Raw genomic sequence first — 70,948 nt, 5'->3', positions numbered from 1 at the left:
GAGGGTGCATGTAAGGAGCAGGAAAAGATTGGACTTTCCCCTGAAAATCAACCAATTTGGATTGAACATACAGTAAGTACAAACAGAACATTCAACCTCACCTTAAACATTTAGAAATAATGGAGATGAGAAAATAGTGGAGGGGGTCATCAGAGGGAACTCTGGGGAAACTAGTTAGTTTTGCACTAGGGTTCATGTCAGGCATAGCACTCCTTGGGACTTGTGAGGATGGGGGAGGAGAGTGGCTGCAATTTGAGCCAATCAGCCATAACGGAGCAGGGCGAGGCAGGATGAATCCGGAGGCTGGAGGAGTGGATACATGGACGCCCAACTGGTTAGCTCTCCAGATCAGATATATAATTGAATCTCTCACCCGGGTGACAATACCTGCCTTCCCTTGGTGTGGATGTACAGGATTAGAAAGAGAAAGTGGTTGATTAACAGATGAGCAGTCCAGACTTACTTCAGTCCTGGTCCATTTTTAACAGGCTTGAGCTTTGATCGCCAGTTAACAGGAGCCTCTGCACGGTCTGCACTTACTGCCAAAGAGACATACATTTTGAAAGGAGAGTGGATGATTCAAGCTCATTATTAAATTCTACAATTCTATTTAATGTTAAAAAAAATAAAAACATTTAAAAAGGGCTAAACAAGATGGGATAACTAAATAAAAAGTGGCTGTTAGTAAAGACTGCTAATGCACTAGCAGCTCATCTTATTTTCATGCACTTCAAAACAGACTTTTGTTAAACTGTATGGAAATGCTGTTCGCGGCTACACCCTTGCATTAACAACAAGGTAATCGAAAGCGTTCCAGCTTTTGAAGTTTCCCCTATGACCTATTGTAAAAACATGATCGTGATAAAAAAAGTTCTGAAAATGAAATGGAATTGAAAAAGCTTGCCTTTGGTGCTGAAGGATACAGTTGTTGGTCTGGCGCTGGCTTTGTTGACTGTGTTAAGCAATTCCTTATTGCTGGTGGGGCTGGTGAAGAGTTGTCCTGCTGTGCCTGGCCCACATTTAGCCTGCTTCCAGCTGGGGAGGTCAGCTGAGCTTAGCACATCTCCAAACCTGGGAAGCAATACTATCACCATTAGTTTTGGAAATGTACATTTAGTAATAGCTGACATCCACAAAATTATATGAACTGTGGCTGTGCACACTTGAACAATACTAAAAGCCTATAGGTAAACACATAGGCCTTTACTCACCTTCTTTCTGCTGGTCGGATAACAAAATATCTGGTGTTATTGTTGTTACAGTTCGCTTCAGCTAGTTTCTGGGTAATGACAGCCCTGGCTCGGTTCTTCTCTTCCTCAGGACTCAGGGGTACCCTCGGCAGTCCTGAGGGGGCTGGGGGCTTCTGGCTGCTGGAGGTTGAGGTAGATGACTGGAAGAACCTCTGCCGCGCTGCCTGGGTTCTCTGGGCCGAGCTGGTCCAGGGTTGGGGAGCTGGGGTGGTGGTCTCCACAGGCTTCAAGACCACCTTGATGGGGGTCGAAGGCACAGAGGTGGAGCAAGAGACAGACTGGACTCTGCTGGTGTCACTTTTGGATTCAACTTTGGTGCTTGGGCATCCGGTTTTGATGACAACCCCAGAGGAGGGAGGCTCGTTGCAGCCATTCTTAGTGTTATGGTCATCATTACAGATGAAGATACCTGGCTCCTTCCCTGGTTTATAGGCCCCAGCCAGGAGGACGATGGAGCATTCACTGCACCTAGTGAAAGGTGCAACATAAAAAGGTGTCAACACGTTTGAACCATAATGGTGGAGCTGGTTTCTATGTTTAAAGTGGACATTTACTTGAAGCAGCTCCTGTGGTAAAGCTTCCCCTCGATAAAGTGCCGTTGGACCAGATGAACGTGGCATTTGCACACAACACATTTACTGCTGAGAGTGCCTGTCTTATTGGACCTCTCCACCAAAACTTCAGTCTTCTGTGGAAGAGAGAGAAGAAAAAAAAAAAGTGTTTGTCATGTAAACTAACCCCCCCCCGTCAACTGCGTTTATTTTCAGCAAAATTAACATGTGTAAATATTTGTACAGAACAAGATTCAACTGAGACAAACTGAACAAGTTCCACAGACATGTGACTAACAGAAATGGAATAATGTGTCCCTGAACAGGGGGGGGGGGGTCAGAATCAAAAGTCAGTCAGTATCTGGTGTGGCAACCAGCTGCATTAAGTACTGCTGTGCATCTCCGCCTCAGACTGCACCAGATTTGCCAGTTCTTGCTATTGAGAGCCGGGCTCGTCGCTGGCCATGGCAGAACACTGACATTCCTGTCTTGCAGGAAATCACGCACAGAAAGAGCAGTATGGCTGGTGGGGGGGGGGGGGGTCATGTCAGGATGAGCCTGCAGGAAGGGTACCACATGAGGGAGGAGGATGTCTTCCCTGTAATGCAAAGCATTGACATTGCCTGCAATGACAACAAGCTCAGTCCGATGATGCTGTGACACACCGCCCCATGACGGACTCGCCACCTCCAAATCGATCCCGCTCCAGAGTACAGGCCTCGGTGTAACGCTCATGCCTTCGATGAGAAACGTGAATCCGACCATCACCCCTGGTGAGACAAAACCACGACTCGTCAGTGAAGAGCACTTTTTGCCAGTCCGGTCTGGTCCAGCGATTGTGGGTTTGTGCCCATAGGCGACGTTGTTGCCGGTGCCGTCTGGTGAGGACCAGTCTTACAACAGGCGTCCAAGCCCTGAGTCCAGCCTCTCTCAGCCTACTGCGGACAGTCTGAGCACTGATGGAGGGATTGTGCGTTTCTGGTGTAACTCGGGCAGTTGTTGTTGCCATCCTGTACCTGACCCGCAGGTGTGATTTTCAGATGTACCGATCCTGCGCAGGTGTTGTTACATGTGGTCTGCCACTGCAAGGACATTGCAATTTACTGCCCTGGCAACATCTGCAGTCCTCATGCCTCCTTGCAGAATGCCTAAGGCATGTTCACACAGATGAGCGGGGAATCTTTCTTTTGGTGTTTTTCAGAGTCAGTAGAAAGGCCTCTTTAGTGTCCTAAGTTTTTATAACTGACATTAATTGCCTACCGTCTGTAGGCTGTTATTGTCTTAACGACCATTCCACGGGTGCATGTTCAATGAACCATAAACAATTCATGAACAAGCATGGGAAACAGTGTTTAAAACCTTTACAATGAAGATCTGTGAAGTTTTGGATTTTTACAAATTATCTTTGAAAGACAGGGTCCTGAAAAAGGGACGTTTCTTTTTTTGCTGAGTTTAGATACACATGACCAAAAGTATGGACACCTGCTCGTCAAACAACACAATCCAAAATCATGGACATTAGTAGGCAGTCGCTCCCCCCTTTGCTGCTAAAACAGCCTCCACTCTTCTGGGAAAGCTTTCCACTACATGTTGGAACATTGCTGCAGGAACTAGTGAGTTCGGGCACTGATGTTGGGTGATGAGGCCTGACTTGCAGTCGGCGTTCCAATTCATCCCAAAGGTGTTCGATGGGGTTAAGGTCAGGGGTCTGTGCAGGCCAGTCAGGTTTTTCCACACCGAGCTTGACAAACCAGCGTTAAAATTTCCCTTCAGTGGAACTAAGGGGCCTAGCCCAAACCATGAAAAACAACCCCAGACCATTATTTATCCACCAAACTTTACAGTTGGCACTACGCATTGGGGCAGTTAGCGTTGCTGGCCAAACTCAGATTCAACCGTTGGACTGACAAATGGTGAAGTGGGATTCGTCACTCCAGAGAAAGCATTTCCACTGCTCCAGAGTCCAATGGTAACGAGCATTACACCACTCTAGCCAACGATTGGCATTGCGATCTTAAGCTTGCGTGTGGCTGCTCGGCCATGGAAACCCATTTCATGAAGCTCCCTATGAACAGTTATTGTGCTGACGTTGCTTCCAGAGGCAGTTTGGAACTCTGTAGTTAGTGTTGCCACCGAGGAAAGACGATTTTTACACGCTACAGCACTCGGCAGTCCTGTTCTGTGACTGACCACATCGCAGCTGAGCCATTGTTGCTCCTTTACGTTTCCACTTCACAATAACAGCACTCACAGTTGACTGGGGCAGCTCTAGCGGGGCAGACATTTTACAAACTGACTTGTTGGAAAGGTAGCATCTTATGACAGTGCCACATTGAAAGTCACTCAGCTCTGCAGTAAGGCCATTCCACTGCCAATGTTTGTCTACAGAGATTGCATTGTGTGCTTGAAATTATACACCTGTCAGCAATGGGTGTGGCTGAAATAAAATCCACTAATTTGAAGGGGTGTCCACATACACACAAAAAAGTATATATATATATATATATATACACAAAAAAAGTGTGTGTGTGTATATATATATATACACACAAAAAAGTATATATATATATATATATATATACAAAAAAGTGTGTGTATATTATATATATATTTCTTTAAATAGACATTAAAGAACCATTTGTACCTGAACAGCAGCTCTGGTTGCTTTGGGGGAGGTTTTCACCATGAGAGAGGGAGGTTGGCGATTCTCTATAGCCATTTTAGACACTATGGTTTTGGCCACCACCGGGAGGTTCTTCTTTCCACACGGCTCCTCCTTGGAGCCCTCAGCTGGTCTTTTCACAGCACCCACCCCTCCAACTGGAAAAAACAACATTGGCTATCAGAAAGCAGAGGGTTGAGCCACAATACTCTAGTCTACAATACCTGAACCAATAGCTCAGTAGAGATGCTTTGTGAAACTGAAATAGTTTGAATATACTATCTTTTAAAACCAATAACCCTAAACAATTTGAAAAACATTTGACAAGTTTTAAATGTACTACTGATTGTAAGGACAGGCACATTTCACTAAACGGGTTTGAAGCAATGTTTTCACCCACAACGCGTGTATTTCTCACAATCACCTTAAGTAACACCGCACCAGGAAAGAAAACACTTAAAGTGCAACATATAGGCTAGTGCTCCAATGTAACGAAGCTGCCTCAAGTCAAGACAGTCTTACTAGGGTTGCGTCCGTGGAAGTAGTTGTAGTACTGTGAGACGTAGGTGAGGACGCTCAGTCGGTCTGGGATCCTCAGGGCCACCATGTCCTCTGCATCCAGCAGAGCAGCGATCCCCAGCTTGTCCTCTGCAACCCGGAAAGCCTGAAGTTAGAAATAAACACTTGTTTTATTAACCAACCCTAAAGTCATAGAGACAACAATTAGGCGTCAGGTGTATTGGAGTTCCCCCTAGCAAGCAGAACACATAACATTGTACATGTTTACAAACTGTTAACTTTTAAGACTTACAAAGCAGAAGTAATAAGGAAAATTCTTACATCATTTGAATAACACTTTCCCAAAGTTCTTGAGTGTTTCTTAAAATACAAAGCAGCTACTTAATTTAACTGTAAACAAGCCAGACAAATGGTCTCTTCAGAAATATAAAATAGTGAAGTCCAGCCAGCAGCTGTTTGTGGCCCCATGCCGGGGAGGTCTGGACAGGGGGTGAATAATGAATAGCACATTTCCTGTGCACACTCAGCCCTGGGAACAAGGATGGAGAAGGACAACGGGGCATTGTTTGGGATCAACCTGATGTGCTCATTAAAATGTTAAAGTACAGCCTTGCAGAACGGCATATCCGTTCGTGTTGGAGGAGGAGAAAGGCCAAACAACTTCTACATTTGTGAGATTCTCTGTATAACAGAAACGGAACTGCCCATTGTTGCTGTACAAAACAGAGTCTGGACAAAACAAATGCATATTTGAGTCTGTAGTGACAGATACCCACCACTGAGAGAAACCTGACACATGAAGGACTGGGACCTCCTTGTCATGAAATAAAGACTACTGTCAATGTATATGGGATTACCGCAGAATAAAAAGAAGTAGCTACACAACATTGGTGTTTGGACTCCACCATGGGGGAATTCCTTCCTAGTTGGTTAGTCAAATAGACTAGCGCTACTAAAACTGAGAAAAAAAACCTACTCTTCTGTGTGGCTTAAAACATGTTCTTCCTATGCAACCCCTCAAGCAGTGTTGTCTCATCATACTGTCTAACATTTGTAAATGGACCTTTATCGTGCGGATCGAGTGGCCCACAGATAACAGTAAGCCTCATTCATAATGAATAACCCAGGGAGCCTCTTCTAGTACTCAGGTTCTTAACAGACGCTGTGGGGGATCGGCACGACTAGCAGCTAGTGTTTTGCAACAGATCCTGGAGAGCATAGAACACCGAGGTCTGTAATCCCCAAAATCAGAGGAAACCAGCACAGAGAGAACAACTAAATTATGGACAAGTCCCAGCTGCACTGTTTGACTCATTCTTATCCTAACACACTTCCTGCTATGAAGGAAATAGAGGGGGTGGGGGGGACAAAACAGTTGGTCAAATAATTCCAAAGAGTTAACAACAAGTTAAATTCAACTAAGTCAAACATAGTATCTGATGTTTATAGTTAAGCCGGCATCTGTCGAAGTATCAATAGAAATGAGTGCAACTAGCCAAAGTCACTACCAAGTGAATTGTTAGGCAGTATAACACTCACTGACTTGACACGTTCCGTACAACTCGCAGATGACATTCTCCTCACATTAAAACAGCAACATGGGACATACCTTGTATAGCACCCCAAGGAGAGATGGTTTCCCAAACTACAGTTGGTATATGAATAACCTTGCCTGGGACATGAAATCCTAGGAATCCATGTTGTTCAGTTATCAACTGGGAAAGACGTTCAGCATTTGGCCACAGCGTTTACATACTATGCATGCTACAAGCAATAGGTCACATTTATGGTGAGCCATCACATTCTTTTCATGAGTTGCATTCAACATCACCCTTCAGAGCAAAATGTGTTTGCCCCAGTTCAATAGAAACACTGAGGTATATATATCAAAATAACCATGAATTGACTTGTGCACAATTCCAGTCCTTTGGAGACGTCACTAATAAAAATGAATGTTACAAAGGACTTGATGCATTTGTAACAATGCAATCGCCTCAAACACAAACCAACTGACTTCCTGATAAGATGGTCAAACAGTTCAGTATGGTCATGTCAATGTACAACCTTTAACTGTAATGATGTACTGTCTATTTATGCATGCAACATCTTACCAAGTTGTTGTTGTCAAAAACATCCTCTTTATTCAGGGAGTCGTAGTCTCTGAATATAGAACACAGGGAAATTAATAATTCACATTGTAGAGGTTGATCAAAGGTTATTCCCATGTGAGTTTGGGTGCCTAAGTGTCCTGTTCAAGGAAAATAACCAGGTTTCTGGGATACATCAAAGATAATATTCTAGTCCACTAGTATAGCAAGAAATCTTGTGGGAATGGTTATGCTGGGAGGTTTCTTTCTGTTTCAGACATTTAGTACATAAAATCAAATGTGTTCTCTTGTTAATCAACAATGATGTTTGACTTAACCTGGAAACTCTAAAAAGTTTGACTAGGGCACATTTCATTTCCATTCATGTGACATTATGCAATGTATTGATTAAAAATAAAATATCACATGCATACCTACATGAAACTATGGTAAAAACATACCTTACTCGTAGTTCAAAATTCACTTATGAATATTTGCCTATGCTAATCTAGCCTAATTGATGAACATGCTTAGATAAATATAGACTACATTTTTTATTCAACCAAAATGTTGTCAAGCCTCTGGCTAGAGGGGGGATTCCCGACACCATTGTTAGACAGGAAGCCACTGGGAATACTTTCCTTCAAAATAAATAGAACATGATAGCAAATAGCGCTTCGTTTCTATTGTATGTAGTGTTCAAGGGATTACATTAGGCCAAACGTTACATGAGAACATTACTTTTCTAAATCATGATTTGAAGCTATAGTCTAAGCTACAAAATGTGTTTGCAAAGTAGAAGACAATGACAAAAACATTAAAATGTTGTTTGGTTGATAAAAAGGTACGGCGACAGTAGGCTAAGGTTTCCCAAACTCGGTAACGTTAGGGCAAAAACCAAAACGTCTAACATTAAATCAGCTGATTCAAGTCAACTAATCAAGTTTTGATCATTTGAAATCAGCTGTGTAGTGTTATGGCAAGTAACACCGAGTTTAGAAAACGCCGAGGCCGGTTTTTCATAAATATCATACGATTTTAACTGTAGCTTTAGCAGCGAATGCCCATCGAAGTGTTTGGAAGTATTGATTGTTTGCAGCTGCTAATGATCTGTTGCACCGGATTAACCATTACGTTGAACATCAATTCTTCAGCCAAATCTATATTTTAAAGTCATATTAATGCTTACATTAGGTCCGGTCTGTACTTATGGATAAGCGCACAGAACGCCAACCCGTCCCTAAAAGAAGTTGTCATGTTGATGACAGCCACATCTCGGTACCCATCGCACTGAAGTTTGCACCACTGTTGAAGCGCCTTGATGGCAGCCATCCTTCCCGGAGCGCGTCCTGTCAAATAAATGACTCCAGAAAAAAAATATCTATACAAAAGAGAAGTATGTAACCAGTGGTGTTATGTCTTATTTCAGGTGATGTACAGGTAGTAGAAAGCAAGATACCGATTACCAAGAAAGAAAAGCCAGTTCAGTGTTCAATCATCAGCTGATGGTCGCGACTGATTCGCTACCATTGCATAGCTCATGAAAAAGTATATTGGCGTGACGCAAGGGGGCGAGGCTTTGGTTCAGTAGCCTAATTAACGCTGTTAATTATAATTTTACACCGTGACATAATTGCACTTTTTAATAATCACAGTGTTGGCAATGAATCGGTCCTTTTTAGTGTCTGTCCGGTTATCAAATATTCATTTGCATTATGTCCTGAATAGTCTATTTCAGAGAGGTAATCATTGGTATAGAAATATATATATATAATCAATATTTACACTATTGTTGAAGTCTGTGTGGTTTTAATATCATTATAATTTTGATGGACAAAATAGGCTATAAGCCTACATTAACGCACTAATGAGCAGACATTAGTGTAGAAGCCTTAATGAGCAACTCAATTAGGCTATGAATACAAAGGATTCGGCTGAGCCCTTTTTTGCTCATTTGCATATGGGTCATTTGCATATGGGACATTTTCATTCGAAAAACCAATGATACATATTTTAAGTTACATGTTGCAAACTCGGAAGAGGCTTAAAGTCTCCATGAAACGAATTAACTCAGAATCCAGACCCACTGACCCATTTTGGGTCACCAATGGTGGTTTCAAATTTGACCCAAATGAGATGGGCCTAAATGAAGATGGAGTGACTGGGGGATACTCTCTAATTGTGATTGGACAACAATCAAAAACAACTTGAGTGTGTCTGAGTATGACCCAACATAGGAGAAACTGACCCACCAAGAACTCGACGACCTCAACTAGATGCATAGTCTACAAAGAGATTAGATGGACATTGATATATTTACAAACAGCAAAAAAAAAAAAAAAAAACATTTACTTGGTGTAAATAATACAAGTAGCCTAATGCAGAGTAGGAACAACATACCAAAAAAAGAAAACAAAATACATTGGGGAAAACGTGTGTAGTATCACTGTAATTACACTAAAACGTTTTTTATATTCATTGTTTTAACACAATAGCAAAATATGCGTTACCAGGCCTTGAAATCTACAGAATATAAAGATATGGATAGTTTAATTATTACTGAAGCAAATGCACACTGGCAATAAATATCCTGCTGACAATGAATATACATACAGTTATAATAATACCTATGGGGTTTTCTCATTTGGGCAAAAGACCTCTCTCCTCCATGACCAGGAAACCGATAACTGGTCAAGAGTGTGTCAAGTTGTTAGGAGGCAAACAAAAGAGTGTCCTCCCCTTCTCAATAGCCAATTTTCATCAAGGATATTCATGTGTATCTTACCACGGAAGGGTTTTGAAATCTCCCACACCCCCTTTGAATCAGCGTATTGATTTGTCAGAGGAGAAAAACATGCACATATTTAAAAACAATATTCTACTTGTTGTTTGTTTTATCTATAAAATCTAACTTAATTTGTTTTGATTACTTTACACTTATTTTGAGATCCACCCCAGTAAACGTAATTTGCCTAATGACGAGTCAGTGGAGAAGGACCGTATCATTTCAAGTAAACGCATTTCCATCCACGTTCACCCTCCTTGCCGACTGTCCTCGATTACCTTTTTCCCTTTACAAAGGAGGCAAGAGAGGACGGAGGAGGTGAGTAAATCTAACTGAAAAAAGGCCCATGAAAGGAGAAGAGATTTCATTACCAGAGGGGGGCACTGTTAGACTACAGAGAGACTTCTGAAAACATACAGAAGACTCAAACTAACACTCAAGCAGAGCCGGCCCTGGGCACAAATGACATAGGCGCTCGACCCCCCCGGCCTTAATGGGGCCCCCAACTAAAAAAAAAACGAGTCAAGGACTCTACTTAATGCTCAGCTTTAGAATAGTAGAATACACAAGATGCGTCGTGCGTTAACAGTTTTCCTCTTGCTATGTCAGTCACCCAAATAACTCCTCAGCTAGCATTTTTTAGATTGGTAAATTAGTCTACCCAGCTACCTAAACTTGTAGTATAGTAGTCATGGGCAAATTAATTACCGACCGGGCACAAAGGGCATGTGTGCAGGGGCCCTTACCTCCAGGGGCCCCCCTTTGATTTTGTTAGTCACTCTCAATCAGATATCATATTAACATGCTATAAGTCATGGCAAAATATGTAGAATTTTAGTAAATTAACTTTAAAACTTAAAATGTTTCTCTCCGCTGTCAAAGGGGCCCCTAAAAGGCTAGGGCCGGCCCTGCACTCAAGATTTACATTCTCCTTTCATTACAATCCTTCCAACTCCCTATTCATATCCCCAGATTCTGCATTGGAATTTGCAGTGACCTTGGCCAAGTGGTGTCATATCCCATGTTTCTTCCACAGAACTAAAGGCTGTTCATGTCATACAGGAGATTGGCCATACAAAAAAGGCCAACGTCTAAGCCCGAAGGAAGTGCTCTGACTGTGAGGCTGAAAATCCATTAGACTTGGAACAGCTGCTCTTTCCATGCTCTGAAAATCAACATAATACAGTTTAGTAGGAGAAATAGTGTCAACTCTGGAAAAGTAGTGATAATGATGATACAGGCTATTCTTATAGTCCCATCCTGTAAATATGTTTTAGTCGACTGTACTTTTTAAAAACATCGATATACAGTATAGCTCAAGACGATACAATATGTTAGTCGTCTTGATATACATTTCGACAATATCGATAAAATATACAAACAGTGATAGCCTCTCTGAGGTATTTAAATGACAGCACTGTTGTAAAAAGTTCATCTTTCTCAGCAAAAAACAACATGTTTTGCCTCGTAATCTTCAGAAGGCGTTCCTGTCATTGGGGGCAGTCATTTTTCAGCCACTTCCATTGTTTCCTGCGAGAGCCTGTGGCAGCACGCAGACATCCTGCCTCTCGGTCTGCAGTGAAGGTAACAGGATAGCCCCGGCCAGGGTTGGGCTTGTCATCGATGAGATCATTGAGAAGTCATCAGAGCGTTTCCTCTTTTGATTTGACCCTAATCTGATGGCTAATGTAAGAGCATTTAGTCACCAGTAATAAGGCAGAATATCTAAAGATCCTGAGGTGATGGATGAAGCTCAGGACTGTATATCGGAGTTTTACGTGTATTATGTACAGATTTATTTAGGTGTGAAAAATCATGAATTTATTAAATAAATAATTTATTCTGAATTGACTCACCTGGATAAATAAAGGTTCAATAAAATGAACCACCTCAGTGGGGATTGGGAAACGATAACAATGTTATCTTTGTGTCATGTGTTCAAGAGTTCAAGATAGTGAATGATAGACACTGAAATTGTTCAGCCAAAGTATAAAGAAACATTAAGGATAAAATGTCAAGATGTTACTATGGATATACTATATATTTATAAGATGTTGTTATGGATATACTATATATTTATAAGATGTTGCTATGGATATACTATATATTTATAAGATGTTACTATGGATATGCTATATATTTATAAGATGTTACTATGGATTTACTATATATAAGATGTTACTATGAATATACTATATATTTATAAGATGTTACTATGGATATACTATATATTTATAAGATGTTACTATGGATATACTATATATTTATAAGATGTTACTATGGATATACTATTCATTTATAAGATGTTACTGTGGATATACTATTAATTTATAAGATGTTACTATGGATATACTATTAATTTATAAGATGTTACTATGGATATACTATTAATTTATAAGATGTTACTATGGATATACTATTAATTTATAAGATGTTACTGTGGGTATATTACATATTTATAAGATGTTGCTGTGGATATACTACATATTTATAAGATGTTGCTGTGGACATACTATATATTTTTTGATGTTACTATGGGTATACTATATATTTTGGAAAACATTCACCTCTTCCTAGTCTGAACATTTAAAATACATGTTTAGCGTGATTGTTGATAGAAAAAGTTGTCCAGTACAGAAAAATAATGCCATTTCAAAACACAGTACATTCATATAATATTAAACAAAAAATCAGCACCTTTTGTAAATGTTAGTTCATATCCTCATTGAATAACAGAATGAATAAAACCAAGGATGGAGTATTTAGGCAAGTTGCCTCAACCATGATGAGGTCTTAGGGACCTGTTTGCAAAAGCCACGCAGAGAGAAAGAGCCATATCAGTTGCTCTCTCTGTCGTCAGTGTTCTGTGTTTGTGTCTGCAGTGCTGATGTCTCTCCTCCTCCTGACCTGGCCACAGTGCTGTGGATCTCAGCCTCGTGCTCCCTGGCCTTGGCCCTCAGCTTGGCAATGCTACAGCAACGGAACTCTTCTGGACTGGGCCCTTCCATCCCCTCCCATTCCCCTGCTGGCCCCTGAATCAAACCCTGTATGGGGGTGGTCACTACAGCAGAATGAGGTACTTTAGTCCAGGGATAGCTTCCTTTCTCCTGCCTCCTCCCCCAGTGCTCACCGTCAGAGCTCTCTAGCTCCGGTAAGCTCTTGTTGGGTTTGTCTGTTGTGTCCTCAGCATTGTTCTTCCTAGGAAATGGCTCTCCAAGCTGGCCCTGCAACTTCAGCTGCCTCCGCATCTTAGCCCGGCGGTTCTGAAACCACACCTGGTGAAAATAGAATCAATGTAATATGTAGAATATGAGAGAGTGAAATCTCTTACAATGCAAAACATTAGTTTCGAGAAAAAATTCAGTATCCACTAGACTGAACAGTTTTTAGTCATAAACGAATAATATTTATATATATATATATATATATATATATATATATATATATATATATATAAAATACAGTAACACTGTGGCATGAAAGCTGATAGAAACAAAGATGGCTTCTAGAAATCAGAGTTCATGCATTAGTGAAAATGGTTTGTAAGGAAGAGGGTGTTGGGACCGTACCTGCACTCTGGCCTCGATGAGGTCCAGTCTGAGGGCCAGGGCTTCCCTCATGAAGACGTCAGGGTAGTGGGTGTTCTCAAAGGTCTTCTCTAGCTCCTCCAGCTGCCAGCTGCTGTAGTTGGCCCGCGCACGACGCTGCTTCACTGGCCTCTGTTCATCTGGAAAGCACAGCACAACCACCAATTACACAATCGCCAACGGTTGACAAGGAACTAATGGCTCTAGATTGGATAATTAGCGCCGCCGTTCATTAGGCCCTCTTTAACCGTGCTTGATAATTGATTGTTAGTTAGGAGCTGTTAGCAAAATCTTTTGCAAACATTTACACTGCCATTAGATAGTGCTCAATGAGTCTCTATGAGAAAACACATTCCACCAACTAATACGCCAACACGTATCTGTAATAAATTGTCACACATGAATGTAAATATCCATGTGTTCTCCAAAGTTACAGTAATTCTGACATTCTAAAGGCAGACTGTTGGTTGGAACTCACCCATGCTGGCCGTGAACTGCCCCATCCCAGCTGCCTGTGTGGCCAGGAACAGAGCCTCTTTGCAGGGCTCTGGTTGCAAGTAACTCCGCAGGGACTCATAGCTGATCAGGGGCCCAGGGATCAGGATCTGTGGAGGGGAGCCCAGTCTTGTGGGGAACGCAGGGAAGAAGTGAGCTGCGGAGGAGTGGAAGACCGCAGGTAGAAGAGTGGAGACCAACTGCCCAGGGCCAAACATTATCCAAAAGCTCTTAGAGGAGTCCAGAGTCTTAAGTGTCAATCCACTGGTATTAAAGGGACAGTCTGATACCAAAACAATGGAACGTATCTCAGAAGCACTTCACAATATCGGAGTAAACATTCTTGTTGAGGTTGGCACAAAATGGAGCAGAGTCAAGTTTAGAGGCTTCTTTACCACAGTGAAATCAGATAGGGCTGTTAATGAAGTACATCACCAGATCCAGAAGGAAAGGAATCACAGAATCTTCCACCATCAATTCTGAGGGATGAATTGCAGTCATCAGCCATACATTGACTTTCGATCCAGAAGGCTACCTAAGATGAAGGTTGACATGGAGACTCAGGAGGAGCTCAGGTGAGATGCAGGTGATGGGTGGGAAGGCGAGAGAGGACTGCACTCAGCAGGTAAGGGGGTCTCACCTTAGTCTGGTGAGGTTCTCTCTCCTATCCTGCTGTTCCCCCCTCCTTCCTCAGCAGTCACATGACTCACAGTGGGCCCAGACTGACTCCTGGGTGTGAGAGAGAGGGCTGGGCTTCAGAGAAATGGAGACAGGAATGCGAATCTGACCCATGATCCATCTCCAGGTAGATTTTCACACCACGGTATCATTCAATCAAAGTCCATTTAAAACCACAATGTACACTTTATCTTCTTCAACACACCAATCCCATACAATGTTTCGCATTCAACTTACATCATAGCAGCAGCTTCCACCCTCCATTTCATGTTGCACTCTGCATGGATTTGGTGTCTGAGGTTTACTTTGAACAAGTTAAGACATCTTTTAGCTTCGGAAAATTTCAATCAAAGTGATGGATCAGACGTCAAGGTGTGGAAATGACAGTAAAAAACAAAAAGCTTGAACGTTCAGTTGAACACGTACACCACAAATACTTGAGAATATCGCTCGTCTTTCAATGAATAGTTGTCAAGCAGAAGAAGAAGAAAGGATTCCGATGACAAACTGGTACAGCCCGTCGGAGAGGATCAAAACAGGCTCAGAGGTGCCAAACACAGAGCCACTGTTGCCAAGGTAAACAAGTTCACGCTAATTACACCACCTAATTGACATGAAGTTGAATGATGACAATTAGCTGGATCGAAAATGTTTACCTAACACTTCTTTCCTGATCTGATGTTCATTTTGGATGTTGCACACACTAAATGCAGGCATCACACACCCCAAAAGTTTATACAATTAAAAATAAATGCTTTCCTAATAGCAAGGTCTAATCTTTCAAATGGAACGTTCAACAAAAACAATGGAAATGCTGTCATTAAATGACTAAAGTGGTCCCATCTAGTCTCTACTAGTCTTCTATCTAAAATAGGATCACCTGTTCAAATAGAAGGTTTTGTTTGGTCTTCGACTGAAGACAGAGTTCACTGACAATGGCTGTGGGTCAGGGCTCCTTGGCCTTTGAAAACAGATAACTTTCACAGCCAAGCTTCAACTGGAATTTGCACCGATTTCATGTCACCGAGACACAATTCTAACATAAAGACTGTAACGATTACATTGACAGAGATTCCAATCGATAGGGATTTCATGGGAATAATGATCACTGCAAGCGTTGGAATTGTAAATATTGTGAATTTGTATGATTGTGTGCAGGGCTCCCTTGTAAAATTGGCCTTGGGTTCAGTGGGATTTTCCAAGTTTAAATACATTTAAATAAAATCGAATAAACTTATAAACAGGTATTACCAGAGTTATACACAGATGCAAGCAGGTTTTGTTACTATGTAATATGTTAGAGTTACTCAATCCCTCTTTCATGTCATCAGGTAAACTGTCCCAAATCACAGCTTAGTACAGGGCCTCAAAGTAAATCTCCACACATGCTGGAAGGAAGGTAATACAGCACTGTACTCCAACAGACCGTGACAGAGAGAGAGCATTCTCTCACATAAGAGCTACACGTATCCACTACACGTATCCACTACAAAACCTATAGACAATAATTAGGTCTCACACCTTAAAACACACTCTCTCTCTCACACACACACACGCACGCAGACAGACACACACTCTTTCTCTCACATAATCAACTCACGTTGCTGTGCATACTCTTAAAGATCATCCACACCTTTCCCAAGCAGCCCAGCTGTAGCCCGGTGTTGAAGGATCTCTGATGAGTTGATCATGATGAGGACTGACTGTCTATGATGTGAATGAAACACAGGTGTGTCAATTAATCCGGAGATACGCATCACCTGACACACCCCGCTAACTGCTTATCGGATCAGACGGCGGCTAGAACACGCCACTGTCATGGTTGTCACCACAGACTGGCGGTTTGAACTGCATACCTTTGATCAGTTCCAGAACATCAGCAGGAGACATCTGGCCAAAGCCATGCTCCCAACACCAGGGGAAGGTGAATCACTGTCTAGTCAGAGGACAGCACCTCTCTCTCCTCTCCAGAGGGGCTTTCATCCACACCTGTTCAAACACTAAATAAAGCCTACGCACAGGTATAGAGGTCAATAGACAAACATCATAAATACCTGGACAATCTCTATGTTAAGCTGAATCTGTGAGCATGTTTATTGGTGCGTGTGACAGTGCGACAGTGAGGCATCAATGTTCACTCTGCTCCAGCAGCCCCCAGTCATTTCTTGGCTTTGCCATTTCTCCAGTCGTTTATTGGCTTTGCCTTTTCTAAAGCAAAAAGGAAAATAGATTAAAAGTGTCTAGTTTGAAGGGTGGGTAAATAAACATTGTGTGTGGGTTAGCACTGAATACTGAATGGCCATCTCCGTTCCATTTGTCCTTGGCACACAGGTAGACAGAGGGATTTCTGGGATGTCTGAATGTATACCCCCCCCCTGCTGTGTTTGGTCTGTCCCGGGTTCCTCTAATGCCCATTGATCCAGCTAATCAGGGGAGAAGTTGGTGGAAAACCAGCAGGGGTTGTTTAGCCATCAGTAAGGTGCTCGTGTACAAATGAGCTGCTTGTGGATAATTGAAGGAGGCATTAGGACAACAATGGCAGTGGCTCACACCAGTCTTCACTGGTCTCTCAGGTATTCCCAGGTCCCTGGATCACATGGCAGCCTGTGAAATCCACAGCAGGCTTAAATAAAAATCACAGCATCATTAGTGGGCCTTCAACATTGGGGGGCAAAATGCACATTCTCCATGGATTAAAAAAAAAAACCCACCTACGTTGTTGTGCCTCTTTTTCCATTACTGACTTTAGTTTGAAATGGGCTTGTTTGAGCTCGTATTTACGGCTTACAAATGTAAAGAGATAGTTCCAAAGAGGACAAGAGAAGCAACGCAAGGAATGTTGGAATGACAAATGCCAATACTCCGCAGTATAAGACCGAAATAAAGAGCAGCTATTTAGGTTAGTGCAGTGTTAGGCAATACATCTACCATACATAACAAAAAGCCTTCAATGTTCCTTTTAAAGGACATTTGAAACTGGCTCAACTATCAGATTTAACTGTGGATGTGTTAGTACAGGACCTTAGATGACAGAGATCGGGAACAACGCACAATATCATTAATACTCATCCACTAGAGTGACACTTCAAAACATCCGGTCTAAAGTTCTGCCAAATGACTTGTGAAGATGGAGGATGTTCGTTGGTGTCATGGGACTGTGCGTATGGCTGGTGTCATTTGCAGTCTGTAATAGCAGCAATGAACACTGATAATATCAACAATTAATGGGCGCATAAGTGAAGCTTCGGGGTTGTCACGTAACTGTCTCTGCTGCTAACGACTTTTCAGATCGCCAGGCAGAGTCTAACTAAACTCCACATTTTTATTTCCGATTCATTGCAAATTGTCAACAACAACAAAAAAGCCATATAAAATCGCAGCAAGGTTATCTCATCATCGGTTGCTTGTGGTTGCACTTACTCTTATCGACCAACTTGAACTTTAAATCAAAGCATGGCAGTACAATTGAATTCCGTCTGTTATTGAATGATTGTGATGGATGTGTTTGTCACATCCAGGGAAGACAAAGGGACATGTGTTTTAGAGCAGAGGAAGCCCCTATCTGCTCGATGCTTCACTCTCTCTGGTTGCTAAGAGTATCCTGCAGAGAGCAGGCTGATTGGTTTAGTCCTGGATCACTGGCTATGGGATAAAGCTGAGAGCCCAACCTGCTTTTCATGGCAAAACTTTCAAGAGAAAGCGGCCACAATCCAAGAGCAATCACACTTTAGGCTTCAAAGTGCCAGGGGAAAAGAGAGGCGAGAGCCGGTCCACATTTCTTCCACTTCGGCCAAGTGCAACTCATGCGTGGAGGAAGACGAGATGATCTAAGGAGAGAAAGACAGGTGTGCTGGGCAGGTAGAGGCACATCGGGGCCCCTCACAGGGTTGAGTGAGAGACAAGGACTCACCCCCACCTTCCTGCACTGTCCACTTTCACATGAACTAGCAAATCAACAAATGACATTAAAACAACTCTTTAAACTCATCCTTATGAGTTTGCAATCTGTGACTTTTCATAAAGCCAGGATAGGACTGTTACAAAATACCTCATGTGCAGCAGTAAAAATGATTGATATAAGGTAGTTCAGGAAGCTTAGCTTGGAGCATGGCACATTGGGAACTTGGAGCATGGCACATTTTAGTACAGACCACAGCACCAGGTGCTTCTGAGGGCATCAAACACTAGTCTGATGTGATGATGAATCAAGGCAGAGGTTATTAGCATGTCAGTGGCCCATCAGGCTAGTTAATGACAGCCCTCTCTTTCCATCTCCTCCTCCTCACTGGCTGTCACTCATCTCTGTTCCGCCTCACTGACACCAAGCCAATGGGATGCTGGCGCCTCACCAAGAGCCCAGGCAGCTATGGCATCTGTTGCTAGCTGATGGATAACCACAAACACTTTCAACTCCAGACTCAGTGTGTACTATAGAACACCTTACAGGTGCAATTAACTCATTAACCAAAAAACAAACCGTGGGAGGAGAGCACAGACAAGTAGAATAATTGCAGTACATAGAAATCTATTGCTTTATAACTAACAAAATTGGAAAAGTATAGAGATAAAAACACACTCAAAACAAATGCGAGGTAACATGTTTTCAAATACAAGCTAAATAATACAAGATAGATACAAAATAATACAAATTGTAGCACAATTGTTTGCACTACAAGCAATAAGAAACATATTTGGACAAATCGGCAACCCAATCCACCTTCACATAGGTGGAACATCTCCCATCACTAACCAACTGCTTCCGCCCCATGTCCCACCATGCAATCCAACACCAGCAAAGTACATTTCAGTGCTGGCCAAAACAGCCTGCCCACATGCAGCCTTCAAAACAGCGCTTTAGTCTGTGTGATTGAACAATTACTGCCTTGGTTAATTTCCCATAAATGGGTGAGGAAGGAACACTTAGCTGGGTTACCTGCATGTTGTTTCGTCTACCCCTTTGACTCCATCGAGAGGGTTTCTGAGGAAGTCAGTGGCACTGGGCAAAACAATTCACACTTTCATGGCAAATTGGTTTCCATCGCATGCCTTTAATTTGTCTTCTACACCCAGTGAAAAGAGTGCATAACTACGACAGCCATTTCAAACATGATCTGGCTCAGAGAATGCATGGGATGAAATATGAAGGCACCAGGGTCTTGCTCCATTAACTGTTGCTCCGTTTCTCTTGTTTGAGCTGGTGAAACATTGATGCCCAAAAGCAATAATTAGTTCTGCTGAAATTCCAAAGATTATGCTCCACAATTTAAGCTGGTAACTGACTTCTCTTTTAAATGTTTAAACATGCAGCACAGACACCATTATAGTAACTCTGAGGTTAGAAGCAACAGAAAATAAGTCCTATGACACTCTGGTTTTACGTGATATTATTCCTATTATATTTGAGACAAAAATCCAAAATGTCAAAAGTTTTCCTTTTTTTATTACATTTCTGACATTGGTTGATAGCCAGTATTCATTATTTCAAAAATAATAGAAGCACTACCACTGCAAAACAAGCATGAGTGACATTTTTATTTCCTTTTTTACAATAATCATTATCACCATCTTTTGAATACTTCGATATTACCTTCGAATCAAAGAATCAGTTCGTATCAATCCATAAATCCTGATGAAATGACCAAATGGATAAAAAGAACAGAGCAGTTGTGTATGACACGAGTCTAAATCTACAGTACATAAACGTTACGGTGACACTGCCTCCCATCAGAGGAGAAGGACTTGTATCTCCGGGTCCTCATGTTGTTGCCTCCATGTGCAGGACCTTCATGGACTCAGAGATCATAGAGCTGGTGTCAATCTGCCCATAGATCCCCACCAAGAAGGCCTTGTGGAGTAAGATGTCTGCATGCTCTGAGGAGAAAAGCACCATGAAAAACAACAACATATTTTTGCTTTGAGCATGAATCCTTATACATCTTGAAAACACAGAACAGTTTACTTTCCAACTTGCGAGTTTAGATCCATAATAAGGACCAAGCACAGAAGCTGTGTAGTGCTGAGAAGATGGGACAATCATACCTTGACAGAGCAGCACGTATTCTGGCAGGTTCCTAAGCGCTGTCTGCACCACGTCAAAGTTCCCGCTGCCCATACAGTACATGAAGGTGGGCAGGAAGTCTGCTGCAGTACTGCAGTTCCGAAAAAAAACACGTTTTACTTAGGACAGATAACATTATTTTAAATGAAAGACAACTGAGATAACACCTTACAAGTACCACTACAGCAACATTTGCAGCCAAACATTCCTAAACAACGCATCAATAAATTAATATCCAGTCAGACAACTGGAGCGCTCTCTCTAGATTCCTATAAAAATAAGCAGATAAATCCTAGAGGTGTCAGCATTCTGATCTTACCACGGGTTGTTCTGAATGCAGCGCAGGGCCAGGCTGAAGGCCATGTTACGGCACAACTCCTCAGTAGAACTCATTAGTCTCCGCAGGTCATTCTGAGGGCAGGGAAGGCAATGAAAACCTGTTTACTTATCCTGTACAGAGTGGTGCAAAGCAGAGTGTGTGTTGGGGGATTATTTGTTCATAATAAAAGGTATGTTATTAGAAGGCAAACTTACAGTGAAGTACTGGATGATCTCAGGATTCCTCTTGGACTTGTCCTCCACCTCGGTCAGAACTTCCAGCACGTCTGAAACACAGAGGGGAGTAAAATGTTGGTAAAGTTCAGCAAAATCCCTGAAGTTACGTGTTAAACTGACCCGGGAGTGTATTATTCGTTAATGACCTTCAATGGCTTCTCCCCTGGAGATCTTCTTCAGGTACTTGGTCATGTCAGCTGCAGTCAGTGGAACGGAGGCCGAGATACTGACCATGGGCAGGGAACCAGAGGACGACTCATCTGATCGGAGGAAACCCAGAGACATGTCAAAAACACAGCATTTAGCGAGATGGTTGATTCGTATGCATCTGTACGCAGTCAAAATGTGTAATTCATATATTCAATATTTTTTCATTTGCCAAATGGTTGATGAGCTCTGATTCACTCATGTTTTTTCATTCAAGGCATAACGTTTTCACGAGCGGATAAGCTTACCATCTCTGTCCTCAGCAGAGCTGTCAGAGGAGCCAGTCTTCACAGGCAGGGTGAGGCCAGCCAGCAGGGACTTAAGCAGCAGGTCAGGGTGCTCTGACGAGAGCCCCCTAGTGGGACAAACAGAGAAAAACAAGTCACTCCTTCGCTGCTCCACACAATGTGAAATAACAACTAACATTAATGCAATTGTGTTGCCAATCCTAATGTCTCAATAATCATTTTTTTTAAAAAAACAGCTCAATAACTTACTGTAGGATATCAGAATGCTTCTGTAGATAGGGAATGGCTGATGCTGCATCGTGGGTAATGTACTTCTGAATGAACTGCACATATTTACTGAAGACGGCCAACGGATGCATACGAGGTCTCCTGAGGTTCTGCAGGGAATATGGACCACAACATTATTAACTCCATGATCAATAATATATTTATTTTAATGCACAAAGCATTTGACCGTGTGGAAATACTACTGTTCTGTGAAAACACATTAGATCTAGTCAAGATATCCAGCCAACCACAGCTGTAGCAGTGGCAACAATCTATTCTTTCCCCACCTATGAGAAGTCAAATACCTCTTGAAACGCTAAAAAGAAAAACACAAGCAAATGTCACCAAACCAAATGGAAAACCCTGAGGCTGATCTGTGAGTGCGCTCCGTGTTCATTCCCTCACCTGCAAGATCTTCATGAAGGAGAGCAGGCAGTCCTGCAGCGCCCTCTGGTGTTCACTGTGGAAAACTAACGGCTGCAACAGCTCCAGGATGGCCAGCACGTTGCTGAAGAATGTCAGGTGGTTCTGGCTCCGGAACTCCTGGAAGTTGAGGTGGATGCGTCCGTGGAGAAGCGCTCCGATCATCGGCAAGTGTCTGGAAAGTTAAGAAAAGTAAGCTGTGATCATTCTCCAGACGTTCCACCTTACTACAGCAAAGGTGAGAACAAAAACATTCACGGGGTGATTTTAAAATCACTACAATCGGAGCTACAATCTACCATAAGAGGTGCATTGAATTCATATGTCCAACACTAAGTTTGTCATGAGCATGGTGTTCACCTGAGGAGGAGGACCGGGTGGGACACAGCCAGCTTCCTGCAGGCCAGGTTAGCGTCTGACATCCGGTTCTCAGCCGACTTTGTGTCTCCCGTATCGCCTAGCAACGTGACCAGACGGTGAACCAGGACGTCGTGCTGAGAGGGAGGGAATCACACATCAGTCCTTAAGACCTCCATGACGGCTTCTGTGCCAGCCAACGGCTTTGAGAAACAGTTAAGCGACTGAGCCAGCTGAAGGTCTACTCTACCTTGCATGTGGTGCCGTCGGCAGCCCCCTCGCTGCTCAGGGTGGCGTCAGGTAAGGTCACGTGCTGGATGACCTCTGGGAAGTGCAGGTAGAGCTGGAGCAGGAGGTTCTGGCACCGCTTACTCATCACACTAAGGAACACACAATGGAGTCAGCTAGCAAACATCAGACAACAGTTTCCACACAGGAGACAGTCCCAATGGTCTCCTACTACAATGCTCTCGTCTGATGTAGGCCTAGTTAGTTGGCTCATACATGTCAGACTGTCTACGAATCAACAGGATTTGTGTTCACTGGTCATCGCTGGCGGTGTTTTCCATAAACAGCAACAACCTTGACCAAGAGTCAGATTCCACTGTCTCTTCAACAACCATCGTGCAATTGGATGAGCCTTAAAAGAAGAGGCTGTGAAGAGAATGCCTATCACACAGGGAAGTGTTTATCCCACACAAGGCCAAACACAGTCTGCTTTGTAAGACGAGTTTTAAGCAAACCATGTTTTCAGTCGCAACTATTTGAACAAGACAGCTTAGCTGCTCTTAAAAATATTGTAATTGGATAGATAATTTTGCTGCTTGACCTTGGCCAGAGTTTCCCCATTACAATTGGTTTAGTAACCAGAGGCAGACTCATGAAAGAAGGTTTGGCTTCCACAAAGAGAAGTTGCACCCTGATCTCTGACAGGCAGCTAAGTCGGAGCAGGAATCCACAACACAGGCAGCACGTGTAGAGCTGCAGCCCTAATCCTCTTGGCTTTATTATAATACACTGAGCTTTTAAAGAGATCACAGAACACACGACTTCTGGTCGTTTTAATTTCACACCAATAGACCTAATTATCGCCTTTCCCCTGGTCCACACAGCGTTGTGTCTGACAGATTATTCAGTCTGTGAATTTCAACTGTTCCGTCTGGGGGTAATCTAGTGATATGGCCCCAAGTTTATCAGCTTGGTTTAAAGTGGCCAAAGACCAAATTCAATACTGGGGCTAATTAGGGAAGGTGAAAAATATGTCTAACTAAATGAACTGTGGGCACTTTATTGAACCTTATGAGACCAAAATATTATGGAGTGTCATGTCTGCTGTTGCTGAAAGAACAGATGGGGTATTGAGAGAGAGAGAGCGAGTCTCTGTCTAAAGTAGATCACATAGCAACAGATCACCCTGTAAATAGTATTAAATTCCCATTGGACAAGCCTGACTAAGTATGTCAGTCCGAGAGCCAACACCCCACCCATACCTGTCTCCCCATTTCTTTGTGCAGTTGATGAGGTATTCCGAGACTTTCTTCACTCTCTCCAGGTCGCCATGGCAACAGCTGTGGAGCAGGGGCAGCCGTGACTGGATGAGGGAGCAGGAGGTTTGGTCCAGGGTGCTCTTGGCCTTGTCGGGGGTGTTGGCAGGGGGCGAGGAGTCGCCGCGGCTGTTGAGCTCAGACTCTGACATGATGAGGTCCACCAGACTGATAAGCTCCTCCGGGTTCAAACGCAGGACAAACGTATCTGTCTGTTTCTGGAGAAAGAGGGAGAGAGCACAAGAGAGAAGTGTTGGAAGCAGTCAGGCTGAGGGGGAACAATGTTCACTGCTGTGTGTCATGTGACTGGATTAATTGAAGTCATTATTTGAGGGCTAGACTGGAGTACTGTGCTACCTGTGGGGTCTTCTGGTCCCGGCCCTGCCAGATACGAGGGATGTGACTGCAGGCCCACAGGAAGTCCAGAGCAGAAGATGGGTCCAGTCTGGAGAACAGCATACACAACACCATTACAGAATATTACAATACAACTTTCACTATTTGGGAAACACTGTCAGTGTGACTACTACTGCTGAAGGTCATGATTTGGGATTGATATATTGACTGACCGCTGGTCTTGCTGCTTGCTGAGAAGAGCACTGATGCACTGATGAAGAGTTGTCCAGTTGGACTGATGGGTCAGCAATGCCAGAAGGTATGGTCTGTAGGAGGGAGTTCCTTTACCCTGGAATAAACCACATGAAGTAAGGTGGTGAAGTACACACACACACACACACACAGATATTTGCTGAGATTACCTTGTTGAGAGCAAAGAGCAGCTTCCGCTGAAGGTCTGGGCACACAGATGTGACCTCAGGGTCAAGAAGTCCCAGCCAATCAACAAGCAGCCCTGAGCTGGACCCGGTCCTTGTCACCTCAGAGCTGCTGCTGAAAGGGAAGTGAATAGATTGACAGGCTCAAGGTCAGGGCTACATGAATGATGAATCTATACAATCCTTCAGTCAAACAAAGTGCTGATTATTAAACATACAATAGTAATAATAATATTTCTAAGGCATTACAAAGCACATAAAGCCATAAACAGACAAACAAAATGTTCTCTATGAGATCAACGCCACAGTTAACCAGATTTGTGTGTTGTTGTTTGAGTAAGGGCAAAAACACATCTTGAATGATTTTAGGCGTGATAGAATTTACATGCTTACTTGTTTGTTTCCACCTCCATTTTCACAGCTCGCTCGTCAGTCTCCTGGAGAAGCAGTGCTATCACCATGGCAACAGGGCCTGCGGTGGTAGAGCCGGCCCCCGTCTCTGTTCCAATAGTCATTAGCAAGGCCAGCAGTTCCTCCAAATATGGAGACTTCCCCTCCACTAGCCCCTGTAACACTGGAAACAACAAACAGTACTGAGTGTTACGAGCTGGCATGTGACGGTTGTGCCATTCCCTCAGCTACGGCGGAACATTCAGAAGTTGAAAAAACAAAAACAAACCTGGCCATGATGCTGAGCTCAGGAGAAATCTTGTGATTCAGAGGAAAAATAAAACATTGTAGGGGCAAGCCAAAAACCACACACCAAAACTATGAACTACCAACTACCATTATCGCATTTCTGCGTAACCTAGATCACCAGCTTGGCCGCAACCAGTTTAAAGTTTAAAAAAAAATCTTAATCTGGGCTTGATGGAGACCTGAGCCCATATTGGACATAAATAAACTGGAAGCCGCTGGTCTGGTTTGGTTTCAGAGAAGAGCTTATAAACTCATAAAGGAACAGGTCAACAAAGGAAAAACAGAGACTCAAGAGGCGGCAATGAAACAAACAGATCTGGGGAAATTGCGTAACGTCAGCCACCACATCAAAACTGGGGCAGAAATAGTGAGGATAGTTGATGTTCTAGCCTGAGAGAGAGTGTGAACGACGCACTAAAGTACCATACCTTTGCCTATCAGTTCCGGCTCCGCGTTACATCTCTCCCCTGCCTTCAGTGTGGCGATTATGGCCCTCACGGCCACCTCGGAGTCCCTCCGATAAGCCAGGGCCTCAGCCAGGTGGAGGAAGCCTGTACGAACTGCAGAGGATAGGCATAGTCAGTTATCGTCACACCGTTAACAGTGGATTACTTCACTATCTGTGACTAGGCCCAAGTATGTGTGTCTGTATCATATATATATATATATATATATATACAGAGCTACGGACATGATAAGGAGCACGCACCATCAGTGAGCCGGTGCTTCTGGGAATACTGTCCAGCAAAGGACTTGAGCAGGGCCCGCAGGGGCCCCGCCTCCACGGCCGGGTTCTCCAACCATGTCATCATCTCCATGACAGCCTTGAAGAAGAGAGAGGAGAAGGCCACATCCTGCGACACCAGCCGCTGAGTAGAAGAGACAGAGGAGAGAAGGAGAAAAATGCACATCTGTTTGGTGTAATGACAGACATGCATGTACTCTGTCGTAGTGGTGACTGATGAAACACAGACACACAGTGGGGCAAAAAAAGTATTTAGTCAGCCACCAATTGTGCAAGTTCTCCCACTTAAAAAGATGAGAGGCCTGTAATTTTTTCATATTTTTTTTTCAATTTTATCATCATAGATACACTTCAACTATGATAGACAACATGAGAAGAAAAAAATCCAGAAAATCACATTGTAGGATTTTTTATGAATTTATTTGCAAATTATGGTGGAAAATAAGTATTTGGTCACCTACAAACAAGCAAGATTTCTGGCTCTCACAGACCTGTAACTTCTTTAAGAGGCTCCTCTGTCCACCACTCGTTACCTGTATTAATGGCAACTGTTTGAACTTGTTATCAGTATAAAAGACACCTATCCACAACCTCAAACAGTCACACTTCAAACTCCACTATGGCCAAGACCAAAGAGCTGTCAAAGGACACCAGAAACAAAATTGTAGACCTGCACCAGGCTGGGAAGACTGAATCTGCAATAGGTAAGCAGCTTGGTTTGAAGAAATCAACTGTGGGAGCAATTATTAGGAAATGGAAGACATACAAGACCACTGATAATCTCCCTCCATCTGGGGCTCCACGCAAGATCTCACCCCGTGGGGTCAAAATGATCACAAGAACGGTGAGCAAAAATCCCAGAACCACACGGGGGGACCTAGTGAATGACCTGCAGAGAGCTGGGACCAAAGTAACAAAGCCTACCATCAGTAACACACTACGCCGCCAGGGACTCAAATCCTGCAGTGCCAGACGTGTCGCCCTGCTTAAGCCAGTACATGTCCAAGCCCGTCTGAAGTTTGCTAGAGAGCATTTGGATGATCCAGAAGAAGATTGGGAGAATGTCATATGGTCAGATGAAAGCAAAATATAACTTTTTGGTAAAAACTCAACTCGTCGTGTTTGGAGGACAAAGAATGCTGAGTTGCATCCAATGAACACCATACCTACTGTGAAGCATGGGGGTGGAAACATCAGGCTTTGGGGCTGTTTTTCTGCAAAGGGACCAGGACGACTGATCCGTGTAAAGGAAAGAATTAAAGGGGTCATGTATCGTGAGATTTTGAGCGAAAACCTCCTTCCATCAGCAAGGGCATTGAAGATTAAACATGGCTGAGTCTTTCAGCATGACAATGATCCCAAACACACCGCCCATGGCAACGAAGGAGTGGATTCGTAAGAAGCATTTCAAGGTCCTGGAGTGGCCTAGCCAGTCTCCAGATCTCAACTACATAGAAAATCTTTGGAGGGAGTTGAAAGTCTGTGTTGCCCAGCAACAGAACATCACTGCTCTGGAGGAGACCTGCATGGAGGAATGGGCCAAAATACCAGCAACAGTGTGTGAAAACCTTGTGAAGACTTACAGAAAACGTTTGACCTCTGTCATTGCCAACAAAGTGTATATAACAAAGTATTGAGATAAACTTTTGTTATTGACCAAATACTTTCCACCATAATTTGCAAATAAATTCATAAAAAATCCTACAATGTGATTTTCTGGATTTTTTTCCCCTCATTTTTTCTGTCATAGTTGAAGTGTACCTATGATGAAAATTACAGGCCTCTCTCATCTTTTTAAGTGGGAGAACGTGCACAATTGGTGGCTGACTAAATACTTTTTTGCCCCACTGTATATAGGCTACAGAGAGACAGATGCAGCACTGTTGCACTGTTTAGAAGGACAGCTGAGTAAATCAATCATACCTGGTAGAGGTGTAGCTGGCGCAGCATGGGGCAGGACAGGGCGTGGCTGCGGTTCATGGCCATGACGAGGGCCCCGGCGTGGGCAGAGCTGAGCAGGGCAGCCAGGGCCTGTAGGAGACGCACTGCCACCCCACCCTGCTGGGGGTGCCCCCCCTCTCTGGCACGCACCAGCTCTTGTGCCAGAGCCTGCTGCATGGCCAGGGAGAGGGGCCGGGGAGGGGGGCTGGGCCTGCGGAGGTCCACCTTCAGAGGGAACATCTGTGGAGACAAAGCCAAAAGTATTAGACCCTCAGTCAGCACTCTGAAAACAGGTGGTAGATCTGACTACAGTACTAACCAAACAACTCTGTCATCTAGGATAATCAATCACTTCACTGTAGGCTACTTGTGGAGGTATGATTAAAAAAAGCCTCTGTGTCTGTTGTATCAGACAAACTACAAGAAAATAGTTGATGAAATCGGAGAGAAAAAAATGATTTGCTCTATAAACTTGAAAAATGACATCAGACAGGTATTAATGTGTCATCCATCTCCAGGCAGAGATACATTCCTACCTGAAGCAACATGCCGGTGAGGTCATCCTCAGGCCCAATCACTGGGATCTGATTGGCTCTCATCTTCAAGGAGCCACTAGGAGTTTCCACTGTAACTTTGGCTCTGTTCACCTCAGTACTATCTGTAAGGTTAAACATCATAGTCTTCGGGTCATTGACAGATATGGACCCAAAACACCAAAACTGTGTTTTTACCGGGCTGTTCCAAAACTTTTAATAAGAAATGTAACCCAGAGAGGCATAAACAAATGTAATCACATGGTAGTAGCAAGAGACTGTATGGGGTGGCAGGTAGTCTTGCGGGTAGGAGAGTTGGGCCATCGAATCCTGAGCTGACAAAGTACAAATCTATCGTTTTGCCCCTGAGCAAGGCAGTTAACCCACTGTTTCCTACGTGCTGAAGACGTGGTTGTCGATTAAGGCAGCCCCTCGCACCTCTCTGATTCAGAGGGGTTGGGTTAAATGGGGAAGACACATTTCAGTTGAATCCATTCAGTTGTACCACTGACTAGGTATCCCCCTTCCCTGACTGACCTCTGCGAGGAGGGAGAGAGGAGCTGAGCAACCCGTGGAAAGTGTGCCCCCCTGTGGCACCTCGCTCATGCTGCACCTCCACCAGATGAGCCATGTAGTCTGTAGCACAGGACATACAGAAACATCAGGAACAGACAATATACCATCAACACTAAATAGTCAGACTTGGACATAAAATCTTCAGGAATAGATTATATGAGCGCTAGCCACATAACTGAGGCAAACATGATCCACGTGGAATAGATATAGTGTAGTAGGATAGTTTGTGGTCAAGCTCCCTCACTCTTGTCCATGATGTTCTGTTCCAGTGTCTGTGAGTCGTGGGATACAGCCTGGTCCAGGTACTGCAGCAGTTTACTCATACTGGACACAGGGATGCCAAACGACTGGACAAACAGCAGCAGCTGCTGGGGCTCCAGATCCTGCAGCGCTGCAGAGGACAGACATTGTATCATAAACTCTAGAATTGTATATTTTTTTTATATACGGTGGTATTTTACTCTGTAAGGCCTACACCATGTACACTTCTACCTGCATGTATTTAAAAAAAAATTGTTTCAAATATTTTTTATTAAACACACACAAGAATGGTGTATAGGTATACAAGACAGGTATACAATTCTTATCTAAACATAAAATAGCATACAGGAACAACAAGACCCAGAGTTCTGGGTGCAAACCAAATAATACAAAACACGACATACAAAACAAGGACACGTAGAAAGAAAGAGGGAAGATGTCCCCCCTAGACCTTTTGGTCTGTATTAAGGAGAGATATTGGTCTTATGTATAACTGTAATGAACGCTTTGTCCAAAGTAGAAGGGAGAGCTCCATCCTCATTGGCCTGAACCAACATTTTGAACAGGTAGGGAGAGAGCATGTTGAATGTTTTATAGAATTCACCAGGGTATCCATCTGGGCCCGGGGTCTTGCCACTCTTTAGAGATTTAATTGTTTCTCGAATTTCATCAAGAGATATTTCCTTATTCAGGAAGTTAGAATCTTCCTGGTTCAGGGCAGGAAGATTACAGTCCTCCAATTTGTTTTGCATAATTAAGGGGTTAGGATCCGCTTTAGATGTATATAGAGTCTCATAAAACTGCCGGAATCTGTCATTGAGGTCTTTGGGGGAAGAGTAATTCCTCAGATGCAGATTTAACCCTGTGAATTATTCGGTCACTCACATTTTTTCGAAGTTGTCTGGCGAGTAATTTGTGTGGTTTGTCACCAAACTCAAAATATTTTTGCTTGGCATAGAGAAAAGATTTAGCAATTTTAGCTGAGAGAATCTGATTATATTCAAATTTTAAAGAGGTCATTTTTTTATGTTTCTCCAAAGATGGGTGTCTAGCATTCTCCCTATCCAGTAAGTGAATTTGTCCCTCCAGTTCTTCCAGTTTTCCTCTGTTTTGCCAACTCCTGGCAGCCTGAAAGGAGATGATACAGCCTCTCAGATAAGCCTTCAGTGTTTCCCACAATAATGCTGGGGAGGTCTCTGTGTTGTCGTTGGTATCAAAGAAAAATGTTATTTGGTCTTTAAGATATTCACAGAATGTTGGTTCAGTGAGGAGCTGAGGATTCAACCTCCAGACCCTCTTGTTTGGTACAATGTCACCCAATCTCAGGGAGAAGGTGAGTGGACTGTGGTCTGAGATTATAATATCATATACCTCACATTACAGATATAGGGGAGTAGTCTAGCATCCAACAAAAAGTAGTCAATTCGAGTGTAAACCTTGTGAACATGAGAGTAAAAGGAGTATTCCCTACCTGTAGGGTTGGCGATCCTCCATATATCAAATAAATTCCATTTTTTTATGTAGGTATTCAAGAATTCGCTTGAATAGGAGGTAGGGGTTCACCGGGTAGAGGATCTATCCAAATATTGGTCTAGCACACAGTTAAGGTCCCCTCCAATGACCAGGTTAGTATGGGAGATATCTGGAATCAGGGCAAGGACTCTTTTGAAAAAAGAGGGGTTGTCAATGTTTGGCCCATAGATATTTAGTAGAGTTACTGAGGTAGAGTGGATTTCTCCTATTGCGATCACATACCGACCCTCTTTATCCGCAATAGTGGTTTTATGTAGAAAGGGAATTCCTTTCCGTACCAGAATCGCTGTGCCTCTCGTTTTGGCAGAGAAGTTAGAGTGATACACTTGCCCCACCCACCTACACTTAAGTCTGCTATGAGAGTTATTCTTCAGATGGGTTTCTTGCAAAAATATAATATCAGAAGAGAGTGCTTTCAAGTGGGCTAGGACCTTGCCTCTCTTAATTGGTTTGTTTAAAGCCTTGACATTCCAGGAAGTGAATGTAAGCCCCGCCCTCCTCTCGTTTGTAGTTCCTATGGTGGCCTGCATACCATGTAACTTGATAAAAAGGTAAGAAAGCGCACCAAACCATCACGATAAGCACATGTAGCACCTACACCCGAGCAGTATCCAACCCACCCCTCCAAGCACCTTTACTTCCCACCCTGTTCCCCTAATTTCCCCAACACTTACCCGCCCATCGAACCCACATTTAACAGGCATGCACAAACAGGAGAGAGAAAAAAGGAAAAATAAAAATAATAAACACATTGTCTAGCCGATGCTAAAAAAAGCACGGCGCGACCTCGAACAAGAGGTAAAACAAAAATAAAATCCCAACTATACGTTCACCTCTCACTATCCTAGAACTTCTACTAACATATGAACTGAGGAGGCTCCCGCGAGTTAAGTGTTCAGTTAGCATCTAATAAACCTCAACAGAATAAGTTGCAACTTAAACATATTGCGCATTTAAGCGTCATCCTGGGTCAATCCCAGAGATAAGCAAGATATAGCCTCAAGATTATATTGCTAAGCACTGCCGGTCAAAACATAAACCATCCGCAACCGACATAGTCAGCCGTACCTTTACATACTGTGGGTCAGGAGATCGGAACAAGGATTTGTTAAATTAAACGTTCCCCTCATTAAAAAAAAGTGTTTAATAAAAAATAAATAAATAAATATATATATACACATACATACATACATACATACATACATACATACATATATATATACATACACATGCATACATACCCACACAAAAAAATCATATATAAAAATATATATTTAAAGAATATGTATATACATCCATATGCACATATACACATACAAACATTCATACCCCAGAATAACAATCTACACTGATTTAAAATATACACATACATAATACTAAAATGATAAGAGAAAATAGTAATAAAGTACAAATGGTAATTATATGTACACACACCTACACAGACACAAGCACTACAGGGGGCTAGTGGGAATCTAGTCGGGAGAGAGGCCCACGGCTAGACAACGGCAGAACGGCACAAAACATCAACTTGCTAACCAGGTGTCTTCCCCCTCCCAACCATCACCCCCAGTCCCCTGCAAGCAATAAATAAATGGTATGGTAGTAAGAATAATGTAAGGATTGTAAAATAAATAACGAAACAAAACAAAAGTGGGGGAATATAAGTATATCCGTCCGAAGGTGTCAGTGATCAAACCTGGAAGTAAAAATATGCATCGCTCTGAGCACAGCCGGGATGAAAGTGAATGTAACGTTAAATGAGAGCTCTGACCACCATCCATTGGTCAGCTCAGCGTCTTACATGTTCGGTAGCCCTTGTTGAGCCCGTTTAATACGTTTTCACCCAATATGGTATAGTATGGATTCGAGTCCATGAGCAGACCCTAACACACAATGACAAGGCACTCTAACCTGTACGGGGGATTGGTGTATATCCCCGGATAAACTTCTCTGCGTCCAAAACCGAGGAGAGCCAAATCTTCTCACCGGAAGGCGGGGTAATTCTTAGTCTTGCAGGGAAGAGCAAGGATGGGCGAAGATGGAGTTTGGTCATGACATCTCTGTAGCCGGCGCGATGCTTTGCCACATCGGGCGCATAATCCTCATATACACGGAATGGGTGCCCTTTATGTGACAGGTTGCCCCTCATTCGAGCTTCACGCAGGACAAGATCCTTGGTCTTGAAACTGTGACAACAGATGATTACTGGGCGAGGACGTTGGCCCGGTCCAGGCACTGGGACAAGGGAGCGATGTGCGCGGTCCAGCTGGGGATCCGAATCCAAAACATCCGATCCCATTGCATCCTTCAATAGCTTGGCGAAGAAGTCGGTGGGGCGAGAGCCCGCCTCTATCCCCTCTGCCAGACCAACAACGCAAAGGTTATTACGTCTGGAACAGCCCTCCAGGTCCACCACTTTCACAGAAAGCCTCTGCACACTATCCTGCAATGACGTGCATAGCTTCTCTAACTCGTCGATCCTACCAGCGTTGAATTCAGAAGCTTTCTCAAGGTCCACAATACTCTGGCCATGCGAAGCGACCGTTCGAATGATGCTCTCGATTTTGTTGTCCAGTTCAGCAATAGTGGCCTTAAGATCCTCAGCTATAGCAACACGTAGCTCCCCCAAAGCCCGGGTAAGTTCTGTAAGTGTCACGTTGTTGCATGTGCCTCCCGCCATGTCTGTCTCGTTGTTTAGTGGGGAGTAGGCCTCAGCTGTGGATTTATTGTCCTTTGGTCGCTTATTACTCGGCATTTTCATATAAAAAGTTACAAACTTGTATTAGAAAGAAACGTTTGTTGTAAAAAGTGCCATAAAGTAGGTTAAATTAGATTATTTCGCAAAAAAGTTGCAGGAGCCTCTCACACACAGCCGTTCACTCCAACATGCTAGCTCCGCCCCCTTTAAAATGTTTTTGGACTCGTACCTGCATCCACCAATCGTGCGACCTCTGACCGGATCATCCTCAGCTTCAACCAATCAGGTAGCAGCAGGGCCTCCTCAGAGGTGTCCACCAGGAAGGCGGTGGGGAGGGGTTTCTTGTCGGGGAACCAGATGTCCAGGAGGTTGAAGAAGTCACTCTCCTCTGAGAACCGAGACACATGAATCATACTATACACTGAAAACAGACACGGAGGTACAGTAGACAGGCCATGTTTGTAACAACAAGTGTGGTATTCAGCGATACATACCTTTGGGTGGCCCGAGCGTCAGGAGAATGACCATGGCATGGACCACCAGAATGTGCATGGTGGCCGTCTCCCCTGTGGTCCAACGCAGAAACACCTGGTCCTGAGATTCTGACTATAGAGTTCAATAGTCAAAGGTCAAAGGAGTAATGTAATTTCAGTGACAACTGTATTGACAGCAAGCACCTTTAGTTGAAATGATCGCTACAGGTCTACCAATATGAAACCATCATCCATTTAGATGTAGAAAACATAAGGTTACCCCCCCCACCCCCTCCCAGTAATGATCCAATCCTCACCCAGCTGTAGAGGTCCTCTCCCTCTTTGGTCTTCCTCATCCTCCTGATGTAGCTGGAGAAGATGGAGATGAGGGCTGAGAGCACGGCGTCTGACTCGGGCCGGCAGGAGTACTTGGAGAACAGGCTGTTCATGATGGTGGAGCGCTCGACAATCAGACGGGCCACATCCTAGAGGATCCCAAATCAAACCCACCTCAGTATCTAACTATGAAGGCAATACAGGGTCGTGTTCAGTGGGGAAGACAACGTTTTGAAACTACCTGAACTTATTCAATAAGAACACAGACTTTAGTTCTCCGTGCAAAACGTTTTGCTACGGGGTGCTCGACTGAACACACAGCCCAGGTAAATAATAGGAGGTATGACTGAGGGAGAGAGGTGTCAGGGCTACCAGAGCGAGGTCATTGTGAGATGCCTGCTCCTCCACTGGTGCATGCTGGGACAGGTAGATGAGGTAGGCGCTGATGGTCTGTGGGTCTGTCTCCATGTGGATGGCCTGGGGAAGAACAGAAACACAACGCACATTCTTACCACATCCCTTCAGCGAAAAAAAACTGTCATCTACAACCTGACAATGAGGCTAAATACGGTTCACATTGGTACGAACGATCTAGACCACTGACCTGCTGCAGAGCGGTGGAGGTCATGCCCCGGACGCTGTCGAACAGGGGAAGCTTGGGGAGGTCCTGCAGGAGCCACTGGTACCCTGGCAGGAGCTCAGCATCTCTGGAGTCCTCCTCCATGGGCTGGTCCCTCTCCTCTCCATCCTTCAGACCCCCCTCAGTCAGCACCAGTGACAGACCCTGAACAACAGCAGAAGAGCCAAAGTAGATGAATACATCTCCTCAGTAAATCAAGGAAACGCTCATTAGTGTGTGTCCTGTCTCTTATAATGCACCTTCATAGCCAGGACTCTTGACGCCACTTGAGAAGAGCTGAGGCGGCGCAGGAAGTAGTCCAACACCTCACACGTGGTCTGTTCGTCAGCTTTAGGACCCAACAGCAGATCCTGCAGCCGTCCAAGGAGCTGCCTCTGCTTTTGTTGCCTCTGGTGTAGCGAGAGAGACAACAGAAAATGTGGCATTTGTTGGTTTGTGTGGAGGAAATAAAACTTGACAAGCATATCCTTTGAGATGCTGGAGTCAGTGATTTCTCTGTCCACAAAAGCCATTCAAAAACAAACAAAAATATGATAGCTGTTGAGAAACGGCAGCATACTTGTCTTTTCTTGGCTCTCTGCTCTTTGCTCTCTCCTTCCTCGTCATCCTCGATGGGCAAGTTGTCATCTGCAGCATCGTGAAGCAGGAATTCACACAGGCACTGCACGGGCAGCACGTCCAAGGACCCCTCACTGGACTGCACCAGGTCAGCCAGCCAGGGCATTGACTGAGAGGAGGCCTGGGGAAAACATAGAACACAGTTGTAGAGTTCCTTCCAGAGAGAATACTTTCTACTGGCGAGAGAGGATGTGCTCTTGTTTACCTGTCTCTGGATGATGTTGAGCAGGAAGTCAGGGTTGCGAGAGCGACAGAGGAGGTGACCCAGGCGAAGGGAGTGGTTAAGGCTCTTCACCTGCTCCTGGACTGCGGGTGGGGGTTTGCGAGGGGGGCCCCTAGAAAAAAGAAACAAATGAACAAAATGGGTCGGTTTCCCAGACCCAGATTAAGCCATGGCCTAAAAAAGCACATTCAATGGAGATTCTCCATTTATTATGCTACTATGCATTTACACTTAATCTGCGTCTAGGAACAGCCCCTAAAAGTAGTCTACAAGGTGCATGAAGCAGGAGTCTTACTGTGGGTCCAGACTGGTGAGCTGGGACAGCAGTAGGCTGTTGCTCTCTGTGATGGTCTGCTTGGTGGAGGCAGCCGCCAGGTGGCTCTCGAAGGCCAGGATCTCCTGCTTCTCTCTCTGGGACACCTGCAGCTCCCTGTTGATCATCTCGGTCTTGGTCTCCTCATCGGCCACCGTGCACGGAGGATAGGAGTAGTTACTGCCAAGCAGGAAAAAGGGGGAGGAGAAAGATAAGGTTGGATGAGTAGTTAGTCTGGTATGTGCTGGGTTTAAACTAATAAATGTTTCATACTTGTGACTTACTTTGTCATGACCATCTCCATGAGCATTTTCAGTGTGGGATAGCCGTCCCAGGCAGCCAAGCCTGGAGAGAAATAAATGGTTGATTGTAACAAAAAGGTAAAAACCTGTGGCTAAGGTTCTAATATATACTCTGATGATTTGTAGGGAAACCTGAGACTCATACCTATTTGCTGTGGATTGAAAGCGGCCACCACAAGTAGCAGGAGCCACGCTTTCCAGTAGAGTGTGGCTATCGCCAGGTTCGGAGGAGTATAGCTTGAAAAATATCAAACGTGTCATTTACAGAAAACGACATGAACATCGACTCAAAGCTAGCTGGCGAGTTGATTAATTACACTAAGAGAGAGCAGCGTACCCCGCAGGCAGCTGAATGTTCTCTGGGTGGTGGTAGGTGCACAGGTTCAGCACTGCGTCAATCAGTTGGATCCGCTCCACTCTCAACACATCCAGATCTACAAAAGCAAAACCAGGAAACAAGTGAAATATCCCTCTTTATGTGAAGCCAAATAAACAAAGTTCGCTCAACGTCATCTGTTTTCATGAAAATGTTAACTACTGTAAGTAAACTCCACTTACCCATTGCTGTTGCAGATGTTGTACCATCGGACTGGACCCCGGCCGCCCTCTTCACCAGGTGGTCCGCCAGCTCCATGGCGTCGGCAGGGCCCAGGGGCAGGTCACGGGACAGTCCGATGACCAGGATGCGCATTAGAGTGTCCTCCAGCAGAGGCACTTCAGAGCACAGCCGCAGGAAGAAACTGGCGGAGGAAAAACATTTAAGTGATGCCAACGGAGCAGGGAGAGACGGCAGGGAGAGACGGCAGGGAGAGACAGACAGAAATGAATAAAACAAATGTTGGGAAGAGATGCTCACTTTCTGTCGCTCTCAGGGGGCCAGTTATCCCACTTGTAGTAGGTCTCTGGTTGCTCCGTGAAAAGCACCTTGTGAAGACTGTGGAAAAGAAACAAGTAAATTCTTCTACCCATGTAATGAAAATAATCTTAAGTAACTACTGTAGGATGATTATTAGCTCCCCCTATGTTTATATTTTTGAACAATCAAAGTGGCACGAAAACTCCCAAACACATACCAATGTATATAGTCCTTGGATGGCACTTTGGCAATAGTGGGAACAACAGTGTGAAGCCACCACACAGCATCCCTCTGAATGGCAGCGATATTATTCTGAAAGGATCTCAGACCGTCCAGATCTGAAACAGACAAAAGGGATGTTCAAAATGCCCACATCGACAACAACCAGATAACTACAAGAACGTACTCTTCTTCTCTCCTTTGTCCCACGCAACGCCAGCCTCCTTGACCTGAGCTGTGATGCCCAGCATCATGGAGCACGTGAGCAGGTCTGTCACCTGGATCACAAAGCGTTCCTGTGGAAAACAGACAGAGAGCATGAGCTCAGATCCAAAGAGAACACAGAAGTTATTAATCGGTGAAGCGGCACAAAAGGGCATATAACTAGGTAGGGGGTGAGTTATTTAATGGTACAGGAGACTGAGACAAGGTGGGAGTAATATAAAGATCATGAGCTCAGATCCAAAGAGAACACAGAAGTTATTAATCGGTGAAGAGGCACATAACTAGGTAGGGGGTGAGTTATTTAATGGTACAGGAGACAGAGACAAGGTGGGAGTAATATAAAGATCATGAGCTCAGATCCAAAGAGAACACAGAAGTTATTCATCAGTGAAGAGGCACAAAAGGGCATATAACTAGGTAGGGGGTGAGTTATTTAATGGTACAGGAGACTGAGACAAGGTGGGAGTAATATAAAGATCATGAGCTCACTTTGAACTCCATGTCAACGTAGGTGGCCTCCTTCCTTTCCTGCATCAGACCCAGGCAGAAGGACTGGAAGTTGATCTCGTGCTTGGTCTGTTTGATGATCTCTCTCAGCAAGGCTCGAGAGGCACGCAGGTAATCATCCTTATTGGTCAGCAGGTCCTGGAACACCATGGCCAGGAACTAAGGAGAGGATCAGAAGGTAGAAAACAGCTTTAAGCCAAGCAGTTTCCAAACAACATCTCCTCCTTGAGTTTCAGTTATTCAAAATAAAGTAAAAGTGCGATCAATCCGAGAAAAATACAAACGTGTACTTCAATCCAAAGCCAATAAAGCTTATCCTTGTCCATTTCTGAACCCGGGCTTTTAAATGTACGAAAGATGAAGTCACTTGTCAACAACATCATTTCTTTCAGAAGCTTTCATCAGCTGTAGTTTAAGTTCTCTTTTGTTTGCTCACCCCGTGGCCTAAAATAAATCTGTGTTTGAGAATAGCAAAGACTCCTGCTTTTAATATTATTCCCATTTAAAATCTGCAACTTCAGGACATCTAAATAGTTTATTAGAATAGTTTGGAAAACAGTCTTCAACTTTAACTGGACTTAACGCTTTATGATATTTCAAGTTAGTTTTCAACCTCACGTGCATGCATCATTTCTGTCTTGTAATTTCTTGCTCAACTGTAAGGTTTGTTCAAATTTCTCATTTGATCTTTAAACCGTGCTGTTGTTTCTAGCTCTCTCATTATTACCTTAGGCCTCCTCTGTTTTGGAGTTATTTAAAAGCAACTTAAACTTTGAGATCATGAAATAGCACGGCAGGAGAAATCCAGCAGGCATTAAACTGAAAGTGGCTTAATAGACCAAGTCATATTAATATCAAATGAAAATGTGGGCTTCTATAACAATAAGACGCCCGAGTGTCGTCTATATAAATAGACTTTGGCTATTGGCCCAGATCATCCGACATTGGAGAATATATATATATTCTGACTGGATATTTTGTGCTGCTTTGGTCAGACTCTTACACCTCGTCACACCGACAGCCGTTGTACTAAAACACAACGATGAAGTACATTCCTTTCCAATGGACCGCTGCGTTTGCCTTTGCAGCATTGCGCTGTAGAGGCAGTTAAGGTGTGTTCTGTGTGGTGCATACGTTGGATTTATCGAACGTATGCAACAAATTGTATGTGTAGATGGAGTAACAGAAATGGTAGCAGAAGGTGAACGTTTAACTTTTGTTGCACACATATCCAGATGCTGCAGCGTACCATTTTGCACAACGACGCTGTTGGTGTGATCGAGGCGTTAGCTCGGTCTACAGTGTTCTCTTGCTTTGTGTAAATATCACATATGGATTGAAATAGGCTTTAGCAAATAGGAATATAGGCAATTTACTCAGAATGTCAATTGTTTGATATTGTGATGTTTTTACTTGTCCATTCGGACAACTAAAATCTATATTCTGGTTGTCCGACATTCATTTTTTTTAAATATATTTTTATTATTTGCCACAGACAAGCCTTAATTTCGAGCACTGTGAGCCACATATATTTACTTTCCCCATAGTAACACATTTTTTATTTTCCTCAGCCGTCTTGTCAGCATGGAATACTCCCTCACCTTAGGGGCCTGCTCTGGGCTGTGCTGGAGCAGTGTGTGAAGGACTTGCATGTTGTTGGGGTTCCTGGCATTGGACAGCTCGTTGAAGATCACCAGCTTCACCATGGTTCCCAGGTTGTCTTTGTGTGCATTCAGTAGCTCCCTGGTTAACAAAGGCCAGACAGCACAGTTAAGTGTATGAATAAAGCGCTCTGCACCAAGGCTTTTGAAATATAAATGGTCCCCTATAGGATGTTCAAACTAACAACATTGAACACATCAAGTATGTTGATATGCAACAACTTGTTGGGGTTGAGGTTTGGATTGAACCAGGATGAGGACATGAAGCTTGGGTTAGGGTAAGGGTTTGTGGTTGAGGCCCCTGGGTACTTGGTTGAACATCTATAAACCATGTGTAGGGGACTATCCAAACTAAACAATCATATGGCCATAAGAGAGGACCTGCAGACCTGACACAGAGCATGTAGTGATTGAGGATGACTTTAGGTTTCAGGCGGATCTTGATGAGGTTGGAGATCACCTCCATGTCGTCCGCTCCATGAGAGTTGCAGTTCATACAGAGAGACATGAGAAGGTCCTGAGCTGGACGGGTCAGCTGCAGAAACAAAAGGCTTCATTATACATAACAGAACACTAGTTCACTGTCAGATTTCATTTCATGCAAACAGATGCATTTACATGCTGGACTGGAGGCTGGAAGGAGATCTTCACTTTAGATCACGATTGCCAATGAAATGATGATTCCTGTTAAATACTGATGGTGATGTGGGTAGCTGAGTGTTACTCCTCCTCTCACCTTTGGATTCTGCAGCCACATCTCCAGCCTCTGCACAGCCATAAGCCGCACCTCCTTGTAGCCACAGGTGGCAGTGAGCAGACGCAGCAGGTTACGGGACACATTGTCCATGGGCTGCCTGCGGTTCAACTGGTCTTTCAGGACATCTAGAACATAGTCCTCCACACTCTCAGACAGCTCCTCGTACCTACGATGAGATGAAGAGTGAATGAACACAAATTGTCCAATAAACTGATCGGTCTAAGTAGAAGCAGACAGACAATACAGACAGGCAATCAATATATTACTGCTACTGTATATGTAGTAGCCTGTGCCTAAATACCTTGGCATAACTTGTCCATCATCTTCAGGGCTAAGTTTCTCCTCAGCAATCAGCAATTCGGTCTGGCTGTCATCCTCATCTGGGGTGGAGGGGTGAGGACTGCTCCCTGGAAAATTGACATTTTAGTCATTTAGCAGACGCTCATAGCCAGAGCGACTCAGAAGAGCAATTAAGGTTAAGTGCCTTGCTCAAGGGCACAGACAGACTTTTCACCTAGTTAGCTTGGGGATTCGAACCAGCAACCTTTTGGTTACTGTCCCAACGCTCTTAACCGCTAGGCTACTGCCAAATGTTAAATGACGTAGTAATGATTAAGAGTCAAATCCAATGTCCCTGGATTCACACCTGAACAAACCGGTAAGTACATACATACAGTACTATACCTGCACTGATATCTCCACCGGAGCGGCCAGTGTCAGTCTGCAACTGCAGCAGCATACTCTTTGGGGGCATTTTGGTACTGAAGGCAGTCTGGATATTGTCCACAAAATTCTTACAATGGGAACTGTCTACCCAAATTCGCTCCCCCAAAGAGTCCTCAATGTATACCTGAAAAGAACAAGAACATGTTAAAGAGCACACAACAGTGGTAACAATGCAGCTAGAATACAAACAGAACTCCAATATGAATGATTAGTGGTTCTCACTTTGACAAAGATCTCTGGCCAGTTCTCATCCTCCTCATAGGCTGCCATCAGCAGGTTGCAGGCTAGCACAGACACCAGACTGTTGCCCTTTGCTTTGAAGTTGATGGAGGCATCCCGGCGAAGGAGACTGCACAAGGCCTGTCCACGCAGATAGAAAAAGTTATGAACCAATCTGTATAACAACTGTATGGAACTGATTGTAAAATGTTGGGTTTCAAATCTCACCTCTATAATGCCTTCAGTGGCAAAGAGATTGGGCTTAATCTTGGCCAGGAACATGAGGCTGAGGTATAGTGTTATGTCAGGTTTGGCCCGGTTCATCTTCAGCTGTTTGACAGCTCCACAGAGCACCCCTTCAATGCGATCATCATTTCCATCCTGCTCTGCATTCTCAATCTCATCCAGGAGCACTGCTGGGGGGACTGCAAGAGAACCATTGTGTTAGTAATATGCACAGTCACAGCACATCACAGACACAGGATTCACCACTACCTATTCCACTGAAAAACATATTTGAATTGATACCGTTTCCTACCTTCTATGGGCACCACTGAGGGCTCCTTGATCGAAGGCGATATAGCCCTTTTGTCCACTGCTGCCACATCAGCCAATCGTCCTAGGGCGCTGACCGGAGGGGTAGAGGAGATCTTGGGGCGCTTCACTAGGCCGGACAGGCCAGAGGAGGATGGAAGTGACGAGGAGGTCTCTCGTTTACGGTCAGTGGGTAAGGTGGACGCTGGTTTAAGGAGAACTGCAGGTGCTTTGGACTCTCCGCCACTCTTTGACCCCAATGCTATGAAATCTCCTGGAGGAGGGTGACCTAATGGCAACATTTTGAAGAGAAAAACTTGTAATAGTATTGTATGTTTGACAAAAGTTAGATAAAGTGGGTACACATAGCTAGATACTGTACATACCGGAGGGTTTCGCAGCACTAGGCCGCCTAATCGTTGTAGGCTTGGGACGATTCATCATGTACACTCACTGCCAGATCATGTACTGTGTGGGTGCAGAGATTTCAACATGAGACACACAGATAGCTAGTTAGCATAGCTACCTGGAAACTGGTCGGTAAATAATTATCTCATCATCGAGGCTGCCTATTTGTAAAGAATTTTCACATCACGATAACGGATTTATCTTCGAAAAGTGCTTAAAACATTTGGCATTTGTCAAACTGACAGGACTAAGTAGTAGCTACTAGCTAACGTTAGCTATCTAATGTTATTGTGAAGCATTATAGAAAGCGGCTAACGTTACCTACGTTTACCGGTATGTGAGCTAACTACAAGCAATTACATCGGGAAAAAGCTAGTTTCGATGAACAACAAAGTGTTAGTTCGTTTCCAATATGCATGGAACTTATGACTGACTGTTGCAATTGCAAACTATTGAATATCAAAAAGAAATAGACTCGTTCTCACTTCCATTTCGTTTTCCCGAACGGAAGTTACCGCGTCTCGAACGGAAGTCCCGCCCATGAAAGGGTGAGCGTTGAAGAACATAAATAATGTGCGCGTGCTGTGCAGATCACAAACTAAACCAAGATTAGGCTATAGGCTATTAAGGATAGAAACACCTGCATTTTGTTATTAATAAAATGTATTTAGATATTTTTCATTAAAATAATGTATGACTAATGCTCCCATTGTAATTGTATTTATCCTATAATGTAATTACTCCAGTTTCACAAGTAGGCCTAGGCCAAGTGTTATAATGTCTGGCAGTGGGTGTTGCTTTGGGTGGCACTATTTGCCTAAAAGCTTTGGAAAAGGAATTAGGTTTCCAATAATCCTCACAATGATGTCAGGCATGGAAACATACATTAATGCTCGTGCCAGACAAAAGAAAACAGAACTGTCACCCAAATCAAGATCAAATCAAATGTATTTGTCACATACACATGGTTAGCAGATGTTAATGCGAGTGTAGCGAAATGCTTGTGCTTCTAGTTCCGACAATGCAGTAATAACCAACGAGTAATCTAACTAACAATTCCAAAACTACTACCTTATACACACAAGTGTAAAGGGATAAAGAATATGTACATAAAGATATATGAATGAGTGATGGTACAGAGCGGCATAGGCAAGATGCAGTAGATGGTATCGAGTACAGTATATACATATGAGATGAGTATGTAAACCAAGTGGCATAGTTTAAAGTGGCTAGTGATACATGTATTACATAAAGATGCAGTAGATGATATAGAGTACAGTATATATGTATACATATGAGATGAATAATGTAGGGTATGTAAACATTATATTAAGTAGCATTGTTTAAAGTGGCTAGTGATATATTTTACATCAATTCCCATTATTAAAGTGGCTGGAGTTGTGTGTTGGTAGCAGCCACTCAATGTTAGTGGTGGCTGTTTAACAGTCTGAGATAGAAGCTGTTTTTCAGTCTCTCGGTCCCAGCTTTGATGCACCTGTACTGACCTCGTCTTCTGGATGATAGCGGGGTGAACAGGCAGTGGCTCGGGTGGTTGCTGTCCTTGATGATCTTTATGGCCTTCCTGTGACATCGGGTTGTGTAGGTGTCCTGGAGGGCAGGTAGTTTGCCCCCGGTGATGCATTGTGCAGACCTCACTACCCTCTGGAGAGCCTTACGGTTGTGGGCGGAGCAGTTGCCGTACCAGGCGGTGATACAGCCCGACAGGATGCTCTCGATTGTGCATCTATAGAAGTTTGTGAGTGCTTTTGGTGACAAGCCAAATTTCTTCAGCCTCCTGAGGTTGAAGAGGCGCTGCTGCGCCTTCTTCACGATGCTGTCTGTGTGGGTGGACCAATTCAGTTTGTCTGTGATGTGTACGCCGAGGAACTTAAAACTTACTACCCTCTCCACTACTGTCCCATCGATGTGGATAGGGGGGTGTTCCCTCTGCTGTTTCCTGAAGTCCACAATCATCTCCTTAGTTTTGTTGACATTGAGTGTGAGGTTATTTTCCTGACACCACACTCCGAGGGCCCTCACCTCCTCCCTGTAGACCGTCTCGTCGTTGTTGGTAATCAAGCCTACCACTGTTGTGTCGTCCGCAAACTTGATGATTGAGTTGGAGGCGTGCGTGGCCACGCAGTCGTGGGTGAACAGGGAGTACAGGAGAGGGCTCAGAACGCACCCTTGTGGGGCCCCAGTGTTGAGGATCAGCGGGGTGGAGATGTTGTCACCTACCCTCACCACCTGGGGGCGGCCCGTCAGGAAGTCCAGTACCCAGTTGCACAGGGCGGGGTCGAGACCCAGGGTCTCGAGCTTGATGACGAGTTTGGAGGGTACTATGGTGTTAAATGCTGAGCTGTAGTCGATGAACAGCATTCTCACATAGGTATTCCTCTTTTCCAGATGGGTTAGGGCAGTGTGCAGTGTGGTTGAGATTGCATCGTCTGTGGACCTATTTGGGCGGTAAGCAAATTGGAGTGGGTCTAGGGTGTCAGGTAGGGTGGAGGTGATATGGTCCTTGACTAGTCTCTCAAAGCACTTCATGATGACGGAAGTGAGTGCTACGGGGCGGTAGTCGTTTAGCTCAGTTACCTTAGCTTTCTTGAAAGGCACACACTGTAAAGCACACATTGAGAAAAAAAACATATGCTTGTAATCTAGCCTTGTTAGTGAAAATTCTTTAGTTCTTGTATCTGGTTGCAGTTACTACTTATGAAAAACGGCATGTCAATTGTGCTCTCCTTTCATGATACACATTCCATTCATCTGATGACATCATTACAGTGCATAACATAGCCGTACTATTCCCAAACCATAAGATGAGCCATTTATCCTACTTTCGACACTGTTACAGTATTCTTCATGCTATTACATCAGACATGTTTGACACTTTCTCTAATAGCAACAAACTAGCCTACATCTTATTCAGAGACAATATTGCTGAATACCGGTCTTTCATAGCAGACTACTAACACAAACTGAAACTGCTTCACCACATGTTTCCATAGCCCTGTAACCTGACAGTGTGTTACATAAAGTGTTTTTCTATTAAACACCTCAGGACCTCAGGTAGCAAAAGTCAATGTTGTAGTCATATTGCTGTGACAATCGCAAACCTTTTAATTTGTTTTACTTAGTACCCAGAGTTGAGTAGGTTACTTTCTAAATGTAAACTGTTAGTTACGAGTTATCTGTCCAAAATTGTAATCAGTAACTTAACTTTTGTATTACCCAAACTCAGTAACCTAATCTGATGACTTTCAGTTATGTTTGGACTACTTTCTCTTTAAAAGGCATTAGAAGACGACAAAGAGGAATTGAATGTCATTGAGAAAACATCCTTTCTGAATGTAAAAGTAATTCAAGAAGTAATCATCTAGTTTTTCAAAAAAATGTTTTGCTGGTAACGTAACTGATGAGTTATTTTTTTGTAATCAGTCTACATGTAAACAGTTACCCCACAACCCTGCTAATAACTAGACGGAAGAAGTTAGTGAAGTCATCATTTATATGTTAATCATCAACAGTCTGTTGGGGTAGTGGAGGTTCATTTTCCAACCTTCTGTAAACAGATCATTTTATCCGAGCTCAGCATCATACATCATCGGCGGGATATCGTGGGCATAAAAGCTAACACCTCTTCTGATCTTTATTGTTTCATATCCCAGTACACTACTGTGTAATATTGATTTAGTCAAAACAAAGACATGAACAGACAAGTCCTGCCTCAGGTAAAGGCTTCGACACTGCTGGAGTGGAACATGGGGGACACATTTTTCTAATAAATCGACCACATGATCAATAAAATAATGAATTGCCGACAGCCCAACTATACACCAAGCCAAACAATCCCATGCCACAGTGCACATTCAATTATATTTTTAATTACAAGAATGCTCAGGGGGGGATTACAGACGCATATAAACTATTGCGAACATAACCTGATGTTAATTCTGTTGACAAGATGTGCTCTAATAAAGCAGGCTTGGGCATTGCTTTAGAATGAGAACCACCCATGACACAAACTTGAGTAATTACTCATCTCATAAGCTGCATTTGCTATCAACTTTAAATGTACTCTGCATGAGAGATCCCAGCACATCAATGTACAATTTAGTCCATATGCCTCTAATGAGGAAAACGCTCATGTGTTGAATCACCGATGGCAATGGTCATCCACAGAAATACAACCATAGACCAACTTCCTGGCTCTAGGCCCAGCTACAGTGGGTGAACTCTATGGGAGTTAGTCAGTTCCTTTGCTAGGAAATTAGTGGGAATCTTTTTCTTATAGTTTACAGTGTAATGGAGAGGTCCTCACTAAAGACATCCTGATTTGAACCAATTTATTAATGCATACTGTAGGAGCAAGTTGATTATTATATGAATATAATTTAGGAATTTACAACCCTTCTGTATAAATTTGACATTTTCCAATCTCAAACCTCTGCAGCACAGTCTATGGTTGCGTATACACAGGCAGCCATTGGGCTGTTTGTCCCACTTGTTGTTGATTCTTCACAAAAAAATACAGTTTTATATCTTTATGTTTGAAGCCTGAAATGTGGCAAAAGGTCACAAAGTTCAAGGGGGCCGAATAATTTCGCAAGGCACTTTAATTTAGTAATTCTCAAACCTCTGCAGCACAGTCTATAGTTGCGTTTACACAGGCAGCCCAATTCTGATATTTTGCCACTAAATGGACTTTTGACAGCCTTGAGGTGTATAAGCATTGCTTATCAACTCTGTGCTCAGTTTGAGGATGTTCAATGAGATGAGCCCTAGAGTTAGGCTGTTAATGTGTATCATGTACATACACATTTTAAACATGCAGTATTAAAATGAGTAAATCATTTTTGGAAGAATATTCGATCTTTCTGTTTAAAAAACAAACAAACATGCAGTCATACATACACAGTCTGGTCATACACCAGACTTGTTCTTGTAGACTTACAACAAGAACTGAGAAGCACACTGTGGGAGTCCTTAGTTGGAGGGATACTACTAGTTTATTTTTGGAGATGTGTCATGTTTTTTTCTAAAGCATTTCACCTAAGAGAATGTCTGTCACCCTTCTCAGACTATATATTGTCTTGCATGAGAATGGTCTTGGGGCAATAATGTAAGAGGTTAGTAAGAAGGCTGAATAAGCTAGTTTATAGTTGGGCTCAGAGCCTTCAACATTATGCAGCCTTTAATAAATGCAAAACTCAAAATAAATGTTGGAAGGACAGGACATTGGTAAAGACAGATGGCGCCTGTTCTTCTATTAACCAGCGAGGCAGTAACTTTAGGGTCAGATTACCTCAAAAAATGATAATTCTCTAATGTCAAATTATGAGAAAGTATATGGGATAGGGATTCTCTAATAGTTATTTTGTCACCAGAAAAACGAACATTGTGCAATCAGGTGCGCATGGAATTATTGAATCGGCCTATAAAAAGCTAAAACATGTGCTGACATTGTTTGTGAAGTATTAACAGACTATTTATAGTTGGATAGCCATCATTAGTATAATAATGATTTAATCTACACATTATCTCGCTAATTTTCCCTAAAGTATTCTCAAACTGCGTCAACAGTCTATTTCTAGCTTCCCCTAGTTTCCCGCCTCGTTCACGTCAGCAGAAAATTATTTTCATGAATGGAGGGGGCGGTCACGAGGAGTTGGTGACGTAAATACTTGCGGAAGCACGAAGTGGAATGTTGATACATTGTTGTTGTTGTTTTGTAGTTAATTTAGTACGTGGACACATTTCGGTTCGACTGCTGGACTACTTTCAGAATTGCGACAAGTAACTTCAACCCGTATAGGACGGAAACTTCACAAGCTTTACCGAACGAGAATATCCGCATTCACAAGGTGAGCGTAAGAGCGCTTTTCTGGGAGATGTTTTGACATTCCTCTCTAAAATTGCTGATGCTATCACGGTGACACATGCGTAAAATCGAATCTATCAACAAGTAAGATCAGGTTTAACTAAACATTTAATCGACATGTTATCAACGTACTTGGTACATGTTATTTAGGCCCATCTTAACAATTTGAAACAGTTTACAACGCCAGAAATTAACTTTTCACTCTTGAAGTTGTTAAAATGTAACAATTTAACAAATCGTGTTTTTCTGAATTTTTTTTTTATTCCATCTATTTACCCATCGTAATATTTTGAATGATAATGTTTTACTTCTGCCTCTTAATAACTTGAAAATGTGTAATATTTTCAGAGATCTATTACTGTATCCATATGGTTGTCCACAGCGCACGGTAGCCTACTTTTATGTTTACGATTGAAGGGAACACGTGGTTTGGGTTTTAGAATTCTGAGTCAAAGTGCACGGTGTGGGGATAGACCACCAGGAGGATAGTAAAGCGGATAAAAATAATGAAGACGGAGCCGAGTTATAAAACGTTGCCCCTGATTCAGACATGAGTAATAATACGTTTAGCTTGTTTTACTATATCAAGGCCCTTAAGTGTGTGGGCTACTGTAATTATCAGCAAGTATGGCAGTGTTAATTTTCCTTAAATATAGTATTTGCAGGCAAAGTTAGATTTATGTTCAGTTTATTTGAAGGAATCTGCAATGTACAGTGCCTTCAGAAAGTATTCACACCCTTGACTTTTTCCACATTTTGTTGTTACAGCCTGAATTTAAAATTAATTAAATTGAGATTTCACTGGTCTACTACACACAATTCCCCTTAATGTCAACGTGGAATTATGTTTGCGCTGCTAAGGTAAGCAATAGTATATTTTGGTAGACATATGCTACTCTTTGGTAAAAGGGGTACATTGGAATTAGTTTTATGTTTACAAGTTAACTAACTATTAGAAGCTGAAATGTCTTGTTATGGCATGCCTAAATACACTACATGACCAAAAGTATGTGGACATTTGCTCTTCGAACATCTCATTCCACAATCATGGGCATTAATATGGAGATGGTCCCCCTTTTGCTGCTATAACTGTCTCCACTCTTCCGGGAAGGCTTGCTTAAATACAGCCACAAGAGCATTAGTGAGGTGGGGCACTGATGTTGGGCAATTAGGCCTGACTCGCAGTCACCGTTTCAATTCATCCCAAAGGTGTTCGATGGGGTTGAAGTCAGGGCTCTGTGCAGGCCAGTCAAGTTCTTCCACACCGATCTCAACAAACCATTTCTGTATGGCCCTTGCTTTGTGCACGGGGGCATTGTCATGCTGAGACTGGAATTAGCATTTCATTTTTGTCACGCCAGGATAAGCCTGAAATGAAACACAGCCCTTATTTTAAGTGTTTCTAAAATCCCCTATGGGAAAAATGTATGGCGAAAAAAGGATTGGAACCATTTCCTTGTTTGACCGCTGGCCTTTATGGGAATTATAACTCATGCTGTGGTACTCTATAGTGTTTAACATGATTTTTGAATGACTACTTAATCGCTGCACCCCACACATACAAGACCAGGGAGGTTTTCCAATTTGTAGGGCACCTATTTGTAGATGGGTAAAAATAAAATAAAAATAGATGTTAAAAATAACTTTGAGCATAGTAAAGTGATTAAATACACTTTTGATGGTGTATCAATACACCCAGTCACTACAAAGATACAGATGTCCTTCCTAACGCTGCTAAAACACAGGGCCAAATCTACACTGGAGTTGCTTACCAATAAGACAGTGAATGTTCCTGAGTAGCAGAGTTACAGTTTGACTTGAATCTACTTGAAAGCCTATGGCAAGACCTGAAAATGGTTATCTAGCAATTTGCCAGAGCTTGAAGCATTTTGAGAAGATTAATAGGAAAATGTTGCACAATTCAAGTGTGGAAAGCTCTCAAGCTGTGTTCACATTGGCAGTTTGAAGTCTCAAATCCTATTTATTTGCATATCTGATTCAAATCTGTTATTCTTCCTGCAGTCTGAACTCCACATGGAGTCGGATATTTCAAGCCACCTTCGTAGCTGGTTTGAAGTCCGATACAAATCTGATTTGTGGCCATGTGACTTGTCTGAATGGTCATATCATGTTGCTTGCGAGCTACTCTGTTGACAGTTTGACAAGAACATGTGGTAGCTAATTAGCTTGTTAATTGTTTACAAACAAATTAGTGAATGTGCTAAACAGCTACCTAGCTAGCTAGTTGACTGCCTTGGCTAGCCAAAAAGGACTTATTTTGAAAGTTGGGCCATCCTATCCTTTTGAGGATTTGTGTTCTTACACTGATTTTTAACATTCAAGCAACTGGGAAACATCCATGGCAGGCATTTTCACCTTAGCTTACTACATAACTTCAGAGTGATGGGAAGCCCGAGCGCCACCATCAATCAGCCTACACCACCATGCACACACCCATCGGGAGTATAACAACAAACGTAGCCATGTCAGCAAATGACTGCTGTCTGAACACAACTGATTTGAGCGTTAAAGCCTGCAGTGTGAACAAGGCTTTAGAGACTTACCCAGAAAGACACAGCTGTAATTTCTGCCTAAGGTGATTTGACAAAGTATTTACTCAGGAGTGTGAATACTTACAGTGCCAGTCAAAAGTTGGAACACACCTACTCATTCAAGGAAGAAGGTGTGTCCCAACTTTTGACTGGTACTGTATGTATATGAGATATTTCATTTTCAATGAATTAGCAAAAATGTCTAAAAACATGTTTTTACTATACCATTGTGGGCTACTGTATGTAAATGGTTGAGAAAAATCTAATCCATTTTGAACTCCGGCTGTAAGACAACAATATTTGTGGAATAAGTCAAGGGGTATGAATACTTTCTGAAGGCTAGTGTCTAGTGTGGTGCTGTGTCCTATTGAATACTACTGTAGACATTCCCAAAGACATTGTTAGTGCTGTATCAGTGATTTCGTTCTTTATCCTATACCCTGGTTTGACAGTAGAGAGAGAGGAGAGTGCCATAGTCGGCCCTGGTTCAGCAGAATCTCGTTTGGAAGCCGCAGTGTCGCAGGCCAATATGAAATTGAATCTACGGGCCTGCCGTCAAAGCAAGAATATTTAGATGACACACACACAAAAAGCTTGTTGCTACGCCGACCTTTGTCTCTGCCTCTGTCCAGTTGCCCAGCTTTATAGAATAAACAAAGATAAATCCTTATCAATTTCATATTTTGGTGCTGACTGTATGTCTCCAGACCGGGATCATATTCTTGGACATTTGACCTTTACTGTCATTGTGATTTATATGGAAAATATGAGAGGAGTCCTTTCTCATCCAAAACTTTCCACAGTGTATGAGGGCCTTGAAATCTCTTCTAAGAGGCTGCCTATGTACTGAGTCACTGTTGATGAGGTATATGTGGTGGGGGTGACCTCCCACACCAAGTGCATCATATCCATGCTCTGTCATGAGGTTAACATGTGGCTTGGTTCCCAATGTGATGTCTGGAGGAGAGAGAGGGTTTATCATCTTCTACTCTCTCACTTCCCTACCCAATATGATGTATACATGCTCATAATGGTTAATGATGCCCACAGTTTCAATAGTATTGAGTGTTCTGTGAGTTCTCTGTACTCATTGTGGGTTTTGCAGTGTGTTGTGAAAGTGAAATGACTGTGGTTAGTGAAACGGTATGACTCAAAAGGAAACCCGAGTCAGATATTTTTTATGTGTAAACTTCCTTTTTTAACTGTGGAACTTAATTTCCTTACTATGTGTTCTGATCATTTATTTCTAGAGACAAAGACCATGTCATAAGAATTACACAGACATGACAGATGACAAATATTTACAGTACTGTATTACATGTACAGATTAACAGTCACATTTACAAGTTTACACTGAAGCATGGAGAGATATACATTGGCATCTCTCCACAAGTGCCCCGTAGGTGCCTGTGTTGTACCAACCACCAGGATCTGCACCCAGCCCATTCCCGCTTTTCTGGATGACTTCCTGGATCTCAGACCAATGCTCTCACTACACAGTGGTCTGGGGGCGTGGAGGGATCGTCTCGAGTAAAGTGCCTTGTTTTTGTAACATTGGTATTAGGTGGTATACAGTAAACAATGAGAAATGTCTGGAACTTTCTCACTTTTACATCTGAGAACTTGGGTACTCAGACTGAATAAGAATATTAACAACTTAATGGATTGGATTAATGACTGTCGTTTTTCTCCTGCTGATGTAATCTCAAGTCTCTTGTGTTAACAAGTACTGAAGCCCTTTGTTATTTGAAGTTGGAAAATGTAATAGTGATTTGTTTTCTCATTGATCTTCATTGTTATTCAATGTGTACTATGGAATGGCTTTAGTTAGGTAATAACTGGACAGATTTGTCCTTGCTGTGTGTGTATTTGACATTCTTTTGAATCCCTATGTCCCCAGCTGGAATGTCGCTTCACTCAGATATCTACCTCTCCTCCCTTTTCCGCAAAAAAGTTCTGGCGGTTATGCCAGCCGTTTCCTGTACTTTTCCTTCTGCCCTGCGAAACAACGTGATTTTCCAGGAAACTTCAGTTTGGGAGGGTGTGATTCCCTGCCGGTCGTCCTAGTTCCTACCAGTAAACAGCATGACTCATGGCTCGGCTATGCTCTCCATTTCCTTTACATAACATCTCTCCAAATGTGCTGCGCTGGAGTGCAGAGCAGAGTGCACCACCACAGCATAGTCTGAAGGAAGGCTCTCTCTTCCCCAACTCTCTGAGAAAACAGAGGAGACATTCTGAACAGAAGGGAGCTCCATCAAGCTCTCTCTCCTCTCTGAGGAACCCAAACTCCAAAACTAATAGAAAAGAGAAGGAAAACAAGCAGCCAAGACAAGCCAACACTTCATCTGTCACTAGGACCTGAGCACTCAGCTCTTTGATGTGCTGTTTATTTTAGCGAAAAGTCAGGCCCCAGAGCAGTACCTGTCATAAACCAAGCACACAGACTTGAATTTGAGCTTATGTCTGAATGACAAAAACTAAATGGAGTCACATTTCACACATTGTTTCTGGACTAATACCATAACATGCCTGCAGCTTATTGGTTTGTTTTTCTAGCCAGGTCACGATCAGTGCTTAAACGGCAGTTATTTGTCCATTATTAATGGTTACTCTCTGGGCTGATACTGTGGTGCTGATTTAATATCCAGTAAAACTCATTCTAGAGAATTTTAGCAAAGCTATAGCCCTAGTTCTTGGCTCAAGCTTTAAGCAAGTCATTCATGTCAATTACACTGAATGACAAAACAACAAACTATGACAAAGGTTATGTTCACTTTTTCCAACAGAGTTCAATTGGGCAGAGAACAGTGATTATTACCGGTGGGCTGCATCCGGAGCCTACAGTAATGTTGTCAGTTGGACTTGTGTGCTTTGATACGATGAGTAATTTCCTCATGATCTGGACTACGTGAGCTGATGAAATATGGTGCTGAAATCATCAGGCCTTTCCCGTGGCCAGAAAATACTTCATTTTTTCCATCTGTTTAACCACCACCTTGTGTGTAAATGCTCCCTTGCTCACCATGGAACCTTAAGTGTTGTCAAACTAAGTTATTTATTTTAATTTAATTTTTTATTTCACCTTTATTTAACCAGGTAGGCCAGTTGAGAACAAGTTCTCATTTACAACTGCGACCTGTCCAAGATAAAGCAAAGCAGTGCGACACAAACAACAACACAGAGTTACACATGGAATAAACAAACGTACAGTCAATAACACAATTGAAACATCTATATACAGTGTGTGCAAATGAGATACGATTAGGGAGTTAAGGCAATAAATAGGCCGTAGTGGCGAAGTAATTACAATTTAGCAATTAAACACTGGAGTGATAGATGTGCAGAAGATGAATGTGCAAGTAGAGAAACTGGGGTGCAAAGGAGCAAAAAAATAAATAACAATATGGGGATGAGGTAGTTGGATGTACAATGCTCCGTGAGCTGCTCTGACAGCTTATGTTTAAAGTTCGTGAAGGAGATATGAGTCTCCAGCTTCGGGGATGTTTGAATTTTTTCCCAGTCATTGGCAGCAGAGAACTGGAAGGAAAGGTGGCCAAAGGAGGAATAGACTTTGGGGGTGACCAGTGAAATATACCTGCTGGAGCACGTGCTGCTACGGTGACCTGTGAGCTGAGATATGGCGGGGCTTTACCTAGCAAAGACTTATAGATGACCTGGAGCCAGTGGGTTTGGTGACGAATATGAAGCGAGGGCCAGCCAACGAGAGCATACAGGTCAACTGATGCTTTGTTGCAAAATAGGAAGCCGATTTCTAGATTTAATTTTGGATTGGAGATGCTTAATATGAGTCTGGAAGGAGAGTTTACAGTCTAACCAGACACCTAGGTATTTGTAATTGTCCACATATTCTAAGTCCGAACTGTCCAGAATAGTGATGCTGGATGGGCGGGCAGGTGCGGGCAGCGATCGGTTGAAGAGCATGCATTTAGTTTAAGAGCAGTCGGGGACCACGGAAGGAGAGTTGTATCGCATTGAAGCTCGTCTGGAGGTTAGTTAACACAGTGTCCACAGAAGGGCCAGAAGTATACAGAATGGTGTAGTATGCATAAAGGTGGATCAGAGAATCCCCAGCAGCAAGAGCGACATCATTAATGTATACAGAGAAAAGATTTGGCCCGGGAATTGAACCCTGTGGCATCCCCATAGACTGCCAGAGGTCCGGACAACAAGCCCTGTGATTTTGACACACTGAACTCTGTCTGAGAAGTAGTTGGTGAACCAGGCGAGGCAGTCATTTGAGAAACCAAGGCTATTGAGTCTGCCGATAAGAATGTGGTGATTGACCGAGTCGAAAGCCTTGGCCAGGTCGATGAATACGGCTGCACAGTATTGTCTTTTATCGATGGCGGTTATGATATCGTTTAGGACCTTGAGCGTGGCCGAGGTGCACCCATGACCAGCTCGGAAACCAGATTGCATAGCGGAGATTCGGGATTCCCAGATTGGGATTTGAAATGATCAGTGATTTGTTTGTTAACTTGGCTTTCAAAGACCTTAGAAAGGCAGGGTGGGATAGATATAGGTCCGTAACAGTTTGGGTCTAGAGTGTCTCCCTCTTTTGAAGAGGGGGATGACCGCGGCAGCTTTCCAATCTTTGTGGATCTCAGACGATACGAAGGAGAGGTTGAACAGGCTAATAATAGGGGTTGCAACAATTGCGGCGGATAATGTTTTAGAAAGAGAGGGTCCAGATTGTCTAGCCCAGTTGATTTGTAGGGGTCCAGGTTTTGCAACTCTTTCAGAACATCAGCTATCTGGATTTGGGTGAAGGAGAAATGGTGGAGGTTTGTGCAAGTTGCTGTGGGGGGTGTAGGGCTGTTGACTGGGGTAAGGGTAGCCAGGTGGAAAGCATGGCCAGCCGTAGAAAAATGCTTATTGAAATTCTCAATTATCGTGGATTTATCGATGGTGACGGTGTTCCCTAGCCTCGGTGTAGTGGGCAACTGTGAGGAGGTGTTCTTATTCTCCGTTGACTTTAGTGTCCCAGAACTTTTTGGAGTTTGTGCTACAGGATGCAGATTAGGGATAGTCCTACTCTGTATCCCTGTTAGTCGTCAACACTTGATTCATTCTGGCTGTTGTTAGACTTAGATATGAGACGCATCTGAATTCCAGACTGTTATAAGATTTTACAGCGACGTCTTTACATCTGAGTAGACTAAGCCCTCCTCTTAGAGATGGGTGCATTACACAGGATATATTCTGAATACATTTATCCTCCCAATTGAAACTTGTGGCCTCTTTCCTTTGTGTTTGTGTGTGTGCTCAGTCAGGAATGTGGTTATGTTATCCACACTTCAGCCACCTTCTATGGCTTTACTTTGAGGTCTTCTCCGACATGAGTAGAAGCACTCAAAAAGGTGAAAAGGGAAATCGTTTTCGGGTGGATCGTCAAATGTGCACAGTCGGTACTGAATTGTAAAATGTGCCTGTTGCTCACCTTGAAAGGATCAAAACAGAGATTTGGTCTTTAGACATTACTGCTCTTTTCCTCTCTGGAAGAAGGAAAGCAGCAAAGTGGGACCTTAAGAGCTCGACCTAGTGCCATTTGCAACAACGGAGAGGAGCACATGCAGAAGGAATTTGAAGGAAACAACGTGGCCTGAGCTGTAAAGCCTGAGCACCCCGTGTATGGAGAGGAAGGCTTTTTTCCATCCCATTTCATGATATTCAAGTCTCACGGAATATTACCCAGGGTCTCCCCCCTGATGCAACAGTTCAAAACAGGCTCTTTCAGCCAACTTGCTGGAAAGTTGTCTTACATTTTTGGCTGGCCGTGCAGTGCTTGATTCAAAGTTGCATACATGTGCCAAAATAAGGCAATGCTGTATGCTTTTCTCTACTCTTTTTCCTATAGTTAAGTTGAAAACCCAAGTGAATTTCAAATAAGGTTCAAAGGGGATGGCCAAAACAAGTACCAGACGTGATGGTTCACCAAACATGTTTTCATGTGGTTCTTAAATCCACACAAAACAGAAGAATATATTGGTTCATTTTCCAAGTTAGGATTGTGTGTGTCCTCTCTCCACATTCATGTATCCCTTCATTACAGAAACATGCGGCCAGGCATAGGCTGTACCTCCGGTGTGGTTTTACAAAAGACAAAACAGATGGCTGACTAAGAACTTATTAGTGATCTGTTTTGCTTCAGTGCCAAAGCCGGTGAACCTTCCATTATCATCAGACCAATCATTTGGCATTCTGCCCCTTTCCACTTAGGAGCTCTGACTAAGACTTTCGATGCAAGAACAGTATTTCTATTGTAGATACAGTGCAACCACTTCAGCTCTTCAACACAAGGTCAACCCAGCAACAGCTGTCAGAAACTGCTGTGGTCAGCGATCTATATTTATTTCCAGGGGCATGAGATGAACTTCCCTAAAGGAATAGTCATTAAAACCTCACCCTTTCGGTTGTTGTATCTTGTTCGAGAAAGTGCAGCTCAAAGCGCTGGATGGAATATTTGGCCTAAATTGTTTAGCTGGCAGAATTTTGCGTCAGCAGCACAGTGAGCTAAATATACCCAGCAGTGTTAAATAAGGGCATGTAGCAGCTCAGGAAAGCCCAGTGTAATACGAGCCAGACGAGCAGACACAAGTCCGAAACCAAATAGAGTACATTGTCTCACTACAAAAATACACCCATGACTGGAAGGGAAACTATTCCTCTGTGACATGCGATCTTCCGGAATTTCCCACATATCTACAGGACTGTAAAGTTCAGTATGACCATAAATGTAAGCTTGTGTTTGTTGGGTAGTTTTACTGTTGACATAGGCATTTGTTCTGTGTTATAAAGAGGAAACTCATACGGGTCAATGTAGGCCATGTTAGGTTAAATAGTACTGTAGCTTAAAAGAGACTATGCATTAGGTCTGAGGGAAGTGGAAAATAGGGAGCCAATGTTCAGAGTTTATGAGACTGCTATTGTACACACTCCCTAAACTATTGGTGATCCTCACTTAGTTCTTCAAGCTGACCTGCCCGTGTAATGTCTACCATGTGTATGACAGGGTTATGAATGAGACTTGTTTACTCTTTGGCTGACCATGTGACTATACTCCCAAACCCATTTTCACAGTGTTTCCATGGCAGCCATCGCCTAGGGAGCAAGTCAGGGTGCTGAAATGGAGCCTTGGGAGAATGTAGGCCTTTATTCACAGTCAGGCACACAGCAGTCTCTCTCGTTTTGGCCATGGCAGCAGTCTTAAAGGCATGTGTTTCACTGTAGTGTTCAGATAGGCTTTTTTCCAAAAACAATTTTGACCAAAATAGGCCATGCCCAGTTTCTAAGCAGAGGGCTCAGACAAGCTGTGTGGTGAGAGCTGACCTGTTTCTATTCTTGCGGTCTTGCTATGGTCTAGTGAACTACATTGTGAGGGCCCTCCCTACAGCAGCAAGTAAACAGGTTTGCCCAACAGTCTGTGTATTCATTATCATCTTTCAGTGTGATGCTGACCTCTGCTGGCAGTCTCTGTTACTAGAAAATCCACTGAGCTGGTTGCAGATGAAGTAACTAACTCATGAATGTTGTTGTGGGATCTCATCAATAGAGTTCTTGGGAAAGGGGAGTGGCTTCTTAGGATGGCTGTATCTGAACTTGGCTACACGCATAACACTTTAATTTCACAACGAATACACTACATTATGCCTACAAATATATTTGAATACATTTTTTTTTATTTCAATCACAATTTCCCCTTTGTTTTGCAGTGTGACGTCTGTGGGATTCTGGCCAGTTTATGCATGCAGGGTATGACGACTCAGTTTAAAGGAAACAAGACTTTAAAGGTAATTTTGTATTTGTACACTGTATCTTTTAATGTGAATGATGAGTTCAGGAAAGGTCCAGAATCTCATCAATGGCTGTCTCTGTTGCAGGTTAAGAAGGAGGTGGGTGAGAATGCTCCGGCCCTCTGTGATGACGAGCTGGTGGCCATGTCGGTGCGTGAGCTCAACACACACCTGCGTGGGCTGACCAAGGAGGATGTGGTGCGGCTGAAGCAGCGGCGGAGGACCCTGAAGAACCGGGGCTACGCCGCCAGCTGCCGCATCAAGCGGGTCACCCAGAAGGAGGAGCTGGAGAGGCAGAAGCAGGATCTGCAACAGGAGGTAGACAAGCTGGCCCGGGAGAACGCCAGCATGAGGCTGGAGCTGGACGCCCTGCGCGCCAAGTATGAGGCCCTGCAGTGCTTTGCCCGGACTGTCACCTGCGGGCCTCTCTCACCAGGCAAGGTGGCCACCACCAGTGTCATCACCATCATCAAGTCTACAAACAACCACAACTCCAGCCCAACCTCCTTCTCAGCTCCCTCCTAGTTGTGACAGAACTGAGCTCTCGTCTCCCCGTCCTTACCTGTTTCGACCCGATCCAGCCTGAAACCAATTGCACCTGACCCATGCTGAGAGGAAGCTCAGTAATTAGACTGAGGGAAGGGGGTGGGGTGGCCACTAGCTCTGTGTGATGATAACAACATGATGCTGCATTCATTCTCTACTCTCTTTCTCTCACATATTGTACACAATCTACATTGTCTGTGCACTGTGCTACAACCGCCCCAGCACCGGCCGGGCATTGGGCCTCTCTGACCCTCTCTCCTTGACTGATGGCAGAGATTAGCTCATACTACAGTGTGAGTGGATACTTGATATTATACCCCGCGATGGCAGCACTGGTCTGAGACAGCTCTGATGCCTGTGGTATCTTGCATTTACAGAGTATAAAGTAATATATATTATTGTAATAATTACCGTATTAATACATTATAAACATTTAAAATAACAAACAAACAAATGCTGATCTAAGCCTAAAAGCCTTCTTTCTTCTGTATATGAAAGCATATACTAATGTCACAATGAAAATTGAGGCATTGAAGCTTTTGCCTTAAACTGATCTCGGAATGATCTCTCAGTAATATTCATTTTTTTTGTCACTCTCATAAAGTATGTTCAATATTTTAAGCTTTAATATTTCCAATTTCAAGGGCAGCTTGAAAACTGACCAAGCATGTTTAGCTGGATGAACCAGGCCCTTTTGACATTGGAAAACTTTATCTGGTTTAGACTGTAGATTAGACTTGCAGGTATATAGCATTATAGCATAGCCTACATAAAAGAATACAAACATACTCATGGGTTATCCTCCTTACAGCTGTGAGGAACTAAATCTACAGTACAAGTCAAATACAAATTAGGCTACATCCGACAAATGACAGATCATTGAACGGCACTTACTATTAAACTGTTAGATCGCGGTGTAAAAGTACCAACCTCACTTGGTTTGCAAATGTTAAATCATATAGCTGCAAATTTACACCTAAAATCATAGGACACCTGAAGCATCTTTTTGGGAAATACCGCAGTCCATTCGTGTATTACTTTAGCAATGGGAGATTGTATGATGCTGATCATAGTTTGTGGTCTATCCCAGAATTGCTAAAGTTGCAGCTAGTTTATAACTATTGCCAAGGGTGGCATATTTATTTTATGATAATAAGACAAGCACTTACCTACGATCTTTTGCCTCTGAACTTTCCTCCCCATGCTATGCCATATTTCATGGTAGGTAATCCATATTGGATGTAGTGATAATGGGAGCTGCCTTGACAAAATGAAATGCAATTCAATGAATTCCTGTATATTACAGACTTAAGCTAGACCCTCTATTTTAGTTTCAATGCAAGATAAGGAAAATGGAAGATCAACTGCCTCCTGTCACTTTACATTGAGAACTCTGCCCTCTTAGAAATCATTCCTACTGTTGGATTGTCTGAAAGTGCTGCTGCCGGTGTTGGTAACTCTCTGAAACAGTAGACATTGAACACAAGTGCTTTCGACACAGACTCTTGGGTAAGAGGAATCCCGGCATAAAACTCAAGAGAAAAAAAACTCTAGGAATGGTGTCACGACCAAATCCAAGTGTTACCCATAAACAAGCACAGGTTAAGTATGCTTTTTGAAGGGTCTAAGTTTCAGTTCTAGATAATTATCTAGAATCTATAGTTTTTGCATTTCAGCCCTTATCGAAGTTAGTCACGAGTGAAGTCTAGAGTTGGCTCTTGTCAAGGTTTTCTCTTACCCTAGTGTACATGATTTTTCCTCTTCCCCTGTTTCTTAGCTGTAAAGATCACGAAGGGGGACTTTGCTGCTGCATGGCCCTCTGCTATTTCAGGCAGGGCCATTGCTGTGCTCTTATCATTCTCATCTTGTGTTTTCATTTGGTATATTTGTTATTACACTTTAATTCCCATGTCTTTTATATATGTGTGTGTATTTTTCTATAATTGTTGCTTTATTATAGGTATATTAAATACCTGGGAGTGGTGTGATCTTGTAATCGTCCCCTGACGTAAAATTATTCTTATTTTCTGGCCTATCTCAGCAGGATAGTTCAATTATTATCTATAGCATCGATTAAATCATAAGGAATCTATTCTGCTGACTTTATAGTTGTATTTGTGTCTTCTTAATGTCAGTTCATAAATATTACCTGCAAACTACCCTCGGCTAGTCTGCAAATTAGGCTGTCTGTGTTTACAGTCATGCCTGTTTTAGAGTAGGTGGATTGGGTATATTTTGATAGGAAAGACTTACTTTGGTAGCTAATTGCCATATGCCCACATGCTATTATAAGGAAGATACGTTTGTATCACATTGCTAAACTCCAAGACTTTCGAAGTTTGAGTTGATGCTTTTGTGACAGCTATGAAACAGATACAAGTATTACAATTTGGAGGAGAATATACAGCAGAATGCAAGTTATGAAATTACAGGTGAGGTGAAAACACTTGAATTATTTAGCACCCTTTTCTGAGCTTTACAGTGACCTCTGCTGGTACATGCTGTGAATAAGCACATTATTATTGATCAAATTGTTTTGGAGACTTTTGCAGTCCACTTGCATATCAATTTATAAAACTTTTATGCGTTAGTTATTGCTTTCAATTTCATTCAATTCTGTTCTAAACAAAGCCACAATACTGTCTGACTCAAATTTGAGTGCAAACATATACTTTTGTGTCAAAATAAACATCTAACGAAGTAGATGCATTTCTATGTGCCCCAAGCTGCATTTCCCTCCATAGTTGTATTGAAACTCACTAAAGATTCATACACATCTACACATGGCTCTGCCAGTTGAAGATGGAGTATGGAAGCACGAGTAGTTATGCTCTTCCTGCACAGCAGGTGGCTGTGTTATCCCTCAGTACCCTCGATCTAGAAATAAAGAACCTTGCTCCTAGAGTTGGATTGAACATTGACTACGGCAAATTCATATGCACAGGGCACTGTAATGGAACTGCTAGCAACTAGAGGGCAATGTAAATAAGATGCATTTCTGCCATGGTTGATTGCATCTTTTCTGATATGAGCCATTATAATGCAACGGTAAGAAATTGGATAGATAGTTCAGAAACCAAGTGGGCACTTTTTTAAATGTTTATCTTGTACGTTTTGCTATATGTTGCCTTTTAGGCTGCCGCGGTTAAATGATTGTATATTCTTCACCTGATTTATGTCTACATTATGTTTTATGTAGGCCTACATATCTTTCCTATATTTGCTCTGTCAGTCCTACAAGCTATTTGCCATAAACGCACACAGAACATATGTGTTACATGTCCTATGTTCAGCAGATGTACTTATAAATTGGTAAAACCGTTCCATGACTGCTCCAAAGTAGTCCTTTGTATACGTCAACATTCAAATGAGTAAACAAGGTGGTGGTGGGTGAAAGAATAAGAGTTGTAATACAATCGATGTTACGCTTTCACGGCAGGGTAGCCTAATGGTTAGAGCGTTGTACTAGTAACCGGAAGGTTGCAAGTTCAAACCCCTGAGCTGACAAGGGACAAATCTGTCGTTCTGCCCCTGAACAGGCAGTTAACCCACTGTTCCTAGGCCATCATTGAAAATACGAATTTGTTCTTAACTGACTTGCCTAGTTAAATAAAGGTAAAATAAATAAAATAAACTCACCATGTTCCACTTTGTATCACACAATTGTATGTTAACTATAAACAAAAAAAGTTATCGTGTGGACTTTCACAGTGAATGGGATCTCAAGTTTTAATGCACAGCCACAACGACACTAAATCAGATGGTAATTTGTCTAGTTTGTGGTAGTTAATGAGGCATGAAGATAGTTATATTATGCTGATGATGAGTGTAAATAAAATAATGAGGCCGCACTTTGAAGAGAAACCATACCATTTGGGACCTTTCATTACTCTGCTAACTAGTATGTATTTTATTTGAACTTCAATATTTATTTGATTGATTTTCTGTAAATTGTATTTTCAACATCTAAATTATTTGATTTACATTCATTTATTTACTTGTTGCATTTAATGAAATACCCTCCTGTACAAATAGAATAATTTTTGTTTCTGTTTCGATTGAAAACAAGGAGGTAAATTATTCCTGTAAATGTCTGTTTTTGTACTTTTAAATAAAGCTTTTTTTCTCATTTTTATGGGTCTGTTAACTCCTTGAATGATTTCAAACACTGTAAATCAAATCAAATCAAATTTTATTTGTCACATACACATGGTTAGCAGATGTTAATGCGAGTGTAGCGAAATGCTTGTGCTTCTAGTTCCGACAATGCAGTAATAACCAACAAGTAATCTAACTAACAATTCCAAAACTACTGTCTTATACACAGTGTAAGGGGATAAAGAATATGTACATAAGGATATATGAATGAGTGATGGGACAGAGCAGCATAGGCAGGATACAGTAGATGGTATCGAGTACAGTATATACAGTGCCTTGCGAAAGTATTCGGCCCCCTTGAACTTTGCGACCTTTTGCCACATTTCAGGCTTCAAACATAAAGATATAAAACTGTATTTTTTTGTGAAGAATCAACAACAAGTGGTACACAATCATGAAGTGGAACAACATTTATTGGATATTTCAAACTTTTTTAACAAATCAAAAACTGAAAAATTGGGCGTGCAAAATTATTCAGCCCCCTTAAATTAATACTTTGTAGCGCCACCTTTTGCTGCGATTACAGCTGTAAGTCGCTTGGGGTATGTCTCTATCAGTTTTGCACATCGAGAGACTGACATTTTTTCCCATTCCTCCTTGCAAAACAGCTCGAGCTCAGTGAGGTTGGATGGAGAGCATTTGTGAACAGCAGTTTTCAGTTCTTTCCACAGATTCTCGATTGGATTCAGGTCTGGACTTTGACTTGGCCATTCTAACACCTGGATATGTTTATTTTTGAACCATTCCATTGTAGATTTTGCTTTATGTTTTGGATCAGTCATGTTGGAAGACAAATCTCCGTCCCAGTCTCAGGTCTTTTGCAGACTCCATCAGGCTTTCAAACAACAAAACAACAACAACAATGTATCAACATTCCACTTCGTGCTTCCGCAAGTATTTACGTCACCAACTCCTCGTGACCGCCCCCTCCATTCATGAAAATAACTTTCTGCTGACGTGACGAGGCGGGAAACTAGGGGAAGCTAGAAATAGACTGTTGACGCAGTTTGAGAATACTTTAGGGAAAATTAGCGAGATAATGTGTAGATTAAATCATTATTATACAAATGATGGCTATCCAACTATAAATAGTCTGTTAATACTTCACAAACAATGTCAGCACATGTTTTAGCTTTTTATAGGCCGATTCAATAATTCCATGCGCACCTGATTGCACAATGTTCGTTTTTCTGGTGACAAAATAACTATTAGAGAATCCCTATCCCATATACTTAGAGAATTATCATTTTTTTTAGGTAATCTGACCCTAAAGTTACTGCCTCGCTGGTTAATAGAAGAACAGGCGCCATCTGTCTTTACCAATGTCCTGTCCTTCCAACATTTATTTTGAGTTTTGCATTTATTAAAGGCTGCATAATGTTGAAGGCTCTGAGCCCAACTATAAGCTAGCTTATTCAGCCTTCTTACTAACCTCTTACATTATTGCCCCAAGACCATTCTCATGCAAGACAATATATAGTCTGAGAAGGGTGACAGACATTCTCTTAGGTGAAATGCTTTAGAAAAAAACATGACACATCTCCAAAAATAAACTAGTAGTATCCCTCCAACTAAGGACTCCCACAGTGTGCTTCTCAGTTCTTGTTGTAAGTCTACAAGAACAAGTCTGGTCATACACTGCATGTTTGTTTGTTTTTTAAACAGAAAGATCAAATATTCTTCCAAAAATGATTTACTCATTTTAATACTGCATGTTTAAAATGTGTATGTACATGATACACATTAACAGCCTAACTCTAGGGCTCATCTCATTGAACATCCTCAAACTGAGCACAGAGTTGATAAGCAATGCTTATACACCTCAAGGCTGTCAAAAGTCCATTTAGTGGCAAAATATCAGAATTGGGCTGCCTGTGTAAACGCAACTATAGACTGTGCTGCAGAGGTTTGAGATTGGAAAATGTCAAATTTATACAGAAGGGTTGAAAATTACTAAATTACAGTGCCTTGCGAAAGTATTCGGCCCCCTTGAACTTTGTGACCTTTTGCCACATTTCAGGCTTCAAACATAAAGATATAAAACTGTATTTTTTTGTGAAGAATCAACAACAAGTGGGACACAATCATGAAGTGGAACGACATTTATTGGATATTTCAAACTTTTTTAACAAATCAAAAACTGAAAAATTGGGCGTGCAAAATTATTCAGCCCCCTTAAGTTAATACTTTGTAGCGTCACCTTTTGCTGCGATTACAGCTGTAAATCGCTTGGGGTATGTCTCTATCAGTTTTGCACATCGAGAGACTGACATTTTTTCCCATTCCTCCTTGCAAAACAGCTCGAGCTCAGTGAGGTTGGATGGAGAGCATTTGTGAACAGCAGTTTTCAGTTCTTTCCACAGATTCTCGATTGGATTCAGGTCTGGACTTTGACTTGGCCATTCTAACACCTGGATATGTTTATTTTTGAACCATTCCATTGTAGATTTTGCTTTATGTTTTGGATCATTGTCTTGTTGGAAGACAAATCTCCGTCCCAGTCTCAGGTCTTTTGCAGACTCCATCAGGTTTTCTTCCAGAATGGTCCTGTATTTGGCTCCATCCATCTTCCCATCAATTTTAACCATCTTCCCTGTCCCTGCTGAAGAAAAGCAGGCCCAAACCATGATGCTGCCACCACCATGTTTGACAGTGGGGATGGTGTGTTCAGCTGTGTTGCTTTTAGGCCAAACATAACGTTTTGCATTGTTGCCAAAAAGTTCAATTTTGGTTTCATCTGACCAGAGCACCTTCTTCCACATGTTTGGTGTGTCTCCCAGGTGGCTTGTGGCAAACTTTAAACGACACTTTTTATGGATATCTTTAAGAAATTGTTGTCCTATGGACAGAGTCTCCCACCTCAGCTGTAGATCTCTGCAGTTCATCCAGAGTGATCATGGGCCTCTTGGCTGCATCTCTGATCAGTCTTCTCCTTGTATGAGCTGAAAGTTTAGAGGGACGGCCAGGTCTTGGTAGATTTGCAGTGGTCTGATACTCCTTCCATTTCAATATTATCGCTTGCACAGTGCTCCTTGGGATGTTTAAAGCTTGGGAAATATTTTTGTATCCAAATCCGGCTTTAAACTTCTTCGCAACAGTATCTCGGACCTGCCTGGTGTGTTCCTTGTTCTTCATGATGCTCTCTGCGCTTTTAACGGACCTCTGAGACTATCACAGTGCAGATGCATTTATACGGAGACTTGATTACACACAGGTGGATTGTATTTATCATTATTAGTCATTTAGGTCAACATTGGATCATTCAGAGATCCTCACTGAACTTCTGGAGAGAGTTTGCTGCACTGAAAGTAAAGGGGCTGAACAATTTTGCACGCCCAATTTTTCAGTTTTTGATTTGTTAAAAAAGTTTGAAATATCCAATAAATGTCGTTCCACTTCATGATTGTGTCCCACTTGTTGTTGATTCTTCACAAAAAAATACAGTTTTATATCTTTATGTTTGAAGCCTGAAATGTGGCAAAAGGTCGCAAAGTTCAAGGGGGCCGAATACTTTCGCAAGGCACTGTACATGAGGTGAGTATGTAAACAAAGTGGCATAGTTAAAGTGGCTAGTGATACATGTATTACATAAGGATGCAGTCGATGATATAGAGTACAGTATATACGTATCATATGAGATTAATAATGTTGGGTAAGTAACATTATATAAGGTAGCATTGTTTAAAGTGGCTAGTGATATATTTACATCATTTCCCATCAATTCCCATTATTAAAGTGGCTGGAGTTGAGTCAGTGTCAGTGTGTTGGCAGCAGCCACTCATTGTTAGTGGTGGCTGTTTAACAGTCTGATGGCCTTGAGATAGAAGCTGTTTTTCAGTCTCTCGGTCCCAGCTTTGATAGACCTGTACTGACCTCGCCTTCTGGATGATAGCGGGGTGAACAGGCAGTGGCTCGGGTGGTTGATGTCCTTGATGATCTTTATGGCCTTCCTGTAACATCGGGTGGTGTAGGTGTCCTGGAGGGCAGGTAGTTTGCCCCCGGTGATGCGTTGTGCAGACCTCACTACCCTCTGGAGAGCCTTACGGTTGTGGGCGGAGCAGTTGCCGTACCAGGCGGTGATACAGCCCGACAGGATGCTCTCGATTGTGCATCTGTAGAAGTTTGAGTGCTTTTGGTGACAAACCGAATTTCTTCAGCCTCCTGAGTTTGAAGAGGCGCTGCTGTGCCTTCTTCACGATGCTGTCTGTGTGGGTGGACCAAATCAGTTTTTCTGTGATGTGTACGCCGAGGAACTTAAAACTTACTACCCTCTCCACTACTGTCCCATCGATGTGGATAGGGGGGTGTTCCCTCTGCTGTTTCCTGAAGTCCACAATCATCTCCTTAGTTTTGTTGACGTTGAGTGTGAGGTTATTTTCCTGACACCACACTCCGAGGGCCCTCACCTCCTCCCTGTAGGCCGTCTCGTCGTTGTTGGTAATCAAGCCTACCACTGTTGTGTCGTCCGCAAACTTGATGATTGAGTTGGAGGCGTGCGTGGCCACGCAGTCGTGGGTGAACAGGGAGTACAGGAGAGGGCTCAGAACGCACCCTTGTGGGGCCCCAGTGTTGAGGATCAGCGGGGTGGAGATGTTGTTGCCTACCCTCACCACCTGGGGGGCGGCCCGTCAGGAAGTCCAGTACCCAGTTGCACAGGGCGGGGTCGAGACCCAGGGTCTCGAGCTTGATGACGAGCTTGGAGGGTACTATGGTGTTGAATGCCGAGCTGTAGTCGATGAACAGCATTCTCACATAGGTATTCCTCTTGTCCAGATGGGTTAGGGCAGTGTGCAGTGTGGTTGAGATTGCATCGTCTGTGGACCTATTTGGGCGGTAAGCAAATTGGAGTGGGTCTAGGGTGTCGGGTAGGGTGGAGGTGATATGGTCCTTGACTAGTCTCTCAAAGCACTTCATGATGACGGAAGTGAGTGCTACGGTGCGGTAGTCGTTTAGCTCAGTTACCTTAGCTTTCTTGGGAACAGGAACAATGGTGGCCATCTTGAAGGGGGGGGTGATTCCTCATGAAACCAGGACAAAAAAAGGCCCAGATTTTGGGGGATTTTCACAAACTTTAATCCATAGAAAGGTTCTTTGTGGGAGGATTGTTGACAAATATTGATTTTTGTATCAAAGCGTAATAGAGAAATAATGAATCAATGTCGGCATATTAATAGCAGATTGGCCTTACCCAGGCCTCCTTTAAAGGTGCTCCACATAGGATTTTCGTTTTTTAGATTTTTTTCATTGTAATTTCAGAAATACAATACTATAAGTGTCGAATGTAGAAGTCGCTGTCAAATAATTGTTACAAATATTCAACACGTTTCGCTCAATTTCAGTAAGTGTTGTAAGCGTTACCAAATGAGTGAATGTGAAAATGGACAAAAAATGGTCACCTTCTGTTGGTGATTTTCAGGATGTGCAACGATGCAAGTAAAAGGAGGGCTGTGATTGGTTACATTGCCTACTGTACCAATTTCTCTGTAGAAAAAGGGCCATGACTTTAAAACTAGCAGAGATCCCACTCTGGAAAATGTATATGCCCATAAAGTATATTATGCTCAACGATATATAGAAATATTTGCATGTTTTCTATATTCATCTTTATATTTTTCAATATTAATAAAATAATGTAAGAAAAATCAAAATACTACCCATATTTCAGAGTAAGCAGTAAAGCTTCATACGACACAAATATTTGCTTTATGGAGTTGGTGTTATTTCTCAATTACACTTTTAGATATAAATGTCAATAATCCTTCCCCCAAAGGACCATACTATAGATTAGATTTCCTGATTTTTAATTTAAAAAAACAATTGGCTGGTTAAATTAGAAATCACCCTTTACTCTACAGTGAGGTGCTGAGAGAAGGACAGTATACCGTCTAGCCATTCTCCCAAGTACTTGTATGAGGTGACTACCTCAAGCTTTAAACCCTCAGAGGTTGTAATCCCACCTGTGGGGAGTGGGTCATTCTACTTACCAAACCACATGACCTTTGTTTTGGAGGTGTTACCTAATTAAGGTAAGACAGTAATTCTGCTCATACACTCAACAAAAACAGTGCATTCGGAAAGGATTCAGACCTCTTCACTTTTCCACATTTTGTTACGTTACAGCCTTATTCTAAAATGGATTAAATAAAAACATTGATCTACACAAAATACCCCGTCAAATGACAAAGCAAAAAAAGTTATTTTGAAATGTTTGCAAATGTATGTAAAAAAAACCCAACTGAAATACATTATTTACATGAGTATTCAGACTCTTTGCTATGAGACTTGAAATTGAGCTCAGGTGCATCCCTGTTTCCATTGATCATCCTTGAGATGTTTCTACAACTTGAATGGAGTCCACCTGTGGTAAATTCAATTGATTAGATATGATTTGGAAAGGCACACACCTGTCTATTCAAGGTCCAACATGTCAGAGCAAAAACCAAGCCATGAGGTCGAAGGAATTGTTGGAACAGAATTGTGTTGAGGCAAAGATCTGGGGAAGGGTACCAAAAAGTGTCTACAGCATGGGAGGTCCCCAAGAACACAGTGGCCTCCATCATTCTTAAATGGAAGAAATTTGGAACCACCAAGACTCTTCCTCGAGCTGGCCACCCGGCCAAACTGAGCAATCGGGGGAGAAGGACCTTAGTCTGGGAGGTGATCAAGAACCCGAGAGTTAATCTGTGGAGATGGGAGAACCTTCCAGAAGGACAACGATCTCTGCAACACTCCAGCAATCAGGCCTTTATGGTAGAGTGGCCAGATGGAAGCCACTCCTCAGTAAAAGGCACATGACAGCCCACTTGGTGTTTGCCAAAAGCCACCTAAAGGACTCTCAGACCATGAAAAACAAGATTCTCTGGTTTGATGAAACCAAGATTGAACTCTTTGGCCTGAATGCCAAGCGTCACGTCTGGAGGAAACCTGGCACCAGGATCGAGG

The 70,948-nt window shown here is 42.8% G+C and overlaps 4 protein-coding genes across 12 annotated transcripts in view; 1 reads left to right on the top strand and 3 right to left on the bottom strand.

Moving 5' to 3' along the window:
* LOC110486306 (MICAL-like protein 2) overlaps positions 1 to 9,202 on the bottom strand; it is a 15,175-nt gene extending 5,973 nt beyond the window's left edge. Inside the window, exons 1-9 of one of the 5 annotated variants that reach the window (XR_016485481.1) lie at positions 8,259 to 8,621; positions 7,094 to 7,142; positions 4,986 to 5,127; positions 4,446 to 4,621; positions 1,805 to 1,938; positions 1,212 to 1,718; positions 905 to 1,071; positions 464 to 539; positions 102 to 303 (exon numbers count right to left, since the gene is read on the bottom strand). Coding sequence is in view for 4 of the 5 variants with exons in the window: in XM_021557795.3 (XP_021413470.3) it covers positions 464 to 539; positions 905 to 1,071; positions 1,212 to 1,718; positions 1,805 to 1,938; positions 4,446 to 4,621; positions 4,986 to 5,127; positions 7,094 to 7,142; positions 8,259 to 8,401 (1,394 nt within the window). In the remaining variant the exon portion in view is untranslated. Of the gene's footprint in view, positions 1 to 101; positions 304 to 463; positions 540 to 904; positions 1,072 to 1,211; positions 1,719 to 1,804; positions 1,939 to 4,445; positions 4,622 to 4,985; positions 5,128 to 7,093; positions 7,143 to 8,258 lie in introns of all 5 variants that reach the window. The other 4 variants (XM_021557795.3, XM_036941016.2, XM_036941015.2 and 1 more) reach the window with 4 other exon arrangements.
* Positions 9,203 to 12,601: 3,399 nt separating this feature from the next.
* Positions 12,602 to 14,579, bottom strand: LOC110487539 (visual system homeobox 2-like). Its single transcript, XM_021559453.3, has 3 exons — positions 13,920 to 14,579; positions 13,424 to 13,581; positions 12,602 to 13,129 (listed from the first exon to the last, which is right to left on the bottom strand). Exons 1-3 carry the CDS (start codon positions 14,152 to 14,154, stop codon positions 12,692 to 12,694), a joined length of 831 nt encoding a protein of 276 aa, XP_021415128.3. The 5' UTR covers positions 14,155 to 14,579; the 3' UTR covers positions 12,602 to 12,691.
* Positions 14,580 to 20,038: 5,459 nt separating this feature from the next.
* Positions 20,039 to 43,592, bottom strand: LOC110486305 (integrator complex subunit 1). Of its 5 annotated transcripts, none has more exons than XM_021557791.3 (48): positions 43,535 to 43,592; positions 43,028 to 43,109; positions 42,646 to 42,930; positions 42,336 to 42,532; positions 42,111 to 42,248; positions 41,847 to 42,012; positions 41,464 to 41,569; positions 41,142 to 41,328; positions 40,795 to 40,940; positions 40,346 to 40,487; positions 38,727 to 38,903; positions 38,200 to 38,308; positions 38,011 to 38,131; positions 37,794 to 37,871; positions 37,496 to 37,677; positions 37,275 to 37,371; positions 37,083 to 37,174; positions 36,920 to 36,980; positions 36,618 to 36,815; positions 36,305 to 36,434; positions 36,041 to 36,220; positions 35,721 to 35,870; positions 35,446 to 35,625; positions 35,214 to 35,318; positions 34,823 to 34,990; positions 34,527 to 34,638; positions 34,262 to 34,420; positions 29,785 to 29,931; positions 29,502 to 29,600; positions 28,968 to 29,089; positions 28,414 to 28,671; positions 26,455 to 26,614; positions 26,174 to 26,305; positions 25,440 to 25,620; positions 25,032 to 25,161; positions 24,843 to 24,958; positions 24,631 to 24,718; positions 24,220 to 24,491; positions 22,980 to 23,109; positions 22,733 to 22,866; positions 22,355 to 22,547; positions 21,932 to 22,059; positions 21,683 to 21,789; positions 21,374 to 21,487; positions 21,207 to 21,277; positions 20,992 to 21,083; positions 20,654 to 20,763; positions 20,039 to 20,485 (listed from the first exon to the last, which is right to left on the bottom strand). In XM_021557791.3, the coding sequence occupies exons 2-48, from the start codon at positions 43,083 to 43,085 to the stop codon at positions 20,370 to 20,372; spliced, it is 6,624 nt and encodes a 2,207-aa protein (XP_021413466.2). In that variant the 5' UTR covers positions 43,086 to 43,109; positions 43,535 to 43,592; the 3' UTR covers positions 20,039 to 20,369. The 5 variants fall into 5 exon arrangements, with proteins under 5 accessions (XP_021413466.2, XP_021413469.2, XP_021413468.2 ...); XM_021557794.3 differs by having other exon boundaries at positions 25,032 to 25,158; XM_021557793.3 differs by having other exon boundaries at positions 43,375 to 43,591.
* Positions 43,593 to 48,676: 5,084 nt separating this feature from the next.
* Positions 48,677 to 63,977, top strand: LOC110486304 (transcription factor MafK). The gene is made up of 3 exons (XM_021557790.3): positions 48,677 to 48,916; positions 59,222 to 59,299; positions 59,390 to 63,977. Exons 2-3 carry the CDS (start codon positions 59,255 to 59,257, stop codon positions 59,825 to 59,827), a joined length of 483 nt encoding a protein of 160 aa, XP_021413465.1. The 5' UTR covers positions 48,677 to 48,916; positions 59,222 to 59,254; the 3' UTR covers positions 59,828 to 63,977.
* The last annotated feature ends 6,971 nt before the right edge of the window (positions 63,978 to 70,948 follow it).

Source organism: Oncorhynchus mykiss, chromosome 13 (genome assembly GCF_057628025.1).
Source record: "Oncorhynchus mykiss isolate SJ-2025 chromosome 13, ASM5762802v1, whole genome shotgun sequence".
NCBI classification, from domain to species: domain Eukaryota; kingdom Metazoa; phylum Chordata; class Actinopteri; order Salmoniformes; family Salmonidae; genus Oncorhynchus; species Oncorhynchus mykiss.
Note: the sequence above shows the minus strand (reverse complement) of the source record. Positions and strands in the feature narration are given on the sequence as shown.

Excerpts from the sequence above, each read along its gene's own strand:
- LOC110486305 (XM_021557791.3), bottom strand. The coding sequence starts at position 43,085 with ATGATGAATCGTCCCAAGCCTACAACGATTAGGCGGCCTAGTGCTGCG. Across the intron at positions 42,249-42,335 it reads CCACTGAAGGCATTATAGAG|GCCTTGTGCAGTCTCCTTCG; the intron begins GTGAGATTTGAA and ends CTGCGTGGACAG. Across the intron at positions 38,904-40,345 it reads GCCCAGAGCAGGCCCCTAAG|TTCCTGGCCATGGTGTTCCA; the intron begins GTGAGGGAGTAT and ends TCCTCTCCTTAG.
- LOC110486304 (XM_021557790.3), top strand. The coding sequence starts at position 59,255 with ATGCAGGGTATGACGACTCAGTTTAAAGGAAACAAGACTTTAAAG. Across the intron at positions 59,300-59,389 it reads AAGGAAACAAGACTTTAAAG|GTTAAGAAGGAGGTGGGTGA; the intron begins GTAATTTTGTAT and ends TCTCTGTTGCAG.
- LOC110487539 (XM_021559453.3), bottom strand. The coding sequence starts at position 14,154 with ATGTTTGGCCCTGGGCAGTTGGTCTCCACTCTTCTACCTGCGGTCTTC. Across the intron at positions 13,582-13,919 it reads GCAGTTCACGGCCAGCATGG|ATGAACAGAGGCCAGTGAAG; the intron begins GTGAGTTCCAAC and ends TGTGCTTTCCAG. Across the intron at positions 13,130-13,423 it reads TCATCGAGGCCAGAGTGCAG|GTGTGGTTTCAGAACCGCCG; the intron begins GTACGGTCCCAA and ends TATTTTCACCAG.